General features: G+C 42.5%; 5 protein-coding genes and 1 long non-coding RNA gene across 11 annotated transcripts in view; 3 read left to right on the top strand and 3 right to left on the bottom strand.

Annotated features, from left to right (window-relative positions):
• LOC118391966 (phospholipase A-2-activating protein-like) overlaps positions 1-1,991 on the top strand; it is a 17,560-nt gene extending 15,569 nt beyond the window's left edge. The window contains exon 14 of the mRNA XM_035783496.2: positions 1,271-1,991. Coding sequence (XP_035639389.1) covers positions 1,271-1,845 — 575 coding nt within the window. The 3' untranslated portion in view covers positions 1,846-1,991. The remainder of the gene's footprint in view (positions 1-1,270) is intronic.
• Positions 1,992-13,577: 11,586 nt separating this feature from the next.
• On the bottom strand, positions 13,578-25,849 carry LOC118391967 (cytoplasmic aconitate hydratase). 2 transcript variants are annotated; one of them, XM_035783497.2, is made up of 21 exons: positions 25,688-25,849; positions 23,862-24,002; positions 23,473-23,641; positions 23,118-23,255; positions 22,086-22,155; positions 21,725-21,908; positions 21,309-21,448; positions 20,852-21,023; positions 20,408-20,508; positions 20,015-20,131; positions 19,669-19,828; positions 19,265-19,400; positions 18,798-18,882; positions 18,447-18,603; positions 18,023-18,147; positions 17,675-17,779; positions 17,293-17,435; positions 16,865-17,012; positions 16,467-16,589; positions 15,587-15,772; positions 13,578-15,294 (listed from the first exon to the last, which is right to left on the bottom strand). In XM_035783497.2, exons 2-21 carry the CDS (start codon positions 23,986-23,988, stop codon positions 15,178-15,180), a joined length of 2,703 nt encoding a protein of 900 aa, XP_035639390.1. In that variant the 5' UTR covers positions 23,989-24,002; positions 25,688-25,849; the 3' UTR covers positions 13,578-15,177. The 2 variants fall into 2 exon arrangements, with proteins under 2 accessions (XP_035639390.1, XP_052315438.1); XM_052459478.1 differs by lacking the exon at positions 25,688-25,849 and adding an exon at positions 24,285-24,304.
• Positions 25,850-27,423: 1,574 nt separating this feature from the next.
• LOC118392628 (uncharacterized) lies at positions 27,424-30,975 on the bottom strand. The gene is made up of 5 exons (XM_035784672.2): positions 30,877-30,975; positions 29,329-29,619; positions 28,732-28,911; positions 28,405-28,482; positions 27,424-27,850 (listed from the first exon to the last, which is right to left on the bottom strand). The coding sequence occupies exons 2-5, from the start codon at positions 29,511-29,513 to the stop codon at positions 27,706-27,708; spliced, it is 588 nt and encodes a 195-aa protein (XP_035640565.1). The 5' UTR covers positions 29,514-29,619; positions 30,877-30,975; the 3' UTR covers positions 27,424-27,705.
• A 260-nt stretch (positions 30,976-31,235) lies between these two features.
• LOC118391968 (alkaline ceramidase 2-like) lies at positions 31,236-46,851 on the bottom strand. The gene is made up of 7 exons (XM_035783498.2): positions 46,368-46,851; positions 46,125-46,239; positions 45,207-45,348; positions 33,641-33,778; positions 33,345-33,482; positions 33,015-33,211; positions 31,236-32,184 (listed from the first exon to the last, which is right to left on the bottom strand). The coding sequence occupies exons 1-6, from the start codon at positions 46,464-46,466 to the stop codon at positions 33,025-33,027; spliced, it is 819 nt and encodes a 272-aa protein (XP_035639391.1). The 5' UTR covers positions 46,467-46,851; the 3' UTR covers positions 31,236-32,184; positions 33,015-33,024.
• Positions 46,852-52,373: 5,522 nt separating this feature from the next.
• On the top strand, positions 52,374-55,340 carry LOC118392630 (uncharacterized). 3 transcript variants are annotated; one of them, XR_004827408.2, is made up of 6 exons: positions 52,374-52,682; positions 52,770-53,341; positions 53,430-54,013; positions 54,359-54,436; positions 54,582-54,680; positions 54,775-55,340. It is a non-coding gene; the product is annotated as an uncharacterized LOC118392630 (long non-coding RNA). The 3 variants fall into 3 exon arrangements; XR_004827409.2 differs by having other exon boundaries at positions 52,374-53,341; positions 54,359-54,479; XR_004827407.2 differs by having other exon boundaries at positions 52,374-53,341.
• Positions 55,341-68,876: 13,536 nt separating this feature from the next.
• Positions 68,877-71,384, top strand: part of LOC118391969 (uncharacterized) — a 9,114-nt gene continuing 6,606 nt past the window's right edge. Inside the window, exon 1 of one of the 3 annotated variants that reach the window (XM_035783500.2) lies at positions 68,877-69,045. The gene's annotated coding sequence lies outside the window, so the exon portion shown is untranslated. Of the gene's footprint in view, positions 69,046-69,300; positions 69,486-71,384 lie in introns of those variants that run through there. The other 2 variants (XM_052459479.1, XM_052459480.1) reach the window with 2 other exon arrangements.

Raw genomic sequence — 71,384 nt, forward strand, 5'->3', positions numbered from 1 at the left:
GTTCCATTCATGTTATTAATGTTAGCTCTCCGTGTACAATTAAGGGCCAGGCGTGCTGCCCTGTTCTGAGCCAATTGTAATTTTCAGAGGTGCCTCTTTGTGACACCTGACCACACAACTGAGCAGTAGTCCAGGTCTGACAAACCTATGGCCTGGAGGACCAGCGCTTTATTATAGACAGACTTCTCCCCATCTTAGCTACTGTTGTGTCAACATGTTTTGACCATGACAGTTTACAATCCAGGGTTACTTCAAGCAGTTTAGTCATCTCAACTTGCTCAATTTCCACATAATTTATAATAAGATTTAGTTGAGGTTCAAGGTTTAGTGAATGATTGTGCCCCAAATACAATGCTTTTAGTTGTTGTAATATTTAGGAATAACTTATTCCTTGTCACCCATTCGGAAACTAACTAAGGATCTTTGTTAACTGATGCAGTGACATCACTCTCTGTAGGCGCTGACGTGTATCGTGTTGAGTCATCCGCATACATAGACACTCTGTCTTTAGTCAGCCAGTGGCATGTCATTAGTAAAGATTGAAAAAATTAAGGGGCCTAGACAGCTGCCCTGGGAAATTCCTGATTCTACCTGGGTTGTGTTGTAGAAGCCTCCATTAAAGAACACCCTTTGTGTTCTGTTAGACAGGTAACTCTTTATCCACAATAAAGCAGGGGGTATAAAGCCATAACACATACGTTTTTTTTTCATCAGCAGACTATGATCGATAAGGTCAAAAGCCGCACTGAAGTCACAGATTGCTCCCACAATCTTTTTATCATCAATTTCTCTCAGCCAATCATCAGTCATTTGTGTAAATGCTGTGCTTGTTGAATGTCCTTCCCTATCAGCGTGCTGAAAGTCTGTTGTCAGTTTGTTTATAGTAAAATAGCATTGTATCTGGTCAAACACAATTTCTTTCAAACATTCCAAAGGGTTGATCAGGCTGATCAGCTATTTGAGCCTGTAAAGGGGGCTCTACTATTGTTAGGGTAGCGGAATTACTTCTGCTTCTCCAAGCCTGAGGGCACAAATTGTTTTACTATAGCCTTGGGCAGGACTAAGATTTATCTCACTAGACTGGAGTTCTGATAAGCATTTTATTGTTTGACTTCAGTTTCAGTGTTTTCAAGAATAAAAAGCCCTATCAGCCTTTTCAGGCATGTGAAACTATTGCACATTCCAGTATTTAAACATATGGTGATGTCCCTTGTGAGCCTACTATCACTTCATTGACCTGTAATCATCTCTTCTCTCTCCTGTCCTCCAGACATCGTCTTCCCCGTCCTGGACATCCTGAGGCTGGCGGTGCGCCACCCACAGGTCAACGAGAGCCTGTGCGGCGGCGACGCGGACAATGGCGTTGCGCTCTGCAACCACCTGCTGAGCCTGATGAAGCCGCAGGCCCGGCCAGCCAATCAAATGCTGGCGCTGCGGACGCTCTGCAACTGCTTTAGTGGCTGGCGTGGCCGAGCCCTCCTATTGGCCCAACGGGAGGCTGTCCTGTCGCACGCTGCCGACCTGTGCTCCGTGTGCAACAAAAACATTCACATCGCCCTGGCCACTCTCGTCCTCAACTACGCCGGCTCCCTCCACGGCCAGCCTGACCTGGAAGCCAAGGCCCAGTGTCTGTCAGTGGCCAGTGCGGCGCTGGAGTCAGTGCAGGACAAGGAGGCGGTGTTTAGGCTCCTAGTGGCCCTGGGGACCACAGTGGCCTCCGACCAGACAGCCCAGGATCTGGCCAAGTCCCTGGGGGTCACGTCACAGATCGCCAAGTACACCTCCGTCACCGACCCGGCCAAGGTTGGCGAGTGCTGCCAGCTGGTTTTAAAAGAACTGCAGTGATCTGATCTCATTTTCTGTGTTTTAATCCGCACCAGTATCCCCTTTCCCCTTACATTATTACTAGTCTCTGTTCAAGTGTTTTATTGATTTCTGACTAGTGGACTGTTGGATTGCATGTGCTGCAATAAAAAGATGTACAAATTGAATATTTCATTCAGCCTTTATTAATGATGGAGTTGGTGAGAAAGTAGGATTGAAATAGAAATGGCTGTGTTTACACATGCAGCCCAATCCTGATCTTTTGATCAATCAGATCAGCTGTCAAAAAGATCTAATGTGAAAGATCTGACTTGATTGGTCAATAGACCAATTAGTGGAAAACATCGAATTGGGCTGGGATCAGGCTAGCTTATCACCCATCTGCTACATTACCTGAGTTAGACACAGTTGAATCATTAGATGAATACTAAAAGGTCATTGATCTTAAAGGAATAGTTCACTCAAATTACAAAATGATATTTGGTTTTCTTACCCTGTCTGTAGACTGCTTACGGGGAACGGAAAGCAATATGGAATTTGGGTGAACTATCCCTTTAAGTTTAGAAAGTCATGTAACATCAAGCAAAAGCAAGTTTTCACCTGGCATCGTGATCCGAGACTCAGAAATGCATCAATCGCAGATCAGATCACAGGTGAAAGCATGCAATGAATATCCACTCTGCAAAAATGAAGTAAGTGGCATGTTTTCCCCAGTGCCACCCTCTTGGTGAACTATTTACCTAGCTAAATACTGTAACTGTAAACAGTGGAATCTCAACTATGACGCTGCATGGGATAGCAGCTGTCTTATGGGCTCCTAAACAATTCTATTTTTTTTGTTGAGCTGGTCTTACCTTTTTTTTTGTGCATAATGTTTTCTCCATTTCCTATGACTGGAAACCGCTTCTGGACATCAGAACAGCAATCACTACCCTCTATTTGGACGAAAATGTGTACTAAAATGAGTTGGCAGCTCTGGACGTTCTGCCAACTCTGGACCATGCCCTAATCCCGGGAATCGAAAGAGGAAGTGGCGGAGAAACAGGCAGGTGAGCCGGCCCCATGACGACTTCGTCGGTGAGTAAATAGACTGCCATTGCCGTCTGTCCTACTAGCAAACGTGCAATCACTGGAGAACAAACCATGACTATCCTATCAATGGGACCTAATATCCTATGTTTTTCAGAGTTGTGGCTAAACGAGGACATGGATATAAAGTACCAGTCAAAAGTTTGGACACTTACTCATTAAAGGGTTTTTCTTTATTTTTACTATTTTCTACATTGTAGAATAATAGTGAAGACATCCAGACTATGAAATAACACATATGGAATCATGTACTAACCAGTGTTAAACAAATCAAAATATATTTTATATTTTTCAAAGTAGCCACTCTTTGCCTTTGACAGTTTTGTTGGCTGCTTTTCCTTCACTCTGCGGTCCAACTCATCCCAAACCATCTCAATTGGGTTGAGGTTGGGTGAATTGTGGAGGCAAGGTCATCTGGTGCAGCACTCTCCTTTGTCAAATAGCCCTTACACAGCCTGGAGGTGTGTTGGGTCATCGTCCTGTTGAAAATCAAATGATAGTTCCACTAAGCGCTAACCAGATGGATGGAGTATCGCTGCAGAATGCTGTGGTAGCCATGCTGGTTAAGTGTGACTTGATTTCTAAATAAATCATAGACAGCACCCCCACACCATGCTTCACGGTGGGAACAACACATGCAGAGATCATCCGTTCACCTACACTGCGTCTCACAAAGACACGACGTTGTCCATTGCTCGTTTCTTAGCACAAACAAGTCTCTTCTGGTGTTCTTTAGTAGAAGTTTCTTTGCAGCAATTCCACCATTAAAAGGCCTGATTCACGAAGTCTCCTCTGATCAGTTGATGTTGAGATATGTTTGTTACTTGAACTCTGAAGCATTTATTTGGGCTGCACTTTCTGAGGATGGTAACTAATGAACCGCAGAGGTAACTGGGTCTTCCTTTCCTGTGACGATCCTCATGAGACAGTTTCATCATAGCGTTTGATGGTTTTTGCGCCTGCACTTGAAGAAACCTTAATGTCTTAAAGTAATTATGGACTGTCGTTTCTTTTTTGCTTATTTGAATTGTTCTTGTCATAATATGGACTTGGTCTTTTACCAAATTGGGCTATCTTCTGTATACCACCCCTACCTTATCACTTAACAACTGATTGGCTCAAACGTATTAAGAAGGAAAGTATTCTACAAATGAACTTTTAACAAAGTACACGTGTTAATTGAAATGCATTCCAGGTGACTACCTCATGAAGCTGGTTGAGAGAATGCCAAGAGTGTGTAAAGCTGTCATCGAGGCAAAGGAAGGCCACTTTGAAGAATCTCAAATATATTTTCACTTGTTTAACAATTGTTTGGTTAGTACATGATTCCAAATGTCATTTCATAGTTTTGATGTCTTCACTATTATTCTACCATGTAGAAAATAGTAAAAATAAAGAAAAACCCTTGAATGAGTTGTTGTGTCTAAACATTTGACCGATACTGAACATCTCACTGGTTTTTCTATGCATCGTCAAGACCGGACAGCAGATTTGAACGAGGGGGAGGTGGGGTGTGTCTCTTTGTTAACAATAGCTGTGCACAATCTATAATGTTAAGGACGTCTTGGGTTTTTGCTCGCCTGAGTTACCTTACCTAATGATAAGATGAGCCATCAAACAGGCAAAGCGTCAAAACAGGACTAGGATCTAATCTTTCTATGCCGGCTCTGATGCTCGACGGATGTGGCAGGGCTTGCAAACGATCACGGATTACAAAGGGAAGACCAGCCGCGAGCTGCCCAGCGATACGAGCCTACCAGACGAGCTAAATGCCTTCTATGCTCGATTCGAGGCAAGCAACACTGAACCATGTATTGGACCACCAGCTTTTCCGGGCGACTGTATGATCTCACTCTCCGTAGCCAATGTGAGTAAGAGTTTTAAACAGGTTAACATTTGCAAGAAGGAATACCAGGACGCGTACTTAGAACATGCACAGACCAGCTGGCAAGTGTTTTCACTGACATTTTCAATCTGTCCCTGACCGGGTCTGTAATATCAACTTGTTTTAAGCAGACCACCATAGTCCCCATGCCCTATAACACCAAGGTAACTTGCCAAAATGACTATCACCCCGTAGCACTCACAAATATAGCCATTACCTGCTTTGGAAGGCTGGTCATGGCTCACATAAACACCATCATTCCAGACACCCTGGACCCACTCATTTCGCATTGTGTCCCAACAGATCCACAGATGATGGAATCTCTATTGCACTCTACACTGCCCTCACCCACCTTGACAAAAGGAATACCTATGTAAGAATGTTAATTGACTACAGCTAAACATTCATCACCAAGTTCAAGACCCTGAGACTGAACACCTCCCTCTGCAACTTGATCCTGGACTTCCTGACAGTCCGCCCCCCAGGCGGTGAGGGTAGGCAACAACACATCCACCACGCTGACCATCAACATGGGGGCCCCTCAGGGGTGTGTGCTTTGTCCTCTACTGTAATCCCTATTCATCCACGACAGGAATGATCACCGACAATTATGAGACAGCCTACAGTGCATTCTGAAAGTGTTCAGACCCCTTGACATTTTCCACATTTTGTTGCATTAGAGCCTTATTGTAAAATTGATTAAATAGTTTTGTCCCTCCAATCTACACACAATACCCACAATACATAATGACAAAGCAAAAACAGGTTTTTAGAATTTTTTGCTAAAATACAGAAATATTACATTTACATAATTATTCAGACCCTTTACCCAGTGCTTTGTTGAAGCACCTTTGGCAGTGATTTCAGACTCGGGTCTTCTTGGGTATGACGCTACAAGCTTGGCACACCGGTATTTGGGGAGTTTCTCATGTTCTTCTCTGCAGATTCCCTCAAGCTCTGTCAGGTTGGATGGGAAGCGTCTCTGCATTGCTATTTTCAGGTCTCTCCAGAGATGTTTATTGGGTTATATATAGACAGGCATGTGCCTTTCCAAATCATGTCCAATCAATTACATTTACTACAGGTGGACTCCAATCAAGTTGTCGAAACAGGATGCACTTGAGCTCAATTTCGAGTCTCATAGGAAAGGGTCTGAATATTTATTTAATTAAGTTTTTATTTTTAATAAATTTGCAAAAATGTCTGAACTTTTTTTTGCTTTGTCATTATGGGGTATATTGATGCTTTCCAAATGCACTGTACAGGGAGAAGGTCAGAGACCTGGTAGTGTGGTGCCAGGACAGCAACCTCTCCTTCAACGTCAGCAAGACAAAGGAGCTGATCGTGGACTACATGAAACGGAGGGGGATGTAGTGGAGTGGGTCGAGAGCTTCATGTTCCTCTGTGTCTAATTCACTAAGGAATTAGCATGGTACACCCACACCCACACAGCTGTGAAGAGGGCACGACAACACCTTTTCCCCCTCAGGAGACTGAAAAGATTTGGCATGGGTCCCCAGATCCTTACAAAGTTCTACAGCTGCACCATCGAGAGCACCCTGACCGGTTGCATCACCGCCTGGTATGGTAACTGCTCGGCATCTGACAGTAAGGCACTACAGAGTCTAGTGCATACAGCCCAGTACATCACTTGGGCCAAGCTTCTTGACATCCAGGACCTATATACTAGGCGGTGTCAGAGGAAGGGACAAAAAATTGTCAGACTCCAGTTACCCAAGTTATAGACTCTTCTCTCTGCGACTGCAAGGCAAGCAGTACCGGAGCGCCAAGTCTAGGACCAAAAGGCTCCTTCACAGCTTCTACCCTCAAGCCATAAGACTGCTGAACAATTAATCAAATGGCCACCCCAGACTATTTACATTATTAGCTATGCATAGTCACTTTACAAATTACCTCCACTAACCCTGTACCCCCGCACATTGACTCGGTACAGGTAACCCCTGTATATAGCCTCATTGTTGTCATTTTATTGTTACTTTTTGATTTAGATTTTATTTAACTTTAGTTTTTATTTAGTAAATATTTTGTTAACTCTATTTCTTGCACTGCATTGTTGGTTAAGGGCTTGTAAGTAAGCATTTCACGGTAAGGTCTACCTGATGTATTCAGCGCACGTGCCAAATAACATTTTGATAACATTTTTAGATTTTGATTTGCATCATCATTTGGTACAGCAATTGGAACGCACCCGACCCCCGCAAGGCACTACAGAGTACACAACTGGGGCCGAGCTCCCTGCAATCCCTGCCACACAGGACTTATTTCTGTTCCACCTGCTAGACGGGAATAACCGCTCCCCCTCACAGCAATTCCACATATCCCTCCAGGACATGGATAAATGTTTGTGGACAGACAGACTACCAAATGGCACTTGTTATGACATGAGTTCATTGTCAGTGCTATAGCCACAATTTTTCTGGAATAATTTCCGTCTTCGTGAAGCCAGTGAAAACCAGTCGCGCCGAGCGTGTGGTTCTGACAACAGACGTCCTGCTGGTGACAGATGGTACAGACAAACCCAAGGAGCTGCTGTACATGGTCACGGTCCCACCCTGGCAACAGCCACATGGAGTACATCAAACACCCCGTGGTGGCCATCAGCACCTTCAGCCAGATGGACATCGCTGCCAACTTGGTGGGCTACGTCCACAACAACAGAGCCACTGCATCGCTGGAGACACCACAGTAATGGCAACACCACTTCCAATCTATACAATTACTCTCTTTGGGGTCAATTCTAAGTTGATTTATGCACACATAAATATCCTGTGCAATCACTTTTTGTATTACATTTACAGTGTTCATTCAGTGCCAAAAAATGGATATACCTGCTTTTCAAAATATACAACCAAAAAAATTATCAAATGCATTGAACAATGCAAGCTAGGTGCAATAATACCCTAGGTTCACACCCACAACCTTACCTAATATACAGGTATATATATATGTTTATGAATGATAAGGTCTATTGCCTTACCCAGGTCCTTAACGGGTTTGTAGTCAGCAGTGGCAAGGCCACCCGTAACGGCACCCTGGAGATCTCTGTGGAGACCACCGGCCGCATCCTGCCCTTGCTGGCGTGTAACGGCGGCCTAAGTGTCCCCCAGGATTCCTCCATGGCAGTGACCCCCGACGCCCTCGCCCTGTCTGACTCCGACACCCCACCCAGTGACCTCCTGTTCTTCCTGGCACAGCCTGCTCCGGGACGGCGTCCCGTTCACTGCCGGGAGTAACTTCATCCAGTGGGACCTGCTAGAGCTGGAGGTGACCTACAGGCATGGGGGTGGCCCCTCACAGATGGGCCGCTTTGCATTCACGACCTCAGACACTACCAACAGGGGCATCTTGCTGGAGGGGTGGGTTCAGACGGAGCCTGAGTACTTCACCATTAAGGTAGGACATACTCATCTGCATACACACCTCTGCCCAGATATTTAGCTAGAGGGGTCGATTCATACAGGTATAAATCAGCACAGCAACTTCTTCGTTAGTAATGGAATCTAAATAATAAGTAGGTTTCGATGGTACCTATTGAACATGTTCCAGATGGATCCGTTGGGCAGCTCGGACCCTGAGGTAGTGCAGCCGCTGTCTCTGTGGAAAGCTGAAGTTCTGTCAGACGGTCGCTATGACGGTTGCTATGGGATCGACCTCTCGTCCCGGGAGCTGAGAGCGCAGGACGCCTGCACCGAGGATGAAGGCCTCACCTTCCACATCCACAGACCACCATACTTCGGTTACCTGGACAGCACTATCACAGGTGTGCCCCCATATCCAGGGGCTTGAGGCCCCCTTCACTCAGTTGAATATTTGACTTCACTCATAATTCATCTAAATGCATTGAATTTGGCCATCAGTGCCACTTCAAAGAACGACAGTTACCATAGCCTGTAAACAGGGTAATTGTATTTGCTCTTCAGTAAACTTTGCACTGTGCAGTTGCAGGCAGCTTTGCCCAGCAACAAAGGGAGGGACCAGAGCAAGAGGACTATTGTGTAGTTCAGCAACGGAAGCTCTGTCAGATAGCCTGGAGTTCAGAGTGTCTGATCCTCTAGGGAACACTGGACCCTCCCACATGTAAGATGCTGCTCCGTGCACCACACAAATAGTATTAATATGGTCAGTTAGGGGAGGAAAACCAATGGTCACATACATACCAAATGCCAATTTCTATGACAGTATTTGAAGATTTGGTAAATGGTCCTCGACGATTGTATTAGTCTCTTTATGTGACATATGTACTGTGTTCTTGTAATGAAAGAAGATACCATCACACTGGACCAACTTGGAAAGACAATGCACAATCCTTGGTTGGTGTGTAAAACTATTTTTTTGTCCCTCATGGCTTCCTGCTACAGACTAGAATTGAAGTGGTCTCGCATGGAGCTGGCTGTGTCTGAGAACCAGGGCGCTGACTCACTGGACATCCTACAAAAGGCAACTTGGCAGAGTCCTCATACATCACCCTCAAGGTTTCTGATCTGTCCCTTTTTTAAAACAGTCTATGATTTTTATACCAAGTCCTGTCATCTAGGGAATCGAGTGATAGATGGCACATTAAATTAATTATAGTGAGATGAATGTCACTTTTGGAATCTCTTTTTCTTAATATCTTAGGTGAGAGAAGTCACAGCAATAGCTGGAGAGGATTCCATTCTGAGTCCTTCCAGCCTAATCCAGTTTGATCCTGTTGTGTATGGCTTTGTAGTGGGATGTTGAACTACCATCATAGATTAAATTGGAAACTAAAACCTCTGCTCTTTATGAAGGCGTGTCCAAAAGGAGCTGGCAGATGGAGACTACCCAAGACCAACTGGAGGAGGCGTAGGAGACATTTGAATTGACTGGTGTCCCCTGAGGAGGCCGTGCTGGGCAGCACCTCCAGGGCTCAGGAAAAGGTGAACCTTTTGGGCAGTCATGCTGGCGTAACAATGTGTTTGTCTAAATTTGTCATCACATTTTCTTTTAATACATAATATGTATTTACATCAAGAAACATGATCTACCATGATAGATTCACTCCAACTACTCCCTTGAGCCTGCTTGTTGTGTCCGTATCCTACAGGAGTATTGACATTTATTTTTTAAATTGAACCTTTATTTAACTAGGCAAGTCAGTTAAGAAGAAATTCTTATTTACAATGACGGCCTACCCCGGCCAAACCCTCACCTAACCCGGACAACGCTGGGCCAATTGGGCGCTGCCCTATGGGATTCCCAATCACAGCGGATTGTGATACAGACCGGGATCGAACCAGGGTCTGTAGTGACGCCTCTAGCATGGCGATGCAGTGCCTTAGATCGCTGCACCACTCGGGAGCCCAGAGGTCAGGCCGGCTCCTATGCTGCAACGTGGTCTCCTGGAAGCCTTGGGCTTCCACTAATGAGGTAATCAACCTTAGATGGATAGTGGAGGCTGGTGGGAGGAGCGGGCTCACTGTAATGGCTGGAATGGAATCAATGGAACAATATGAAACATATGGAAACCACGTCTGACTACATTCCATTTACTGTACTCAGTTTCAGCCGTTACAATGAGCCTGTCCTCCTATAGCCACTCCCACCAGCCTCCATTGACCCATATAATTTACCCAATTGTGTTGTGAATATCATACGTAGACTATTTCAGGGTTGAGTATGGGCCAGTTTCCTAGACTAAGCTTGATATGTGTCAGGGAAACCGACCCTGTATGTCAGTTGTTTCATGTTTCAGTAACCTGGCCATTCCTCCTCACCAACACAGATGGTCAGTGCGCAGAGTGTGTTATAAGGGCTGGACTTATCACAACAGTTACTGCCACTTCCATAGTCTGTAGCACCGAGCGCAAGGCGACATGGAGCGCTGTCGTCAGGGAATGCAGGGAGAGGTGAGAACAGGAGGGGAACATGTAACCTATTTTGATAGAATGTGCATTTCTGTTGTAGGAAACTAAAGTTTCTTATTTTTCCTGTGGTTCAGGTCACCAACCCAATCTGGTGGGCATTTTCTCCAAGGCTGATATGGACTGGCTGTTGGACTTAAGTGGATGAAAACCATTCTGGATAGGTCAAATAAGTATCCTGTTCTATCTCCATTGGCTGAAAAGTGACTCAACATGCATGAGTGTGCGTGTGTCTACATTACCTCACTCCCTGTCCTCTCCATATCTTAGGACTGACCAACAGTGAGTGTAGGGGACGCTGAGGGTGGGTGAGTGGAGAGCCCGTCACCCGTTGGATTCATGATATGAAACAGAACTATGATTCTTTCCACTGCCGTTGCAACAGGAATGGAGCTGACCCTCAAGACAAGCTACATTCATACAGCTAATCAAACGATTACCTAAAGGTACCAAAATAAGTTCATATGGTACTACAGCAATAGATTAATGAAGAGGTCAGCTTCAATTAAAGAGTTAAAGTAGTAGTGCGTTGCAAAATCAAGTCAGCAAACATGTCACAGATGCACCGCTGAAGCTCAAAGTCATATACACTCTGTGGCCAGTTTATTAGGTACACCCATCTAGTACCGGGTTCGACCCCCGTAGACATGAAGGGATGCACCTGGTCAGCAACGATGTGCAGATACGCTGTGGTACGCAACAGCCTGTACTGTTGCCACCAGGCAGGATGGGTCCATGGACTCACGCTACTTATGCCAAATCCTGACTCTGCCATCAGCATGATGCAACGGGAACCGGGATTTGTCAGACCAGGCAATGTTTAACCACTCCTCAATAGTCCACTGGACCCGCTTCTTCTTGTTTTTAGCCGACAGGAGTGGAACTCGGTGTCTACGTCTGCTGCAATAGCCCATCCATGACAAGGTCCGACGAGTTGTGTGTTCCAAGATGCCGTTCTGCGCCGTTATTTGTCTGTTTGTGGCCTGCTTTCACGATTCTTGCATTCCTCCTTTAACCTCTCTCATCAACCAGCTGTTTTCGACAACAGAACTATCACTGACTGGATGTTTTTATTTATCCCACCATTCTCGGTAAACCTTGGACCCTGTCGTATGTGAAAAGCCCAGGAAGACGGTCCGTTTCTGAGATATTGGAACTGGCGCATCTAGCACTGACGATCAGACCACGCTCAAAGCTGCTAAGGTCACTGGTTTTTCCCCCATTCTAACTTTCAATAGAACAGTAACTGAATGCCTCGATGCCAGTTTGCCTGCTTCAGGCCTGCCAACCCTGTCCAACTTTTTAGAGTACCAGACACACGTGCCGAATTGGGATTTTCTTCCCCAGCATGATTGTGCGCATGCTGTTTGAGTCTGGTCGCTAATCAACACAAAAAGCATAATAATTTTTAAAACATAGACTCAAAAACAAATGATCGCATCGACACAGGCTGCAAACTGGCTACACAAAGCTTAAGTAGGCTACCGCAAAGGGAATCTTAACTCTGTTCGCTAGAGGAGTCCGGTGTTTCAGCCTATGTAAAGGTGCCTATTGTATTTCTTTGCAGCGCATACATCATTTCAGGCTAATTCCGGACACTAATTTATTCTTCATCGCACGTCTTCTAAACTCCCGACTCCATTTAATGCCAAGATGTTTATTTATTTTTGATTATACTTTTGTAATGCTTTTTGTGACGTGGATCATAGTTACAGTTAGTCTATCAGGTTGCGTGGAAAATACCACTATAATGGGACGCAGAATTAAATGTAGATCAAACTCGCACAAATGCGACCAGTTATTTTTCATATTTGTATTTTATTTATTTCACTAGCAAATGCGAGTGAACTGCTGGCACTTTATAGCCCACTGATTGTCCATCCTATGTTTGTTAACGTTACTTTGAAACAATTAGTGTTTACCTTTCCACAAGACACGGAGTCGAAAAGGGATTTGTCAATGTGTTTACATACAGCTGACAGTCGACAAACTCAGCATCACAACAAACAGGAGGGGTAGATACGTCGAATAATGACGTATTAATCTCTGTGTGTTGCAGCCCGAAAATAGGGTTGTTAGATTCACTCTGTGGATTTTTTTATATATATTAAAAAAATCGGGTTCTATTCATTTCTGCGTACGTGGACAGATAACTGCGTGGTTGGTACACAAAATGCGTGCATGTTGGCAGGTCTGCTGCTTTATTTAGCAAGATAGGTCACGTGACTCACGGTCTGTAGGAGCGAACCTTTTCGTGAACGGGGTGGTGTACCTAATAATATCAACCTGCTCATAAGCACTATTCCAGTGCTTTAAAGGGATAGTACTCTCAAATTACATGAGTTTCTTTACCCTTCAATGTTCAGTAGCTTTAGAGATATATAGTACCGTTCACCTGTGTACCATTATACTAATTATTATTACAGAGAGCTGTAACCGCTGCACTGGTCATCTGTGTATAACTAATAGTATTGTGAGTAATGGATACCTCGTGTACATTCTAAGAGTTATTTGACCTCAGTCTCAGTGGTAGCATGGCTGTATTCAAATGTACGTCCATGATGGTAGCAAGGCATAACTGGGTTTGAGGAATACAGAAGTTCCTATAAAAAGTTATTTTATGAATAACAAAACAATATGATGCTAACTTTAATACAGCTTTGTGTGGGTTAGGGTTACTAAAATTACATTGTGATATTTGCACCATTTTAGACAGTTATTGTACAGATTGTATTTTCAAATTCCAGTTAAATGTAATTGTGTGTGCAATTCTTAATGTTATATTCCAAATCCAGTGGTTTTCTTTAAATACATTTTTCAAGAATAGGCTACAGTATGCTAGTAATGCACAATTATTGACAAGTGCTGCATTTGAGTTATGTAGAAGTTAAAGTTTATTAGAGGCAAAAGAACCGCACACCTGTTTAGGCGAGGTGCTGGCTAGCGGAGAATATACTTTGATGAAGACAGCTTGTCTGTCGAAATGTGGTTATTCAATTCTTGCATCTGAGGTCCTAATGTGCAGCTCTCCTTTTTTTCAAAAACATTCCTGTCTAAAGTCATAAATTAATGTGTATTAAATTTGACAAAATGTAGTCTTACTCTGCCCCTGAGCCATTTCATAACATGATAGGGGACAGCAATATGGTAGATATGTCCAGTTATTTGCGGAAAGGAAAACGACAACCACTAGCCCCGGTGTGGCCTTGTAGCAGACTCCTTCTGCTAACCTTGGGGGGAAAATATACATACCACAAACAAGTACCTTCTGAAAAGAATCTCAAAGTAGGACTTCATTCTTATTGATAAACTATTTGGTCCATTAAACCCCAAGTGCTTAGAGAATATGAATTCTCGCTTCAGCTAAGAAACTTCATGCAGTTTGGAATTCATGATTATATTAATTTGATTTACTAGCCTCCCTGTCACACCGGCAACTGGGAATTAAGTCCAGCCACACTCACCAATAGGGTTGCACAATTCTGGTTGGTGTATTCTAACAGATTTCTAAAATGTTGCAACCCTACTCACCAACAGTAGTCAGTACCCACTGTGACAAAATCATATAAGTCCCATTGCCAACATCAACAGGTTAAGAAAGAAAAGTGGATTTGTGAAACAAACAAGACTGAAATTAGTGATCTAGTAAAAACAGAGGCTGGATTTAAGAGACGAGGCATACGCACAATATACTGTTCCTCTCATAAAAGGCGAGGGTTAATGTCAACTTCACCATTTAAGGCAATTCAACTTAGGTACTCTAATTGCATTCTAATAAACTATGCTGGTCTCTTTTTCATAATACAAAGACAACACCCTCGTTGTCAGGAGTTGAAGCCAACCTATTACAGTGTCTGGGGTTAACACCTTATTCCCTATACAGTGCACACATTTTGGTCACAAGTAGTGAACTATGAAGGGAATAGGGCTCCATTTGAGAAGCAGCCTGTGTCTGCTTCACCACAGCAGCAGTTTATAATAAGACATGAAATCAACAAATACAACCCTGGTCGGAACAGATGACCATGACTGGCAGCTTTGAACCAACGATGGTAACAACTGGACAAGACAGCCGACTAGGTTTGTGTGCATGGCTAGCTAATGTTAGCATGGACGGTGGGAGGGATGAGGGTGGGTGAACCACTGGTTTGGCAACAAAGAGGTAGGGTGGTTACATCATACGAGACCTGGGTTAAAAAAGTATTTGTTTTCTTTGAAACACTTTAGCTGAGCTTGATTAAGAAAGCAAAGACTATTTGAACCCAGGTGTACATCATACCAGTGTTAAATGTGTTGTGGGGTACTTTGACTCATTCCATCATTCCGACCTGCAATGGATCAAGTATGGAACCAATTAATGCACTAAAAACACATAAGATTATGTAAACCAAATGTTAAAATCGAACAGAAACAGAGAGGGAGACTCAGCACGTTCTGTATCGCGTTCAGCGTGACTTGGTCCCAACGGCATGCTCTCTAGTTCTCAGACATCTTGCGGATCATGTAGTTCAGGATGCCTCCGTTGTGGAAGTACGTCAGCTCCACGTCCGTGTCAAACCTCATCCTCACCTGGAATGTTTTGCCCGTGTCGAGCTGTGACGGAAGGGAAAAAGAGCGGTAGGATATTAGGATTAACTGCTGTTGAGGCCGTATGTTCCAGTAGTAAGCTACCCAGCTAAGTATTTATTTAACACTACAAAATAATAGTAAGATATGACCACATTACTATATACAAAGTATTGCCACAGAAACTACTAAGTTCCATTTTTTAGCTGTGTCATGAAAGGATCTAGAAACTCCTGCAAAATTGACCATATGAATGATTGGTAACCTTTCCTCAGTCCAGTATTTCCCATCCCATTTTATCATCAGCAGGCAGACCAACCTTAATGTCAACAATCATCCTGGGTGTGAGTGGCTCAGGGATGACCACGGTGTAGCGCTCGCGTCCTGTCAGCCCCAGGCTGTCTGCCGTGTCCCCAGCCAGGTACTCCAGAGGAATCACCCCCATTCCCACCAGGTTACTGCGGTGGATTCTCTCATAGCTCTCTGCCAGCACCGCCTTGATTCCCTGGGAGAGGGGCACAGAAGAGGGGTATCATGGGGGTATCCCTGCAGCCCACCCTCCGAGAAACTCTTAATTATACATGACTGCCATGGCATCATCCAAGTGGGGGCTTCATTTTGGTAGTAGTGAAGGAGTAGCTAGCTACCTACTTACTACAGAGTCCATGGACTGCAATGGCTTAGCGAAAACTTCATCTGACTAAGTTATACTATGGAGAAGCCAGAAACAGTGAGACACCTTGATGAGACCGCGCTTCCTGCCTGCCTCTGGACTTTCTCTCCCAGCTTGACCACCTCCCTCAGATGACCACTCAAGCCATGAACTTTCTAATGACTGTCCATCTCATGTTTCGCTAAATGACTTGTGCTTTGAAGAGCTTTGAAAAGCGCTATATAAGTTGAATAAATTATTATTCAAGAGTCTTGCATCATCTAATTGTGTCTTTCTCATGGTGCCACCTGGTGTTTATGGCTTCTGTGTACATTGGCCCTACTTTGAATTGTATGTTTGTTCAATAATATGAAATAACAAATCCACACAGCTCACCAGAATCTTATCTTGGCTAATGGAAAGTATCATGCATTCAAATCCATTTTTTCCATACATTCTTCTAATCTACAACATCATACATTATCAAAAGGTAATGTAAAAAAAGATAACATATCAAAACACAGTTATGATAAGAGGAGAGACAGACCAGGAGGAAGGGACCTTTAGCGGCCCAGTCTCTCGAGCTGCCCGATCCGTACTCCTTCCCAGCCAGGATCATAAGGGGGAGGCCAGCCTGCTGGTAGCGCTCAGCAGCATCAAACACATCCAGCTGTAGAGAAACAGACAACCCAAGAATACACTGAATATTGATTCAAGTGGACAACCAGAGTACATATAACAGCCATACAACAAGGAAACTGCAATATGCGGTCAAAATACAAGAACAAACTCTAAACATACATGTATTGTAAGTTATTACATAAGCAACATTTTTTTAAACTCATCTAAAAATGTAATAACTTTATACATAATGTGGTGACTAAAATTATCCGGAGAATTATTCCATTACAGAGATTATTATTGCAAATTATTACAGGGCCTTACCGTTTCATCAGAAGGTAAGTGCAGGGTGCGCGGAGCCTGCTTGTTCAGGAACTTGTTGAAGAGACGGATGTTGGCGAACGTGCCCCGGGCCATCACAGCATCGTTGCCACGCCGAGATCCGTACGAGTTGAAGTCACGTGGGTTTAAACTGCCAGGGCAAAGGATAAGAGAAAGATTAAACCTTTGACCCTTCATATAACTTCACTCTATCATAAACATACTAAAAAACCCAGCGTTAAATTTCACACTATCATGCGGACCAGAAATGTATACTCTGCTGGTTGGGATATTTTCATTCCTCATGATCCTTTCCAGCACGCTTCCAGCCATGGGGGGTGTATTACCAGGCAAGTGCAGTACAGCTCAGCTCAGTAGTATAAAAAAAGACTATTAGTAATGTGAAATAGTGACTGCTTCCCATCTCTCACCCTCTGCTGGTCAGGTACCGTGCTGCAGGACTGGTTCGGGCGATGTTCCCAGCAGGAGAGATGTGGTCTGTGGTCACAGAGTCACCGAAGTTCAGCAGCACGTAGGCGTTAGTTATGGACTTGGGGGTCTGTAGTTCCTTGGTCTGAATGAATCACCGAAAGATTAAGGGGATAGTTCCGCAGAATTGCATGAATGACAATGACTTTATAATATTAGCAGTTGGTAAAAGTGTCTAGTTGTGTATTGCAGTCTCTTGTCCATAGGCTACCTGGAAATAAATATATAAATATGTACTTTCTCTGAAATATCCCTTTAACATAATCTGAAATCCAAGGGGAAAGAACTCTGACATTACGACAGCATTAGGTTAGTGTGTTGTACCAGTCCATCGAAGAAGGGTGGGGACTTGATGTAGGTGGACTTGGGGTCCCAGGTGTACAGCTTGTCTGAGGGGGCGTTGAGGGCGTTCCAGCGTTCATTCACTTTCTGACAGGGCGGAACAAGGTAGAACAGTCCCATATCAAAACTACAAAGACAACTTTTTACACTAATGTACTAACCAAAACCTTGAAAGAGTAACCTATTCACACACATTTTTACACTTTATGGCCTTCTAGAGGCTGAAATGTTGAGGTATTACTTAACCCCCCCCACTAATCAACTTGTCTACACAATGAAACCAGGGGGGGAAAAATCATATAAAATTCATATCCAAAGAGTTGAGTTTACCTCAATCTTCTCATAAACCTCTTTGAACATAGCAGGAATGACAAACTGTCTCTCCACAGCCTGGATCTCCTCCCGTGTGGGCCAGATGTCCCTGAGGAAAACCTCCTTCCCTTTCTTGTTCAGAGCTACACCATGAAACCAGAGGCGGCAAAAGAAAAACAACAGAAACCAGTATCAGCACCGACAGCCCAATCTGTTTAAACGTCTTGAGAGCTCCAGGAACGGTATATGTGTGAACCAGTGAAGGCTGATGTCACCTTAAAATTGGAGGATTTGGCTCATTGTAATGGGTAGAATTGAATGAATGGAACGGTACCACTCAATTAATTTAATTCCACCCATTACAGCCTCCACTGGTGTGAATGCTATATAGAAAAACTACAGAACCATTGACAATTCACACCGTTGGTTTGAGGACACTCACCAATGGGCTCTGTATCAAAGTCAATCCTCACGGTTCCGGCGATAGCGTAGGCAATGACCAGCGGGGGAGAGGCCAGGTAATTGGCTCGTGTGTTGGGGTGGACACGCCCCTCAAAGTTCCTGTTACCTGATAGGATCCCAGCGGCTACTAGATCTCCCTGAAGGTAGAGGAACGTGTGAGGAGCTGTAGCCATTGACCATGCAGGGTTGTGTTCATTAGGCACCCAAAAGAAAACGGACTGAAACGGGGGGATTAAATGGACCACCCCCCCCAAAAAATGGTGTTTTCCATTGTATGCGCTAATGAACACAGCCCAGGTGTGGGTGTAAAATGTTCAAAGTTAGTAGTTACCTGAGTAATGGCCTCCACCACAGGCTCTGGGAGGGGCCCACTGTTACCTATACATGTCATGCAGCCATAACCCACCACTTCAAACCTGACGGGGGGAAAATAACATATACCGACAAAAAGGATATTATAAACTGGGTGGTTCGAGCCCTGAATGCTGATTGGCTGAAAGCCATGGTATATCATGGATATGATATTAGAAAAAAAAGTATCATGTTGGTAAGCAGTTTATAATAGCAATAAGGCACCTCAGCAGTTTGTGGTATATGGCCAATATACCACAGAGTTGCACATAAGAACAGCCCTTACCCGTGGTCTACTGGCCATATACCACACCTCCTCGGGCCTTATTGCTTAAATACGTCACACACTGTCATCCTGAAATGAAGGAGGATAAAGAAGCTTGGAAAGACGTTTGAGCTGAACCCCTCATTCTCCAGACAATTAGTCTTCAGGAAGGAGTGCCTTACCCGAGCTGGAAGAGGTAGTCCATGACGCCACTCTCCTTTAGGTAGTAGGTGACCACTCCGCTGCCGGGCGACAGGCTGGTCTTGATGTAGGGCTTCATGCTCAGACCAGCCTCGATGGCCTTCTTCGCCAGGAGACCTGAAAAGCAACGCAGAGCCAATTCAACCTTATTGACTAAGCAACTTCCCAGATATGAATCCAATTACAGCTGCTGATAGCTGGGGTGTGTTCATTGGGGCAAGTAACGGAAAACGTTGGAAACGTTTTTGCAGCAGAAAACAAAAGGATAACATTTATTTTTGGAGTCCAGGTAGTCCCTCTGTTTCCGTCGATTTCGACTGCTTGGTGTCTAATGAACACAACACAGACAGCGCAGGTTATGAGGTATGGAGCGAGGGATACGTACCAGCCCCCAGCATAACAGAAGGGTTGCTGGTGTTGGTACAGCTGGTGATGGCAGCAATGACCACTGAGCCGTGGGAGAGACTGTACTCCTTGTCATTGTATTGGAATGGAACCTTCACGTGGTGAAGCTCCGGAGTCACCTGGAAACCCTTGAAGCCTTGCTGCAATGGCACAAGTCCACAGAGTTAGAAAAGCTAGTGGGCTCACCTTTAGAACCTATAGGTTTTCTAACTCTGTGCACACCTCATACACACATGCAAATATAAAAAGGGAAGGACTTGAGATAACAGGATGCTATTCGCATGTAGATACCAAAAAAGTCAGTGTTAAGCAGGTGTCGTCATTACCTTAGCTGCCAGGCATGCCTCAAAGTCAGTCTTCATGTCCGACACAGCCACCCTGTCCTGAGGCCTCTTGGGACCACTGCAGCACGGAACCACGGTGCTCAGGTCCAGCTCATGCACCTGCATAGGATGGAGAGCGGAGGGGGCACAGAGGGAAAATCACAATGAGACCGAAAGCAAAAGGAGGAGATTAAAAGGGAGACTTGCCAATCATTTCACAGATACATTCCAGTCATACACTTGTCAAATCATTTTCAAAACAGAATGACTTCCAAAAGTCCCCATAGCTAGTCTAGCATGCCTGACAATCTTTAATCAAATACATCCAGAAACTACAAGTCCTAATTTCTAAATGACTAAAGGTGTTTGAAAAGGATCCACTGTGGAACAGAGTACCTGGGTAAAGTCAGGGTCCTGGGAGGAGTTGCTGTAGTCTCTGAACATGGCTACTGCTTTCAGATACCTGGTGATGTAATCCAGCTTCTCAGCATCTCTCCCTGGGCAGAGTGAGCAGGGGAAAGAGGAATGAGGAAAGAAAATGAAGAATCCAGACATGAAGTAAATTAGACTTTGCCAGTTACATCTACAGTTCCCTCAGGTTTTTAATACTACTATTATCAGCCCCGTTTTACATTTAAAATGTATTCAGAAAAGGTTTTTGCCATTACAAAAGGAAAAAAAATACTCCGCTAAGTAGGTGGTGTAACATTCAAAGGCTGTTTGAAAGTTTGCAATTTAAAAAAAGAGGCCAATGTAATATCTGTATTGCTTTCTATCGGAATCAGAAACATTGTAAATATAAACAAGTGCTGCTCATGTGTATTGGTGTGGATATCTCACCTGTCTGCTCCAGGTACTGAAGACTGATGTGGTCTACAGGGAAAAAAGCTGCAGTCGCGCCGTACTCTGGGCACATGTTGGCGATGGTGGCTCGATCGGCTATGGATAGCTGTGCCACACCTGGCCCGAAGAACTCCACAAACTTTCCCACGACGCCGACCTGGCGCAGGTGCTGTGGGTACAGAGGGGGAGAATGGGACACTCAGACAAACAGTGTTTCTATGTGACATACACTGGTGAAATGAAATTGCTGCCACTGTTTATCTACAACTAATCTATTCAATACAACTTTATTTCTCCCCTTATCAAATCAACACAATTCTCCAAACCTATAGCATTGATAGGGCTACTTTGCCAAATCATTTCATACCTTGAGCTACATTGATTAGACAGATTTGTCCAAAAGAGATGTCCATTGATAAAACAGTGGCAGTCGTGGAACCGCGTAACCAGTTACCTTAGTGACGGTGAGGACGATGTCGGTTGAGGTGATGAACTTGTTGGGGGTGCCCTGTAGCCTGTAGCCAATGACTTCGGGGAGCACCATGCTGATTGGCTGGCCCAGCATGACGGCCTCCGCCTCGATCCCGCCCACACCTACAACAAACATGTACGACAGGATTTATTCCAGCTCTGTGCACATTCCAGTAGCATGGCTAGATAGCTCATATTTTCTCAACTACATTTTGGGGTTTGGTTTATTGGTAGCTAAGTACTGCCCACTTGGAACAACAACAAAAAAAAACTCCAGTAATTTGTAAATGCAGTAATTTTGTAATTTGGGTGAACTATCCCTTTTAACACCATTAGTAAAGATTTGAGTCAATCCCATTTATCTTTTTAACAGTGTACATAATACAATCTAGTAATTACCCCAGCCCAGCACGCCCAGGCCGTCAATCATGGTGGTGTGGGAGTCGGTGCCCACCAGACTGTCAGGGTAGTAGTAGCCGTCCTGGTCAAACACCACCCTGGCCAGGTACTCCAGGTTGACCTGGTGCACTATCCCCGAACCGGGGGGAATGATACGCATGTTCTGGAATGCTTTGGAGCCCCACTGTGGAACAGGAGCGGGGATCAAGATCAATAGTTTAGGGAGGCTTGTGGGTTTTATACATGATATTGTTATTGCTATGATTGAAAGAGGGCCATGTGTGTTGTAAATTGTGTGGCCTTTATGAAAGGCTTATGAGTTAAACTACAGGTTTGAATGGTGGACAAAGGGTTTGGATACCTTTAAGAACTCAAATCGCTCTCTGTTTCTGTCAAACTCCAAGTCCTGGTTTTTCTGGAGGCTGTCAGACCTGGAAAAAGAAAAATATCAATTGACTCGATCTGAATTTCTTAAAAACACATAATCAGTAATCAGTTCTCATAAAAGTAAAACATCTAGGAAAGGAGTTGAGGAGTATTTCAGCAATCAAGATATGCAACTTTCAGAATACAGAAATCTGGCCTGCTGGATGAGTTTTGAATCATGATGCAAAATGCATCATTGGGGCCTGATTTCTGTATTTTGAAAGTTACAGTACATATCTTGAAAACTTGATTGCTGACATGCTAAACATTTTGGAACCATATCAACAATTGACTACTGAAACAAATACCAAAATAAAACTCTAGCCAAAAGCTTTCTTTTAAGTTCCAGGTGAAAATTACACAAATGTCATAATGTACATCTCCTAATATGTTTACTTGTAAGTAGAATAAGCACAAAATTACAAATCTGTAAGAAACAGTGTATCAGCGTTGGGAATTGGGAATATTTTGCTTTATAGGTTTACACCTCTCGGGACAAAATAGCAGTTAATATTTGCAACAATGTCAGCTTGGAGACTCACCTACATTGTGACCATGCTGTCATTATTTCAGCGTTATGCAACATTATGATGACTGGTGGTCAACAGAAGTGTCGAAATCTACAGGCTCCACTAAGTCTCTTAAGAGCAAAGTCTAACAAACAAGCTCACCCTACAGAACATTCCACTCTGTGCTTACACATCAGCCTGTGTTTGCTTCATAAATATGTAGTTGGTATAAAGGGTAGTGGGTGTAATAAAATGTATGCCTGACTGTAAGTCAGCGTCAGCTAAATTATATTATGCCTCCAGTTAGCCTGTGTAGCAGTATTTCACTGAAATGACCAGTATTCATAAACTTCTAATTCACAACAATTCCTCCTGAATGGAAATTCACTTAATGTTCAGCCCTACTTTAATTGACCCCCCCTCCCCACACACACACAAATCTGACCCCCCACACTTACTTCCTGTTGAAGTCCACCTGGATGGAATGATCAATGACAAGGTCCGCTGGACATACTGGGTTGATCTTCTCTGGATCTCCACCCAGCTTCTTCACAGCGTCGCGCATCGCAGCAAAGTCCACTACTGCAGGCACTCCACTGCAAGGGGAAAGAGACAGGCCACAAGTTATAATATAAATCCATTCACTATTCAAAACAACCCCTTCAAAAAGGGAAAGAAAAGCCACCTCAATTTGGATACCTGCCCATCAGCTTTTCCCAGTTTACAATACAGATAGTACAATGGCATATTTTACCATTAAAGATTTCTCATGAGCACACCTGCAGAATTGATACACCATGTGGTCTAACTCACGTGAAATCCTGCAGGATGACCCTGGCAGGTCTGAATGGCACCTCTACGCTTTGAGTCTGGGTCTGCTTCCAGTTCAGGATGCTCTCCACGTCTGACCGCTTCACCAGGAACCCATCACAGTTCCTCACAGCCGACTCAAGCAGCACACGGATGGAGAATGGCAGGCGGTCTTGTAGGAGGTGGGAAGCATTTCATATTAACCATCAGGTTTGAAGTTCAAAAATAGTGACAGTGCAATTAACTGGAATGTAATTCATGAATCAGAATAAATCTAGTTTGAGCATTTACTCAAATTAACTAAATGTCAGTACATTTCCAGAATTTAGCCTAGTACACCAACCATGCTCACCACCAATTGCCAAAGGGGTTATGGTACTTTGAGATCCTACCATATCTAGGGTCTCCAAGCTTTGAGAGGTTGTAGAACTTGTGGTCGGGGATGTTTGGGTCCAGAGCCTCAACTATGTGTGCAAAAGGATTACTCATGGCTGTAGACTTTCTCCCTCTCTCACACATACACCTGGGGTTACCTGGAGGAAACAATTCAAGGTTCAGTGTCAAAAACTAAAACAGTGGCAACTTCTTATGGATTGACATTAAGGGTTGCCCTATTGCCCAGGGCAAGTGACCTGAGCAGTCACAAAAGTTGAGCCTGCTCCCGTGGTTGCCCCATTGCTCAGGTACTTTGTAATTAAAAAAAACATTTTCTCTTTAAAAAAACAACAACTTTATAACAACCAAATGCAAAGAATTCCAGTATTCTGGAATTTTCTGGTTCCTCCCCTGTGTGTAGGTGAAAAATCGCTACTTACTGCTTTTTATCTTTTTACAGGAGAACCTGTTAGGTCAAGGAAGTTTCAGCACGGACAGACAGGAAAGTACGATTACAGCTAAATGCTGGGTATAACAGACCTGTGAATTAGCCTAGTACGGTGTTCCAAAACACAATATTTCTGGAATACTCTATCCTCTGCTGCGTATTAAATTAGGCTAATCACTCAACAAGTGGAAAAAACTTGAGCATCGTTCAAACTGTGGTTAGAACTAATTCACTACCAATCCTTATCTAACATCCTTTTTATACTCAGGAAAATGCAACCAAATAGCCTACAAATCATGCTTGATAGGAATAGGCTAGAATTATTAGCATAAGCCTATTGCCTAAAAATGAAGATTCTCTGCCAAGGTTGAACAGACAGTGAAACCCGCAAACAACATCAGCCTCTATGAATGTGTAATCAGAAGTCAAACAGAGTATTTGTGATGTAAGGGGGTACCCAAGGTTAATACGTGTCCCCATATTTATCTGTGTCAAAGGGGATACCTCTGATAAGAAAGTGCATCTTTGTAGCACCCTTGTGACTTTGAGGACAAATGGAATTTAAGGGAAACGTAAAAAAAATAACAGTCAACTCATGATGACCTAAGATTGCCTTGTGCCGCAATGTACTCTCGCAACTTTCCAAGTACTGCCCTGTTACAGTATCCAATAGCAAATAACCAGATTTTGAAATATAACTCTACATTCTCCAGAACTCCCGGGGCATACATTTTCTCAAGTAAGCGTATGTTAAAATGTTCGTGTGAATGTTAAAGTTGTTAACTAAATGGTTAGCCCAAGATATATCCTAGTAGTGTCTGGAGCGGGTCATTTTTATTTTATTAGAATGGGAAATAGAATGAGATTCTATTATGGGTTGGATTTTACAGGGGGGTGTTAGGCCTGTTATTCGTTACACGATATCTATGACAGTCATACTAGCCTGAGAAGTTGATAAAGCTAGCGTTGAGGCAATCAGGAAATAGTATCCGACTAAACTCAACTTCAAGATAGTAGCCAACCCATTGGGACCAAGATTGGGTCCTGAACTGACAGTCTCCCACACCAGACACTGCTAACAACAACAGGCTTTGTGCGGTTCTAGTGTTAAACATGATAATAGAGAGAGCGAGATGAGACATTTAGGGATTTCTAACAGCGGCTAACTAGAACTATACCTACGCCTGGCTAAATTAGTTAGTTACTGTAGCTAGCTAGTTGACTTAGCTAGCTGGCTAGCGTATCTTGCTAGCTTTGAATAGCCATCAACGTCACCGGTTACTAACCAGTTATGCTGAGTCACAGCACTTGCCCTTAATAACATTAAATACAGTAAATTTACTTTGAAAGCATGGTGAAGATTACAAATAATTGCAAAAAAACAGTCACACATACCACTTCTTCTCTTTACAGTTGAAGCGAAGCTAATGTTTATTTTTTATTTTTTTGTTCTGGTCGCTAGCTTGTCGGACGCGATGACGTATATAAGCCTTGAATTGCTAACGCTATGTATTGGCCATTGAGAGGCTTTGAAGGCACGGGTCGGTCATATGACACTCCCTAGTAGGAGCAGTCCGCCATAGGAACTAATGAATGGAATTCTACAGTATTTCAATTAAATGTTTCAAGGACAAAATTACATGTATTTAAGTATTTTTGTTGTTGTTGTAGTGGGGACAGAAACATTAGTACTCTCTAAAAAATACTTTAAGGGAAATTATTTATATATTTGTATTATTTGTATGTTTAGCTTGCATAATATCATTTAAAATTATGCATTAAAGTGTCTGTAATAGAATAAACGTGTCAAAAGCTAATGTAGACATTAATATGTGCATTTCTATATTTTCCTAGATATTTTTTACAACAGTGGGGGAGTTGGCTTCAACACAGCTCCCCCCAACAGTCATCTCGTGTATATATATGAATCATTGGTCCAAAGCTCCAAGACCTAAGTTCACTGATAAGTCCTAGCAGTGAGGGAGTGAGTGACTGACATTTTTTCTTCTTCTTCTGAATGGTTAATAATATGGTTGATAACATCTTCTTCAAATAATGTTGATAGGCAGGTGTTTTTTCTGACCGATCACTGCTTAGAATCCAATACATGTGAATGTGTCAACAAGCCTGAACCCTACTGATTCTTCATTAATGTGTGTAAAAAAAAGAAGCTGTCTTGCTCCCCTCCTCTCTACCTACATTTCCCTCACAGTCCCGTCAGTTTCCCTTGAGTGCTGTTAGTTTGGCTGTTTATGCTACCTTAGTTATCCACCACCCATCATAGCCCTGCCATTCCCAACCAATCAGAGCACATGGAAAGGCGCATCTGGACACTGCACCCACCCACTCAGGTCAGTGTTATCGTTGTCCGAAGAAAGAAGACACACCTTTCTGAGGACTATTTGTATTGTGGACAGTAACAAGAATACCTGAAAGTGGTGGGTGCATCTAATCCATTTGGAGTAACACAAGTCCTCTTCCACCAAGGTTCACTCCCAGTCAAGATTCATGTTATATGACGAAAAGTGTGTGTGTGTGTTGATGAAGAGGAAAAGGAAATAAATCCCTAAAAAGAGAAGCATCGGCATTGTTCTGACTGGACATCCTGTGAAGGGTCAGAACCCAAATCACAGTAAGCATAATTGTATTAGTGGGTGAGGGCATTCACAGCCAACCACTCAGACGGGTGAGGGCACACCAGCCAACCATTTTTATAATGTGCATTAAAAGATTATAGGTCACCTTTATATCTTGATAGCTATTGTCTGACAGAATTTGTTACCTACACAATACACAATAGATTGTATCATATCACATGGTAGGTCTAACAACCATTTAAAAACACAACAGAACAGTGCTGTGTATCACTTCATCTTGAATGACACAAGATAAAGATTTAAACTAACTTTTTCAAATAGATAGTTGGACACTGTATGAGGAAACAATCCACTTCTCAACCATGCTTGTCATGTTAATTCCATGTTGTCACTCTCACTCTCTGAGTTAGGACTTTTCAATGGTAATTTTGAAAGATCAGTCAGTACACTGGTAATTTGATATATCATAGGCCTAAATAAGCTATTTTCTTGCCAAAGGGACATATGTAACAGACAAGTAATGACAAAATGACGTTTGAGTGTGACATGGAATGATTTACTTTTGCAAAACATCTTCATTCACCATTTAAATGGAATATCTTCCCTTCATTTCTTTCATGATAATGGAAATTCCCCATGTCCATAGAAAATCATAACAAAAAGTATCCCATTTTCATTTGAACAAATAACATGCTGACAATATATTTACAACTGGTGCTAGCTTGCTTGAACTAATCATCTAGCGCGAGAATGAATGATTTGCTCATCTTGATACGTCTTCAGATCAGTTATATAGGTAGCAGTATTAAGGAGGGTTCAACGATGGAGCTCCTTCCTCCTTTTGCTGCCTTCCCTGGTCCTCTGCATCCTATAGGTCTTCTTAGCCTGCGCTCTCTCTTTCCCCAGAACCTCAGTGTCATCCAGGATTGTCAGGCTTGGGATCTGACTGATCACATACTGCCTGTGTGGGAAGACAAATATGGTATATAGGCTAATATTTGACAGCACTGAAAATTATTTGACAGTGTGTCACGCTGTACATTAGCTTACGACTGATTCAGGTTCTTTGGGGCCTCCCGAGTGGCGCAGCGGTCTAAGGCACTGCATCTCAGTACTAGAGGCGTCACTACAGACCCTGGTTTGATCCCGGGCGGTATCGCAACCGGCCGTGATCGGGCTCTGCACAATTGGCCCAGTGTTTTCTGGGTTAGGGAGGGTTTGGCTGGGGTAGGCCGTCATTCTAAATAAGAATTTGTTCTTAACTTACTTGCCTAGTTAAATAAAGGTAAAAAAATGTTTAAATGAAGCTGTCATGGATCGGGGACAAAATATATCACAGCCAGATGTCTATCATACAACATCTGATTCCTTCAGGCACCGACTCTGTAACTTATTTAGAGTTATAGAATCATATCCTGCTCCTATTACCGTGTCACAATACATCATTGTCATCTCATTTGTTTTTAAATACACAGGTGCAGCTTTAGTGTATCAGCTGTGTTCACTCAAGCTCACCTGTAGTCTATGTACTGGGGCAGACTCCCTCCATTGAAGTAGCTGGGTGCTGCCTCGTTGTTCATCATGCTGAGGATCCTAAATGAAGTAGAAATATCCAGAGATCAGACAACGACACTTAAAATGGTCTTTGTGGTATGGTGTCATGTTTTTTGTACATTGTATTACCATACCATTACCATGCTCCACAATGTTGCACCATACAGAAACAAAATGACACCCAAGCAAAAACACACACACACACACACACACACACACACACACACACACACACACACACGCACACACGCACACACACACACTGCCCTCAGTAAAAGCCATTCTTACTTGATGTTGGGAAACTTGCGGCGGATCTCCTCCACGAAGATGGGCAGATTGCTGATCTTGTTCTTGTTGATCCACACGGTGGTGACGCTTGGCATGTAGGGGAACTTGACGTGGGACGAATAGATGTTGCAGTCCAGGATCAGAGTGCTGAGCTGCTCCAGTTCACCCAGGAGAGCTGGGCTCCGTTGGCAGCGGAGTGAAGGAGAGATTGCTTGTGTGAATGTGCAGCGTGTACATATCATGTCAGGATTGGGTTCAATTCCATTTAATTCCAGTCAATTCAGAAAATTAAACAAATTAAAATTCTCCTTATTGAAAAGCATTTGACGAGAACTGGAATTGGAATTTCAGTATACTTCCTAAATTGACTGGAATTTACATGGAACTGACCCCAACCCTGTTGCATGTCTCGTATTTCTTTGTGTCAGAGAGAGATGTGTTTGTGTTGCTTGTATGTATGTCTTCAACAGTGTGGTTTTGCATCTCTGGTGAGTGTATGTACATAACTACAAAAGTGTGTGTGTGTGTCGACTGCGTGTAATATGTGTGTATGTGTGCATATACTGTCTGCGTACAGGGCCCATAACAGAAGGATACTCCTCCAGCAGGTTGTAGCTGAGGTCCAACACTTCCAGGGTGTGTTTCTGGGCTAGTATGACTTCGTAGGGGATCTCTAGCAAGCCCTGGTAGGCAAAGGAGAGACTCCGAAGCCCCAGCACTGGGCCTGGCTGACCGGGCTGGCTATACTGGCCTGGTGCAGCAGGCAGCCCCTCTGTCTCCATGGCTAAGAAGCCGAGCTACAGCCTCCGAACACCTCACTCCTCGGTGCCAACTAGCCAGATTACCAGGGTATTCAGATACATGACGCCGTAATCCCTCAAATCCACCCTCAAATCAAAACAAGGGTATAATGGTTTAGTTATTGAGAGTACTTACTACCAAAAACATTTTTCTAGGAGTTAAACATAAGCAAGAAGCCAAAATGCTCATTCCGGACCCAAATGTTTTCTGAATAGTACAGGTCATATAACTGACTGACAAAAGAGTTATTACTCAGGCAAACCGGGGTTAATATATTATTTGAAATCTTTCAAATACTTTTAGCTTTGCTTCAGCCTGCCAGGAGTGCCATCTGGTTGGGGTTTGCACTTTTGGGAGATTTCTATTGGTTCCATTGCAACAGGCAAGCTCAATCAAGTACAGCTAAAGTATTTGAAATGATTTAAATTAGTATTTAGTCCCTGATCAGCAGGATTGAATGTAAAGCAGCAGCTGCAGTAGTCCTTCAGGACCATCATTGAATACCTCAACAACTTCCCCTAATTTGTCACCTTTGAGACGTGTTGGTACATCTTGAACTTTGGAATGTTGACATGAGTGAAGAACACCATCGGTCAAAAAAACTACACTAACAGAATCCAAACATGTTCTGGCTAGAGGAATAAAATACAGTACTTCACCATCACCGAGGTGATTCAGTTTTCATTCAGTTCACCTAATGACCTTTATTTGTAGCATGCAGTAGGTCAACAGCAGTGCCTGTTCTCATGTGTTATTATAGTCATTTCATCCTTAGATCCAGGCTGGACACTATGAATGATCCACTGTGTTAGTTAGAAAACCAGACCAAATGCCTGTGCATGTAATTTACTCAGTGGCAGGTAGCCTAGTGATTAAGAGCCTTGTGCCAGTAACCAACAAGTTGCTGGTTTGAATACACAAGCCAACTAGGTGAAAAAAAAAATCTGTCAATGTGCCCTTGAGCAAGGCACTTAACCCTAATTTCTCCTGTAAATCGCTCTGGATAAGAGTGTCTGGTAATTTTTTGTGCATTTAATGTCAACTGAAGGTAATCAAGGCAGATCCGCCTGGTTCTACAAACATCTATAAATCTTGCCATCGAAAACATCATATAAAAAAACTATGCTTGTATGTCAGCAACTCTTAAAAAAAACTATCTACATTGCTCAAGGATAATACGAAGACAGCAGAGCAGTCTCTTAAACTTGTCAGATACCTAGGACCATTAATATTAAACAGATCAACTTAAACAGACAAACAACTTAAACAGCATTTAAAAACAAAACATACAGCACATTATAAACATATCTATATACAAATAATCATGAATTTGACCCAACTCACCAATATGTGTAGTGAGGTGGTTCAGGCAGGTCTACCAGCTCAGATGCAGTCTGCTCACTGCACATAAAAGGCACTCATTCATGGGACAGCTCTGGATCACAAGATCGAGATAATCACATTGGCCATTAACCCCCTCCTCTCCACAGGTTCTCCCAAAGGCTAAGACCCAGGCCACGTTACTGATAGAAATAGTAATGAATAGAGCTGACATGATTCCTTGTTCCACCTGTCAGAGGCATTTTCATTCTACATAATTTATTTCTATCTGATATTTCCACAATGTACAGTTATTCACAAACAAAGTAAAAATCCTTCATATAGCTATTCCTCAAGGGACAAAGCACTCCATTGACAAAGGGTTTAGTAAATGTTGAACAGTTTTATTACACAAAATAAAATGTAAAAAGTCATGAGAAATTCTTCCATCTTTGTTTCCAAACACACATTATATTAACCTATTAACCTATCTGTTATAATAGGAAAATAAAAGGCACTTTCTGAAAAGTAACATATTTTCACCACCTTGGCACTGGCATGTGTTTGGCCACTGCCATAACACCTATGATGGCTGTTGTCAGGGAGAGTACTTCATATCCCATACTAAACATGATAATACTGCTTTTAGTCTCTTTTCTGAATGGCCTACCTTGCAAAATACTTTTGCAGCACAAATTCTTGCATATGCTCTTCTGCAATTTATCACAATAACCAGACAACACTGAGATTAAATACTTTAGAACACTATAGATACTGCACACTTCCCTTGAAATAAGAAATGTAACATTTAACAGTAATAATTATGGCTAAAATAACACTGAAAATGTAATGATTATGTTACCTATATATGCACGCGCACACACACACGTTAATAAGATAGGCCAGAGTCTCCCAAACTTGATGCTGGGGCCCACACTGGGTGCAAGTTTTGGTTTTTGCTTTAGTTCTACACAGCTGATTCAAATACTCAGAGCTTGATGATGAGTTGGTTTATTTGAATCAGAGGGCAAAAAAACTAAACATGCAACAAGGGTGGGGGTGGGGGCAGGACCGAGTTTGGGAAACCCTGATATTGGCTATACGTTTACTATACACTGACTATACAAACATTAGGAACACCTTTCTAATATTGAGTTGCACCCTCCCTTTCGTCCTGAGAACAGCCTCAATTCGCCGGGACATGGACTCTACATGGTGTTGAAAGCGTTCCACAGGGATGCTGGTCCATGTTGACTCCAATGATTCCCACAGTTGTGTCAAGTTGACTGGATGTCCTTTGGGCGGTGGACCATTGTTGATACACATGGAAAACTGTTGAGGGTGAAAAACACAGCATCGTTGCAGTTCTTGAAACAAACAAGTGCACCTGGCACCTACTACCATACCCAGTTCAAAGGCACTTAAATCTTTTGACTTGCCAATCCACCCTCTGAATTGCACACATATACAATCCATGCCTCAATTGTCTCAAGGCTTAAAAATCCTTCTTTAACCTCTCTCCACCCCTTCATCTACACTGATTGAAGTAGATTTAAGAAGTGACATAATGGATCAATAAGGGATCATAGCTTTCATCTGGTCAGTCTGTCATGGAAAGAGCAGGTGTTCTTAATGTTCTGTACACTCAGCGTATAAGTCAAATGAGTAAGTATAACAATGCCATGGATACAACTATAAAATCACTGACTCCAGAGACATTGAACAATTCAGTCAATAGGGATCAATTCAATCCTGTCTTCATTTTTTGACAAACTGTGGTATGCATGAAAATGGATTATCTGGAGCTAGAGCACTGATACTAATGGTAGCTGACTTATGTGACAAAACTGGATACGGAGGGAGAGAGAGACTGCAACTATTAGGGTAAGGTTACCATTATCTATGGAGTTCTTCCCTCTAGATTATCATTGAGTTTTATATAGCTAGGAAATTATCAGGACACTTGATCCCAATATATTCCTATCATTGAACACTTAAAAAATAAAAAAATAGCGAGAATCTCTAAAGATCCATTATCAGAATTATTAGAAAGCTTATTTTAAAGAAATGTGGCAGTGAAAGCTTTCCACAACACGGAGTTTTGCAGATCTTGTTTAAAAAATGAATTATTCTAAGTATGCTAGTTCATTGGTAAGACTTACAGTACACTGGTTATGTCACTTTGACAGAGTGCTTCTTCTGGACACACAGAAGAGTGACGTAGGGCACCCCAATGAAGGCCCACTTTTCACTGGGCCAGAACTTGACCACGGGGCCCTGCTCTGGGGCCTCAGAGGCTGCGTCGAAGTAGGCAAAGCACACGCACCCAAGGTAGGAAGCCAGGCAGATGAGTATGTGCCTACAGAAACAGAGAGGGGTTCATCAGGGGTCAATCACACAAGTGGGGGCAGATTAAATCAAGTGGCAGGCAGAAAATGTTTAAGACCCCTGGCATGACACTTTCCATGTCATAGTACTAAAATTGGACATACCATGCACAGTGCAAATAGGGGAAGTTGACAGAGGACCACATATCACAGAAGATCCTGTCACTGATCCAGCAGAGCAATGCCAGTGTCCACCACATCCCAGTGAGCAGACCCAGCTTAAACACACGCAGGTTCTCACACCTACAGACAACAGACACACATTTACAGAGCGTTTCAGAATTGAAATGTTGATTGCAGGCTTGTCCAAACTATGGCCAGATATTTGTTTTTTTAACTGACCCACTGCACAATTTATGACATAAAATTGAATGAAGTGACAATGCTGAATTTGCCCTGACCTCTTGATCTCGGTTATGAGCAAGGCGGTGCAGGGGATGCCCAGGCTCATTAGAGAGATGGCGTTGATGGCAGGTTTGACGAACGCCAGTCCTGTGGTTATTCCTGAGAGGATCCCAATGACCACTTTGAACCTTATCCTGGGGGAGAGAAGAAGTTGAGCTGTCACTCAATATACATAAATAGATCAGAATGGGAATAATCAAACACCCTTTATTTGTTAACGCACTTCACTTGAATGTATGCCGTTTTTCAAGCATAACTGTGTGTATCGGTGGCGGTCTGTACCGTTTAAAGATTACCTTAACTGAAGTTAAGGTGATTTTGATAACCAAATGTGATAAAGAAGCATGTTCCTACCGTTAAAACTGCTGAAAAGTCATTTATGTAAAAAAATACAAATTGCCTCATCTGACTACTGTGTGCCGCCATCTTGATAACGTGTCATCAATGACATCACTTGAATGGTTCGTCTGACAGGCAGCCCAGATTACAATGCATGTTAGTAGCCTCATTGAGATTGTTTTCATTTTAACAATTATAAAAAAATATATGAAAAGATGTGCCTTTTTAGAAGGCTATCCTGTTCGAGACTAGCCAGGTAACTGACGGACGGACACACACACACACACAACTATCCCAGCTCTGCAGATTTTGCTGCAAAGAGACTGAATCATTAGATCACTTGTTTTTGTACGGCCCATTTTGGTCACAGGTTCAGGAATAGCTGACAAAAATTCAACATTTACTTGGAGATAACTCTGCAAATAGTTATAGTCTATAGATCAATAATATAATAATACTCTCAGCAACGGTGTTTATCTTTCATTTACAATCTGTAGAAACTATGAGAATAGGTTGAGAACTTTTCTCAAACATTCCAATAGAAAACTATATGGCAGCTAGAAATCAAAACTGGATTGTCTTCAGAGATCAATGAGAGGGGTTGAGGGTAGCTGAAGGCTGGGCCTAAAAAAAAAAAAAAGATAACTAATGTAAAATCTACTGTCCGTAAAATATATGCAGTAGGTATAAACTGGAAGGAGAAGCCTAAGTATTGTTGTCCATTAGTTTACTCCAATTAGGTGAGGGGTGGTAGGGTTGGGGGGAAATTATAAAGAAGGAAAATACAGTGCATTTGGAAAGTATTCAGACCCCTTGACTTTTTCAACATTTTGTTTTGTTAAGCCTTATTCTAAATTGGATTAAATTGTTTTTCTCCATCATAAATCTACAAACAATACCCCATAATGACCAAGCAAAAACTGTTTTCTATACATTTTGGAAAATGTATGAACATTTAAACTGGAAATATCTCATTTACATAAGTATTCAGACACTTTACTCAGTACTTTGTTGAAGCACCTTTGGCAGCGATTACAGCTTTGAGTCTTCTTGGGTATGACTCTACAAGCTTGGCATTATTTGGAGAGTTTCTCCCATTCTTCTCTACAGATCCTCTCAAGCTCTGTCAGGTTGGATGGGGAGCGTCGCTGTACAGCTACAGTGCCTTGCGAAAGTATTCGGCCCCCTTGAACTTTGCGACCTTTTGCCACATTTTAGGCTTCAAACAAAGATATAAAACTATTTTTTTTGTGAAGAATCAACAACAAGTGGGACACAATCATGAAGTGGAACGACATTTATTGGATATTTCAAACTTTTTTAACAAATCAAAAAATGAAAAATTGGGCGTGCAAAATTATTCAGCCCCCTTAAGTTAATACTTTGTAGCGCCACCTTTTGCTGCGATTACAGCTGTAAGTTGCTTGGGGTATGTCTATCAGTTTTGCACATCGAGAGACTGAAATTTTTTCCCATTCCTCCTTGCAAAACAGCTCGAGCTCAGTGAGGTTGGATGGAGAGCATTTGTGAACAGCAGTTTTCAGTTCTTTCCACAGATTCTCGATTGGATTCAGGTCTGGACTTTGACTTGGCCATTCTAACACCTGGATATGTTTATTTTTGAAGATTTTGCTTTATGTTTTGGATCATTGTCTTGTTGGAAGACAAATCTCCGTCCCAGTCTCAGGTCTTTTGCAGACTCCATCAGGTTCTTCCAGAATGGTCCTGTATTTGGCTCCATCCATCTTCCCATCAATTTTAACCATCTTCCCTGTCCCTGCTGAAGAAAAGCAGGCCCAAACCATGATGCTGCCACCACCATGTTTGACAGTGGGGATAGTGTGCTCAGGGTGATGAGCTGTGTTGCTTTTACGCCAAACATAACATTTTCCATTGTTGCCAAAAATTTCAATTTTGGTTTCATCTGACCAGAGCACCTTCTTCCACATGTTTGGTGTGTCTCCCAGGTGGCTTGTGGCAAACTTTAAACGACACTTTTTATGGATATCTTTAAGAAATGGCTTTCTTGCCACTCTTCCATAAAGGCCAGATTTGTGCAATATACGACTGATTGTTGTCCTATGGACAGAGTCTCCCAACTCAGCTGTAGATCTCTGCAGATCATCCAGAGTGATCATGGGCCTCTTGGCTGCATCTCTGATCAGTCTTCTCCTTGTATGAGCTGAAAGTTTAGAGAGACGGCCAGGTCTTGGTAGATTTGCAGTGGACTGATACTCCTTCCATTTCAATATTAACGCTTGCACAGTGCTCCTTGGGATGTTTAAAGCTTGGGAAATCTTTTTGTACCCAAATCCGGCTTTAAACTTCTTCACAACAGTATCTCGGACCTGCCTGGTGTGTTCCTTGTTCTTCATGATGCTCTCTGCGCTTTTAACGGACCTCTGAGACTATCACAGTGCAGGTGCATTTATACGGAGACTTGATTACACACAGGTGGATTGTATTTATCATCATTAGTCATTTAGGTCAACATTGGATCATTCAGAGATCCTCACTGAACTTCTGGAGAGAGTTTGCTGCACTGAAAGTAACATTTTTCAGTTTTTTATTTGTTAAAAAAGTTTGAAATATCCAATAAATGTCGTTCCACTTCATGATTGTGTCCCACTTGTTGTTGATTCTTCACAAAAAATACAGTTTTATATCTTTATGTTTGAAGCCTGAAATGTGGCAAAAGGTCGCAAAGTTCAAGGGGGCCGAATACCTTCGCAAGGCACTGTATGTTCATTTCTCCAGAGATGTTCGATCAGGTTTGCACAGCTATTTTTATGCTTCTCCAGAGATGTTCGATCGGGTTCAAGCCCGGGTCACTCAATGACATTCAGAGACTTGTCCCGAAGTCACTCCTGAGTTGTCTTGGCTGTGTGCTTAAGGTAGTTGTCCAGTTGGAAGGTGAACCTTTGCCCCAGGCTGAGATCCTGAGCGCTCTCAATCAGGTTTTCTTCAAGGATCTCGCTGTACTTTGCTCCGTTCATCTTTCCCCCGATCCGGACTAGTCTCCCAGTCCCTGCCACTAAAAACCATGCTTCACATTAGGGATGGTGCCAGGTTTCCTCCAGATGTGATGCTTGGCATTCAGGCCAAAGAGTTCAATCTTAGTTTCAGCAGACCAGAGAATCTTGTTTTTCATGGTCTGAGAGTCCTTTAGGTGCATTTTGGCAAAATCCAAGCAGGCTGTCATGTGCCTTTTACTGAAGTGAGCCTGATTGGTGGAGTGCTACAGAGATGGGCTCCCGAGTGGCGCAGCAGTCTAAGGCACTGCATCTCAGTGCAAGAGGTGTCACTCCAGACACCCTGGTTCGTATCCAGGTTGTATCACAACCGGCCGTGATTCGGAGTCCCATAGGGCAGTGCACAATTGGCCCAGCGTCGTCCGGGTTTGGCCAGTGTAGGCCGTCATAAGTTAAATAAAGATTAAATAAACTAAAAACAAAGATGCTTGTCCTTCTGGATCAATCCTACACAATCCTGTCTCGGAGCTCTACAGACAATTCCTTCGAACCACATGGCTTGGTTTTTGCTCTGACATGCACTGTTAACTGTGGGACCTTATATAGACAGGAGTGTGCCTTTCCAAATCATGTCCAGCGTATGTCTGACTACGTACATCTCCGACTTAGACACACATGATTGTTGTGTCGTCATTTCCGGTCACAACTTGTAGACTTGTTTACATGCTGCTGTGCAGTTTGTTGCTAACGTTTCTTTGCTACCTGCCAACTTTACGTTTTTTCCATTTTAATTACTGTTTTATATTTTCTATTTTTTCCATTGCTCTACTTTTTTCATTCAACTTTTTCACCCTGGACGCTTTATCTGGACATGGTTCTACACGACCTCCACGAGCCAAAGCTAAGTAGTAACATTAACATTATGCCTTCTAATTGCAGTCGCTGTACTCATAATATACAGGAGAACGATCGCCTTATGGCAAGGATAGCCGTGCTGGAAGCCCAGCTTCAGACGCAATCGTTAGGCAAGGGTCATTTAAGTGTAGGAAAGGATGAAACAGCGTCTGTGCCACTGTCATGACGTTGGCCGTTGGTGAGGTTTATGACCCCCATAAATACCTTTCCCCCTTTTCTCTCTCTCTACTCTACAGAGTGGCTCTTGGAAAGCCCTTTGTTAACATACAGAGAGTCTGGTGACATCAAAAGGTGGGGAACGGAATCATATTTCGGTAATTCAACCACTTGAAAATATGCGTTGGTACTTAATGAATATGATGTTAGATCAGTTGGCGTCTGAGACATTATTACTGATGATAGGATGACAAACTGTATCTTGGAAAGTCTACACATTCTAGTTATCAGATGCACATGGAATTGTTGTGCAATTTAAATGTTTAAATATGAAACTATTTGTGAAAAGATTACATTTAATTTTAGCTTCTAATTGAGAGAATTGGTTTTCATAAGTGAACTAGGCTCAACTCAGTGGCCCGCCCATGTGATCAGACATTGGTTGTAAACTATGAAACATGCCCCTCTCTCCTACCACTATATAAGCCCCTGTACAAAAATGTAACTGTGTTCCGAGGACAGGAGGACGACGGTCCTTACGTTGAATGGGCTAAGACAATAATGAAATTAGCATCGTGTTCAACATGAAGGTGACGATCGACATGCCAAAAAGATGAATTTCGACTATACCAGCCAGAATATAGCATGAGCTTAAGTATGGCAACTTGGTATGAACTTTGAACTCTTATTCACTCCAGAAGTGATACCTCCTCGCCGTTGAGTTAGCAGCAGCCGCTGTAAACGTGGACTAGGAAAGGACGGACGACATATCCAGTCTAACACACAACGACAATACTACAATGTTTCCAGTTTACCACCAGAGACATTCTTCAGAGGACAAGAGATCCCTGCTGGGCAACCCGGTCTTCCATCTACAACCAAACAATTAAAGCGCAGCTCAGAGTAAATATTCCTTGCATTTTCCTTTTCCAAATGGGCGGTTATTTAGAATGCATAAGATTCTGTATTTACGATAGCATAGCTTCTCCCTTTGTTACTCAGTCTTCCCGCGCTTTCATTCAAGCGCAACCCTCTCTCTTTGTGTAACCAGCCACCATAACAGTTCTGTCCAGCAGGGACGTTTTCTTGTGTGACAATTAGTATTCAATGTATGATACATTCTGTATGATTATTTAGGTATTTAGTAAATAAATAATGAAACCAAATTTTATATTGCTGATTCAACTTCTTAGCCAGGGTTCGTGAAGATAACCAAGAATTGACAACTTTCAGATGAGACTGAATAAGGTGAGGATTAAATATTGACTGCTATTGATATAAAAGATTACCGGGTCTTTAAGAGTTTATTCGGAACAGCTCTATAAACATTCTTTCGTGGTGCCCCGACTTTCTAGTTAATTACATTTACATGATTAGTTTAATCAGGTAATATTAATTACAGTAGAAATTATTTTATAGAATAGCATATTACTTCATCTGGCATAGCAAAGACACGACACCACCAATAAGTACAGATAGTAGTAAAAATCCCCTCGGAACATAGCTTCAGCGTGTAAATCAGCTAGAAAGATGTGTCTCATCGAGTAATTGTCTCTGGCCCCCTCCCAGTTAGGGGGAGTGATGAGCTCTACGGCAGAGTCTCACAACTCAATCGCTGGTTGAAAACTGTTTCCGGGCCCCTCCCAAAAGATAGAATATGTAGATAATTGGCCCTCTTTCTGGGAATCACCCACAAACAGGACCAAGCCTGGCCTGCTGAGGAGTGACGGACTCCATCCTAGCTGGAGGGGTGCTCTCATCTTATCTATGAACATAGACGACTCTAACTTCTCTATCTCCAAAATGAGAAGGGTGCAGGCCAGGCAGCAGGCTGTTAGCCAGCCTGCCAGCTTAGTGGAGTCTGCCACTAGCATAGTCAGTGTAGTCAGCTCAGCTATCCCCATTGAGACCGTGTCTGTGCTTCAATCTAGGTTGGGCAAAACTAAACATGGCGGTGTTCGCCTTAGCAATCTCAGTGGAATAAAGACCTCCACCATTCCTGTCATTATTGAAAGAGATTGTGATCTCTCACATCTCAAAATAGGGCTACTTAATGTTAGATCCCTCACTTCCAAGGCAGTTATAGTCAATGAACTAATCACTGATCATAATCTTGATGTGATTGGCCTGACTGAAACATGGTTTAAGCCTGATGAGTTTACTGTGTTAAATGAGGCCTCTCCTCCTGGTTACACTAGTGACCATGGCCCAGATTCACAAAACCTTCAAAATAAATTTCTTCACTGCAATTTTTTCCTTAACTATAGATTTATGAAGAAAGTTAATCTTGGAAATGTTGTTAAGCTATTTAGTTTGTTTCTCCTTTAGCAAAAGTTAAGAAATTAGATTCTTGTAATTGTTTTTTTAGATTTGTTCTTAATTCCAATGCAATTGAACATGTTTAATTCACTCACAAAGTTCATCTGAAAGTTTCAGTATTGATTATTTTAAGCCTAAGAACATGTTTTAGAATCGTAATCTCAGTAGGAAATAGCCAACATGATTGTCGGTTGCCTAGCAACAAACATTTTAAGAAGATTCTGACTAGATATTTGACAAGTTTGTAGGACAATCATGAAATATTGAGATACTGTGGAGGAATTGCACTTACAAACCATCTTATCAACTTCTTTTCTTTGTTCTTAAGACTCTTAAGTTTTTGGGTAAGAAGTGTTTTGTGAATCTGGGTCCATAACCCCCACGCATCCCGCAGAGGCGGAAGTATTGCTAACATTTACGATAACAAATTTCGATTTACACTTTTTTTTAAAAACTGTGTCTTCGTCTTTTGAGCTTCTAGTCATGAAATCTATGCAGCCTACTCACTTTTTATAGCTACTGTTTATAGGTCTCCTGGGCTGTATACAACGTTCCTCACGGAGTTCCCTGAATTCCTATCTGACCTTGTAGTCATGGCAGATAATATTCACATTTTCAGTGATTTTAATATTCACATGGAAAAGTCCACAGACCCACTCCAAAAGGCTTTTAGAGCCATCATCGACTTTTGTCCAACATGTCTCCGGACCTACTCACTGCCACAGTCCCATGGAATAAATATTGTGGATCTTAATGTTTTTCCTCATAATCCTGAACTATCGGACCACCATTTTATTACGTTTGCAATCGCAACAAATAATCTGCTCAGACCCCAACCTAGGATCATCAAAAACCGTGCTATAAATTCTCGAACAACCCAAAGATTCCGAGATACCCTTCCAGACTCCCTCCATCCACCCAAGGACGTCGGAGTACAAAAATCGGTTAACCACCTAACTGAGGAACTAAATTTAACCTTGCGTAATACCCGAGATGCAGTCGCAACCCTAAAAACAAAAATAATGTCATAAGAAACTAGCTCCCTGGTATACAGAAAATACCCGAGCCCTGAAGCAAGCTTCCAGAAAATTGGAACGGAAATGGCGCTCCACCAAACTGGAAGTCATCCAACTAGCTTGGAAAGACAGTACCGTGCAGTATTGAAGAGCCCTCACTGCTGCTCGATCATCCTGTTTTTCCAACTTAATTGAGGAGAATAAGAACAATCCCAAATGTATTTTTGATACTGTCGCAAAGCTAACTCAAAAGCAGCACTCCCAAGAGAGGATGGCTTTCACTTCAGCAGTGATCAATTCATGAACTTTTCACGAAAAGATCATGATCATTAGAAAGCAAATTACGGACTCCTCTTTAAATCTGTGTATTTCTCCAAAGCTCAGTTGTCCTGAGTCTGCACAACACAGGGCCTATTATCAAGGGAAACACTCAAGTTGCTTAATCCTATATCTCTTGACACATTGATGAAAATACTCTTAGCCTCTAAACCTTCAAGCTGCATACTGGACCCTATTCCAACTAAAGAGCTGCTTCTTGTGCTTGGCCTTCCTATGTTGAATATAATAAACGGCTCCCTATCCACCGGATGTGTACCAAACTCACTGAAAGTGGCAGTAATAAAGCCAAACCTTGACCCAGAAAATATAAAAAACTATCGGCCTATATCGAATCTCCCATTCCTCTCAAAAAAAATGTAAAAGCTGTTGCGCAGTAACTCACTGCCTTACTGAAGACAAACAATGTATACGAAATGCTTCAGTCTGGTTTTAGACTCCACTGAGACTGCACTCGTGAAGGTGGTAAATGGTGTCAGACCAAGGCTCTGCATCTGTCCTTGTGCTCCTAGACCGTAAGTGCATCATCGATTACCACATTCTTTTGGAGATTGGAAAACCAAATTGGTCTATATGGACAAGTTATGGCGTTTTAGATCTTATCTGTCAGAAAGATATCAGTTTGTCTCTGTGGATGGTTTGTCTTCTGACAAATCAACTGTAAATGTCGGTGTTCCTCAAGGTTCCATTTTAGTTCCTCTACGGTTTTCACTATATATTTTACCTACTGGTGATGTCACTCGGAAACATAATGTTAACTTTCACTGCTATGTGGACGATACACAGCTGTACATTTAGATGAAAATGGTGAAGCCGCAAAATTGCCCTCCCTGGAAGCCTGTGTTTCAGACATAAGGCAGTGGATGGCGGCAAATGTCTTACTTTTAACCTCAGACAAAGGACAGCTTTTTTCCATCTTTGTAACATTGCAAAAATCAGAAACTTTCTGTCCAAAAATTATGCAGAAAAATTCATCCATGCTTTTGTCACTTCTAGATAAGACTACTGTAATACTCTAGTTTCCGGCTACCCGGAAAAAAGCACTAAATAAACTTCAGTTTATTTACGGCTGCTAGAATCTTGACTAGAACCAAAAGATTTGATCATATTACTCCAGTGCTAGCCTCTTTACACTGGCTTCCTGTTAAGGCTAGGGCTGATTTCAAGGTTTTACTGCTAACCTACAAAGCATTAAAAGGGGCTTGTTCATACCCATCATTCCGATTTGGTCCTGCCGTACATACCTAAACATACGCTACGGTCACAAGACGCAGGCCTCCTTACTGTCACTAGAATTTCTAAGCAAACAGATGGAGGCAGGGCTTTCTCCTATAGAGCTCAATTTTTATGGAATGGTCTGCCTATCCATGTGAGAGACGCAGACTCAGTCTCGACCTTTAAGTCTTTACTTAAGGCTCATCTCTTCAGTAGTTGGGATTGGCGCCCCCCCTCGGGTTTGTGCCGTGGGGGAGATCTTCACGGGCTATACTCGGCCTTGTCTCAGGGTAGTAGGTTGGTGGTTGAAGATATCCCTCTAGTGGTGTGGGGGCTGTGCTTTGGCAAAGTGGGTGGGGTTATATCCTGCCTGTTTGGCCCTGTCTAGGGGTATCATCGAACAGGGCCACAGTGTCTCCCGACCGCTCGTCTCAGCCACCAGTATTTATGCTGCAATAGTTTGTCGGGGGGCTATATCTGTTATATCTGGAGTATTTCTCCTGTCTAATCTGGTATCCTGTGTGAATTTAAGTATGCTCCCTCTAATTCGCTCTCTCTCTTCCTCGCTCTCTCTCTTCCTCTCGGAGGACCTGAGCCCTACGACCATGCCTCAGGACTACCTGGCCTGATGACTCCTTGCTGTCCCCAGTCCATCTGGTCATGCTGCTGCTCCAGTTTCAACCGTTCTGCCTGTGGCTATGGAACCCTGACTGGTTCACTGGACGTGCTGTCCTGTTGCACCCTCTACAATCACTGTGATTATTATTATCTGAACCTGCTGGTCATCTATGAACGTTTGAACATCTTGGCCATGTTCTGTTATAATCTCCACCCGACACAGCCAGAAGAGGACTGGCCACCCCTCAGAGCCTGGGTCCTCTCTAGGTTTCTTCCTAGCTTCTGCCCTTTCTAGAGAGTTTTTCCTAGCCCCCGTGCTTCTACATCTGCATTGCTTGCTGTTTGAGGCTGGGTTTCTGTACAGCACTTTGTTACATTGGCTGATGCAAAACGGGCTTTATAAATACATTTTATTGATTGATCAATTGAATTTACCAGAGGTGGACTCAAAACAATTTGTAGAAATATCTCAAGGATGATCAATGGAAACAGGATGCACCTGAGCTCAATTTCGAGTCTCATAGCGAAGGGTCTGAATACTTATGTAAATAAGGTACTTCCTCCTCTTTTTTCTTCGTTTGTGAACTTTAGTGCACAACACAACAGCTGTCTGTTGTGAAGAAAAAAACAACAACTCTCCAAGCCAAACCTTCCTACCATGACCGCTAACCGCTACACGTCATAGTCAACATAGCTACTAGAACTAACACGTTTGTAAACCCACAATCCAATGTGTAAAAACACACAGTACAGTGTACAGCAAGCATTTTAGAAGTTACACTTGCGGGCCCCATTGGCAATAAATGAATAAAACCGAAAGCTTACCTTTTTTTTGCAATGTTACAAAGACTTGGAAGAGTTGCAGTGTTGGATAGCCTTAGCCAGCTAGCTAACATAAATAGTATTCCTCTCTTTTTGAGTAGGCTAAATTAGCTGCATTAGCTAGCTTAATAAGTGAAAGGTAAATTAAAAATAATTTTAAAAATAATCAAAATATAGATAGCTCTCTCTTTCTCTCTCCTGCTTCTCCTTATTTTTTTAATAGAAATTAAATGTTCAAAACTGTTCCACTACTGTGTTTCGCTTTAAGTCCACTACTCACCACACGTTATTCACTGCAGTGCTAGCTGTAGCTTATGCTTTCAGTACTAGATTCCTTCTCTGATACCTTGATTGGATGGCTAACATGTCAGTTACTGGGCCGGTAGCAAGTTCAAACCCCCGAGCTGACAAGGTACAAATCTGCCCCTGAACAGGCAGTTAACCCACTGTTCCTAGGCCATCATTGAAAATAAGAATTTGTTCTTAACTGACTTGCCTAGTTAAATAAAGGTACAATTTAAAAAATTAAATAATGTTGGAGGACATCCCCCGGAAGTTATCATAATTACTGTGGTAGTCTATGGAAGGGGACCTTCTAGGTTTTGTATTGAAGTCAATGCACCCAGAGGAGGACAGAAAATAGCTGTCCTGTGCTACCATAGAAGGCTTCTACCTTCATCGCTAACCCCCAGTTATTTAGTGACATTTACTATTAGCAACTATTTACTATAGTTTTATCTAAAAAGGATCACTTTTTTAATGTTTCACTGTTTATATTTTTATTAAATTCACTGAGTAAGATGGTCCTCCCCTTCCTCCTCTGAGGAGCCTCCACCGGTGTGTATGTCACTTGCCTGTTTCTGCGGAAGCTCTTGGGCAGGTATCTCTTTGGGAACCACATGCCGATGGCACACATGAGCACCCACAGGATGGCTAGCTCGTCCAGCATCTGGCCCAGGAAGCTAAGGGTGGCATGGAAGTAAGTGGATCCAATGCCTGGGAGAAGAGACAATGTTTACAGAGTACGATGTGAGTAGAATACACAATCTGCCATCCATAGGCTTAGGCTAGATGCTGAGGAGATAGTTGCCTCCCACAATGTTCCAGCTTAGGGTTGGGTTTTTCGAGACTACTGAGGAGAGGCAACTCATGTGTAGGATTTGGGAGTGACACCAAAAGATGCATATCTGCTGAACCAGAATCTGGCTTTACAGGAGCCGTTGATATGGCAATACTCCTTTAAGCCCAGGAAGCAGCCATTCAACTTGCCATTCAACTTGCCGAAACATTGGTGAGTAACACAGGTATTTTAACAATATAATGATAAAAAAAATGGTGAATGGCTTGACGATTAAACAACTCCACAATTTACAATGGAGTTGAGCGGCGACTAGTGTGGCCAGACTGGAGATCCGACATCAAATAGCATTTTGTTTTTATAAAAACTACTGATTTCAGCACCCAAGGAAAAAACAGCAATTACACACATTACATTGTTATGTGTAATTGCGGGCTATTCTTCAGGCGCTGAAATCAGTAGGTTTTTAAAGAAAAACATAATTTTATGTGACATCGGGCCTCCAGTCCGCCCACACTAGTTGCCACTCAACTCCATCATAAATCGTAGAGTTGAGTCAGCTAGTGAATGGCATGTTGAATGGCTGCTTCCTGTGCTTAAAAGGAGATTCAACATCTCCTGTAAAGCCAAATTCTGGTTCACATCCCTGCTAAGTTCTGGCAGTGTCATTTAAAAGTTAGAGCAGTAGACTTACCAACCACAACCAGCAAAGCCCAGATCAGATATATCCCACTGTTGAAATGTGTAGCATATTGTCGAAACAGACACATCAAAATAGGTGGCAAAATAAAAAACAGTATGTTGCTGATCTGCAATGAAGAACAAAATATAGGGGAGGAAATGGATTGAGCAGATTGAACAGATCTAATGTCACACATGACATTAGGCCTGAAGCCCCCAAAAAAGTTCAAATGTTTTCAACCAGGAACATCTTTACCGTATTGTAGAACTCTGCAATTCCAGGGTAAATAAGATAATTTCCTTCACACCAATCCACTTCGGAGCTACCTTGACTCCAGAATACAAGATTGCTCATGTTTATAGATAATGTTAGCCAAAACTGCAAAATGACCGCGCTAACTAGCCAGCTGTCATTTGAGTAGGATAATAAGTTGGATACAAATTTGTAGCTGATAAAAAAAGAATTACTTTGACCGAATTGTCATGTTCGTACCTGATAATGTACGAGGTTGACTTACAAATAACTATTTTAAAGTAGTTAAACTAACTACCTGTAATGTTTTGAAAGTACACAATTTGGACTATTAGAGCTAACGGAGATATAATCGTATATGTCAACAACAGTGTGTACAGCTGTACGTGTACGTCACACAAATTGAACTTCCGGTTTTTCACCTTCAAAATAAAAGCCCTCTCGATACACTGGGAAAGTAGATCGGTACCACTTTTGGTGTTTTGAGTGAAAGTCTGCTGTGTTTGAGTCTCTGGCAGAACCCTCTTATTTATTGTCTTCCGCGGCTGTGACCTCCTGACCCAGACAAAAAAAAAATTGAACTAAATTTTTTAAAATTAAAAAACTTGCACTTGTATTTCCTACTAGCACTGGAAAAATGTACTTACTACGTTTGTGATTCAGTGTGGTTGTCTAAAATATAGGCTACATGGGCCAGAGCTGTCCAGAATGCCGTAGCGGCACGTCTAATTTTGGGGGAATTGTGTATCGGCTTGTGACATGTAAAAATGCTTAATTTGGGCACTTTAGCAAGTCTACTGAAATTAAACATCTGATTGATTGAATTCTCCATGTTGTCTACAGTAAAAGGCACATCATTTAATATAACAGGCTTTTCAAATTCAATATTGGTGCACTATTTCTACTGAAAACACCAAAGGGACGCAAAAGGCACTAATTTCCTGGAACGACCAGAGGTGTTGGCTAGAGCGATCAAGTTACCTGCCATACCAAGAGTTGGGTATCAGGAAGAAGTGATAGTTGATGTCTGTTCCTCATCAGTAGAGTGGATACTATAGTGGAGCTATAGCTTGAAAGAGGAGTTGTTTTTTTAACCACAAAGTACTTTTAGAGGTGCTTTAAGAGAAATGTAAGTTTGTATGGTAGATTTTTGGGGTAAATTGCAGTGAATGTTGCTCTTTCCAAGTCATAGATTATAGCAGTAATAGTGAGAGAGCGAGGTAAGTGACTAGAATAGCCTTATTAATGCAATTGTATGTCTTTATTGGAAAGAAGACTGACATGCAATACTTACATTAACACGTGTTTATATTTCAGGAGATGACATTGTTGTGACTGTAACTTGTTTTCCAACTTCTTGATTATCAGGCGAGTTATTAAGTGAATAAATACAAATCCTACATTTTACACAATCACGTCATAATCTTTACTAAAAACATTGTATTTTTTTGTGTATCAGAAAAGTACATGTTATGATGTTCTGGTGTCAACTGTAATGCCACAAACGGCAGTAAAAGCCGGTTTAATTATTAAACCATGCCACCCTTGGAAGAGAATAAAGTTATTTGGTATGCACCTGACCTAAGCTGTCAAACTGTGATGGCAGTAATAGCTAGCATAAGGTAAAATAATCAGCATTTGTCTGATAAACTCTGCCTTGGATTTACATTTTATTATTCACATACGTATTATGTTCTAACAATGTATCCAGAAATATCATTGTTTCCCTGTAAGCTTTACAGTTCAGATTTTCTTCCCACAGATATCTCTACATTGAAATAATTCATGGCCAATGAGTAGTTATGGCACACACATTTGATTTAAAAGACTTCCTGCAGGCAACACTGCTGAACCCAGCTCCACTCCCACTACCACCACAGCCGACAAATCCCTTAATACAGTACATGCAGCTGTTGCGTCTGCAAATGAAGAAATATGTACGTACCTTCAACAAGAGGGTGTTAACCCCAACCAACCATCATCCAATCTTTGGACTCCTCTGCATTATGCCTTAATGTCCAAAGCACCTGTCAATACAGTGAGGAGACTGATCGTAGCAAAAGCTGAACTAAATGCCATAGGCCCACTTGGGCTTACACCACTTGACATTGCAGTGGAGGATGATAGAGAGGATATTCTGAGGATACTTATTTTTGCTGGTGCTCTTGCGCAAATAAGACCTGTTATACAGCCTAATGATTAGCATATTAAAACAAATCTAATCAAAATAATTCATCATGTGGCACCAAAAGATACGTTGTTTTCCATAATTCTACCTTTCGTAGATTTTCAACTCAGTATAGTACAGCAGAAATCCCCAACTGAGATGTTTGACTGCTTTGACAAACACCTACTAGAGGAGAACCCTCAAAAAGCATTTACTATGATTGATTTGTGTTTTGACAATGAGGAATAACGACAGAGAAGCATTAAATGGCTGAGGGACTCTATAATATAATAAATATATGCCATTTAGCTGACGCTTTTATCCAAAGCGACTTACAGTCATGTGTGCATACATTCTACGTATGGGTGGTCCCGGGGATCGAACCCACTACCCTGGCGTTACAAGCGCCATGCTCTACCAACTGAGCTACAGAAGGACCACTCTAATAAACTAGATATCTGTCTTGAAGATTGTTTTGAATTTTATGAATAATGACTAAATTATGTATACATTTAATGTAGAACTATAACTAACAGAATACTACCCTGTCACTGTATGATTGTATGAAACGTATTAGAATCATAAAACTAAATCTGGTGTGTGTAGTTTTAGTCAAGAATTAGAACAAGGACTTTCTGTTTCCTTTTAGTGTGTAAGCAGGGTGTAAGTGAGAAACAAATGGAGCTATCGTCAGACAAGCTGGAATACTGTGTTCCTTACAGGACATTCTGTCCCCACCCAGGGAGGGGAGAGACCTTGGGCTTGTAGTAGATTGTTTAACAGGTGGCAGACAATATATGAGTAGGAGAAGACTTGTTAACTATGTTGAGATTGTATCTGAAAGGAGGAGGGACATTTATGACGAAATGTGAGGTATATAAACCAATGTACCGAAAATGATAGGGAGAGCTCTCTAAATAAACATTCCTGACCATTGTAGCTGGGCCTCCGTCTGATTCATTCCAACCAGTTTCCTACGAATTCTGGGTATCAGGCTGAGTAATCAATTCAATTGGGTTTATGAACACTGAGAACATAATTCTCTTGACAAAGATGCAAGCACACGTCTGTCAAGAAACTTGCATTCAGTAGTGTGCACAATGACAGAAATACCCAACAAGGTATCACTTACCATAATTCCTAAACTAGTGGAGCTGCTTTCTAGTGAGAAACTAAATGCTGATGTACAACAGTTGCTGTTAATTGTTACAACACTGTATGTAATCATACAGAAGACAAAAGACAAAGATGGCTGGAGCAAGTCCTTCCTTACAACATTATGCAAAGGTATTGTCCCTTTTTTGTAGAAAGAGCACACCTTGAACATCAAGGTCTACACCTATGGGCTGCTTGCAGATCTGCTTTCATTTCATTGGGTCCCTAATATCATTACATCACTGGGAGTCTGAGGAATTGCTTAATTCAGTAAGAATGGGGATGGACAAAAACCTGAAACAAAAACTGAGTAATCTAAACATGTCTTTAAAGAGACAATTTATTGTTTCCAACTCAGCAAGTGAAGATTACAAAGATGGCATTTTCTCAGAAGTCAAGAAGAAGAAGCAGAAGAAAGAGAAGCAAGACATGTCAAAAGACAAAGAAAGTACTGGAACCTGTAATACTTAATCTACTGCTGTTGAGGAATCTGGCCTTGATTAGTGTTCTAGTGTCAAGCCGTTCCACCCCACCACTGACACGTCACCATCACAGCGCAAATGGCACAAAGTCAGCAAGCGGTGGGGGACACAGTTAGAGAAGCTTGCCAACATGGATGAACGTAAAGTTTATAAAGTAGGAAACCTCACTCTAATACATTATGATAATTACTTTCGCATAGCAAAGGGAAGTGATGGATCTGAGGTCTTCTTGGGCCTGAGGGATGATGGCACTGAAGTAGCCATAAAGAGAATGATCTGGTCAAACTATCAGTTTCTCAAGAATGAGGAAGGATTTTTTCGTCTTCCAGAGCTTGACAGTAGCTGTATTGTGAGATACATAGACTTTGCAGAAGACAGTTTTTTTAGTTATCTTGCTCTTCAGCTCTGTGAATACACTCTGGATGAGTACATTAATACAGACCTGTCCAAGGACGACACTCATGCCCTGATTAAAATCACTCAAGAGGTGCTCCGCAGTTTAAGTGTCCTTCATTGTTCAACTACCAAGTCCTTCATCGGGATATCAAACCTCTGGTTTGATAGGTGAGAGATACTATAGCATTGCACAGTTAAGCCTTTCACTCTAAATCTAATACATGTTTTTCACCATTATGTGTTAAAAAATTGCATATGCAGTATTTTAAACTCATTTTCTAGTACATATAATTATGAAAAGCATGATATTGTGATATTATTTATCCTTAACAGATATCAATGGAAATGCAAAATTGGCAGATTTTGGCATAAGTCGCAGACTGACAGTGGAACAAACAACTCTACACACAGTCCCTGCAGGAACAAATTGCTGGATGGCCAAGGAGACGTTAGACAAACAAGGCTCTGGATATAAGAGGAGCTCTGACATACAGGTTGAGCAACGTGAAGATAGAATAAAGATTATTTCCTGTTTGTAGAGTGATGGACTGACTGATTGTTGAAATTTCAGGTGGCTGGGATGTTGGTATACTACGTTCTTTCTGGTGGACACCACCCCTTTGAAGGTCCACTTGGTGAGGAACTTGAACAGAATCAAAACATAATCAAGGGGACTTACACACTAGAACATGTGGCAGACGAGGTGACAAAAGACCTCATTGAGTGGATGATCAATGAAGACACTGATGAGAGACAAATGCATAAGAAGTCTGTGCCAAGACTGGAAGGCAGTTGTATTCATGATCCAGCTCGGCCTTTATTATGACGTAAAAAATGTATATTTGAACTCACATGCTCCGGTATTTGTGAAATATGATTGACCAAATATTTCCATGACATACATTTGAAAAGTGCTGAACAAATAGTTATACTGGCAATGCCCATCTTAGCTCGCTCATTGATGTCTTAATTGAAATCACAGATTGCCTCATCTGCTTGTTGTCCCCTTATGCCATAGTTTGTACATCTCAATTGTCAGTAGAAACCACATTTGTTTAAACGAGTCAGCCATATCAACTATATTTGTTTTTTAAATAAGTAAATGAGGCTGAATGAACTGTTTCACTGCCAGACAAGGCTCCACTGATACCCTGGTGTATCAGTGGTAAAGTGTTGGGACTGCTGTTGGGACTCTGTTGTTGGGACAGCTTTATGTACCGTTTCTGGGCACAGTTTGTCACTGTTATAGTGCAATTCATGTTTTGTTTACTGTTGTGCTCTGTACTGGCGTTGCTGGCAAGCATCCCACGTTTTTTGGGGTTTTGTTTGCCCCACCAAGATTTACATGCTAAAATCGACACTGGTTGCAATATGTAATGTTTTGGGCAACCTCACCAATGTCACATACAACTGTGAGTTATAGATCTGTCATTCTTGTTGAAAGCCAGTCTAAAAGCAGTAGATTTGTTCTATGTGTACTTTTATATGCTTCCCGTTCTTAAGGTTTGTTTTTGCGTCTTTTACTTAGAACTTATATCCACTTTGGCTTCATAAACCACTGCTACTGTTTACCACAAAGAGCATTTGATTCTGTCTCATCTCCTCTACCTTTCTCACGTCTACTCCTGCTCCTCCCCTCCAGTGTTCGACGTGGCTGGTTTACAAACCACAGGTCCTGGGATCCATCATTACGCGCACCTGGCATTCATCACTACGCTCACCTGTGCTTCATTGAGCACACCTGTACTCCATTACCTCACGTATTACCTCCCCTTTATCTGGCACTCCCTTAGGTTCTTTCCCTGGGCAGTATTGTATTATTTTGTTCATGTCTAGACTCTATGCCGTATTGGTCTATGGTACTTGCGCTATTCAACTTACCCCCTGCGTCTTGACTCCCAGCATCTAGGTTACAGAATACTGCTTCACAAAATGGAAGCAGCAGATGGTCGACAAGCAGGGATACCTACTTTGTAATCACCATGACCAGCGGGCACAACTGGGGACGGCTATGGAAGAGGCTCTTCGCAGTGTTCAACGTCTTGAACGTACCAGAGAGGAGTTGCCTTCAACTAGTGGAGGATACTCTACCACCAGCCCATTCAGCTAACTGCGCAGGTCAGCGATGTCCCTCCTGGATAAATATGACAGCACCCCATGTAAATGCTGTGGCTTCTGACTACTGTATTCTACTTTTCGCACCAGATGGGAACTCCTACTGCCGAGAGGTCCAAGGTTGCCACGGTTATTTCTCTGCTGACTGGGTGGGCATTGGAATGGGCCACAGATAACTGGGAGAGGAGCTGGATTCGTATGCAGGGTTCATGGCTCGGTTCAGAGGTATCTTCGATCATCCACTGGAGGGCAGAGAGGGGTGAGTGCCTACTCCAACTACGGAGGACCAGATGGCTGGTGAGTGGGCACTCATCATCTGGACAGTAGCAACATCCAGTGGCCTGACTGTGCGAAGAGGTTCAGACGGGACTGGCCTATCGAGGACAACCTCTGCTTGATATCACTCATTGTGATAGCCATCCAGTTGGATAATCTTTTTTTGGGAGCATCGGCACTCATCACTTCTCTCCCTTCCTCAGTTAACACTTTGGATCAGAGCCTGAACCCATGGGGGTAGGGGTCACTTGCCTCCCCGCAGGTGGCGATAGTTGGGGCTCTGTCTCTATTGTGGGCACCTGCTCCAGCAGTGTCCGATACGGCCCAACTCGGGATCCACAAGTGTAGAGGGATGGTCACTTGATCTTTTACTTCCTGGGGCAGATGTGAGTATCCCCTCTTCATCCCTTTCTGCAAAATGCTTTTTGGTGGTGATTGTACTATTTGACTGTCCCTCATGCACTGTTTCTACAGCAATAGTGGATTCCTGTGCTGCGGGGAACTTTATTGACCAGACCCTTGCCTCAACTTCAACTAATACCCGCTCTCCTCGCCTTTCCTGGTTCAAGGCCTCGATAATCAGTATTTAGGTTCCGGGACCATCAGACACATCAAACTACTCACTGCGCCCCCATGCAGATGCATCTACCCTCTGTCGGGGGCTGAAACCCAGGCCATCGAAGAGTACATTCATGAGGCGCTCCAACAAGGTTTCATCCGCACGTCCACTTCTCCCGTGTCCGCAGGTTAATTCTTCGTGGCCAAGGATGGAGGTTTACGCCTATGTATATATTAGAGGACTCGATGACATCACCAAGTACCGTTACCCTCTCCCATTGTTGCCGGCAGCCATTAAAGAGCTCTGCGGGGCTCAGTTTAACTTTTTTATTTGAATCAAATTGGACCTGCGGAGTGCATACAATCTCATCTGCATCAGGGAGGATGACTGGAAGACAGCTTTTAGCACAATATCTGGTCACTGGAGGATCACTTTGCGTGGATGAAAAATTAAGACTACAGTGGAGACCCTGAATCATTCCTCCTTCTGGAAACCACAGGTAAATCCTTGTCAATTGAAAAGTTTTATTAGTATGGCACTGTGTAATGAAAATGACAATTAACCACATTGCATACCTTGCATTCAACACACAAACTAAAGCTAAACATAAGGAGATAAGGACAAAACATTTATGGATCAGGATTCCAGTAAGAGTGACACAATGATTGACAGTGACACAATTATAAAACAATGATAATACTGTAATGTGCATAATGAAAATAATTCGTTTATAATATTCAGATGCATAGGATGCTTGGGCAAAATGAGAGAATGCTGAAGTATATGCATTAAACTGAGTACATGAATGTATGACTAGACACTTCTACTGTACATTGTCTTCCAGGAGAGTTGGGAATGAGAGGATGGGAAGTGTCGTAATGCTGCCCAAGAGCTTCTAGAAGTGCTATGGAGACAACCGTCTGTCAGTGGAGATCCAAGATGAACCAGTTGTCATTTTATTAAATGTGTTTACCTGTACATGTATATTAAAAGCATGAATACCCTCTCCCCTGGCAGAGTGTAGAAAGCTCAGAGGCTACACAATTTAGATTGTTTTGTGTTCACAGCTGCTGTCTGAATTGATGATGATGAAGCTGGATGGCACAAAGCCCTACCCTGAACATGTTGGGGTTACTGCGCTTCATACACAACCTCCATGAGCACTAGTACGCAAGACTGTTTTTTTATTCTTCCCCGTACTAAAACATTTAACTGTCTTACCATTGCAGGTGGCTAAGTGTTTTGTTTCTCCTTCTGCAGTGCTGAGGATTTAGAATTGGTTGACCTAATGAAGATGCTCCCTGATTTCTTTGGATGTGTCTACATGTTGGCCAAGAAAAAGGGCTGGAATTCAAGGCCTGGTCTGAAAAACGTATTTCAGAAAGATATAAGCTCATGGTTCTGAAATGTAAATTGTCATGTGACGTGATGAAATTTGACCTATTGTAGTACTTTTGACTTGTAGGTAGAGCCACTGATCTTAACTGTTTTAAGAACATTTTATATTCTATAGCTTCACAGATCTAAACCATATGATTTTTACGAATCTTACATGGTTATAGCATACATATTATGGGAGTTCATATGAAAATGCAGTACACACAAAGCTTTGATAAAATTAGTGCTTACTTTTTTACTTCAGTTAAGGTATGCAGGATTTGTATTAATATTAATTATCTGTATGAGATTTCAGGGATGTCTGGATTAAAGTATTGACATCCTATTTTTAAAAAATCTGTTTTCCTTTATATGAAGTCTGCCCAAGAGTGCATTGAAACATGATTGTATTTCTTAAATCCGTGATCTATCAATGGAGGAGCTGTGATGCTCGTGGATAGAACTGTGACGGTTACAAATGTAGTGTTGATCAGCAACAGTTTTCTATTAACCACCCTAAAATATTAATGCACCTCTCAACATAATAAATGGTATCAAAGAGCAATGTATTTTTTTTTGACATACCCAGACATTCCCGCCCACCTGCAACAGCTGGTGTAGAGTAAACAAACTAGTATGCAGTAGGAACAAAACATTTTCCTCTTTCTGGTATAAAGCCACACATCCAGCACCAGATCAACCACAATGAAAAGCCGACCTGAGTCACCAGGAATTCTGACCGAGGGTAGTAGAACTACTGTCACCTGTGACGCCAGGTGGTCGCTTAGCCCACCCGGTTAGATGGAAATCATACCAATCACACCATTCAGGTGACTGGTTGACATGCTGTTGTAAACGTAACTGCATGTTTTATTGTTATCTTTGGGTTAAAGGAAGCACTCTGTACATTCCTGTTGAATTGTTAGATGTAATATATAGGCCATTCTTGCATGTCATTTACCATTTGTGACGGTGAGGAGAACCTGAAGTGAGCCTGGTATATCCCAACCTGAGTAATGGAATCGACAGGTTTGCTTCCTCAAGTATTGTATTATCATTGACCTGTTAGGGTGTTTGTAAATATAAATTTAGATTATTTTGTAAATATTGTCATTTGAACATCTAAATCGCCATTGTCATTTTAAAAATAAATAACTTCTGCACGTGATCCTGCCTGCCTCCTGCAACATTTAACTGTCCAAAAATAGATTTAGCAAAGGATTTAGGGCCTACATTCAACATGCAAGAAGCGATAAGTTAGGCTTACATCTTAGATGAAAGGGAATAGTACAAAATGAATGGCATGCATTTCCATCTACAGTTTGGTTTAAAAAGCTGTGGCTAAAAATAATTGTATCCATTAGTGTACATCGTCTAAAACAAACCAAAGAAGGAGTTTGTAATGCTCCGGGTGTCGTGGGTGTGGAGTCAAAATGCAGGAGACAGAGTTCAATGCTGTGCATCTTTTACTAGCACCAACGCACCACAGGGTGCTCACAAAAGTAACGTTCCCAAACACAGGGGAAAAAATACAATGGAAAAAATCACGACTAGGCACTAAACACGTACCTCTACAACAGAGCCGAAGGTTACAAATGAAATAATCCCGCACAACAACCAGGCGGGCCGGCTGTCTAATAAAGACAAACTAATTAAACATGAACAGGTGCTACCACTAAACATACAAGGAGGGAGAGGAAAAACAATCAGTGGCAGCTAATAGGCCGGTGATGACGACCGCCGAGCGCCACCCGCCCGGGAAGGGGAAACACCCTCGGTCGGACTCGTGACAGTACCCCCCCCCCTGACGCGCGGCTCCCGCAGCGCGCCGACACTGGCCTCGAGGTCGCCCCGGAGGACGAGGTGCAGGGCGATCCGGATGGAGGCGATGGAAATCCCTCAACATGGATGGATCCAAGATGTCCCCCAGCACCTCTCCTCCGGACCGTACCCCTCCCAGTCCACGAGGTACTGCAGGCCCCTCACCCGGCGTCTTGAGTCCAGAATGGCCCGGATCGTGTACGCCGGGGTCCCCTCGATGTCCAGAGGGGGAGAGGGACCTCCGGTACCTCACTGTCCTGCAGGGGACCAGCTACCACCGGCCTGAGGAGAGACACATGAAACGAGGGGTTAATACGATAATAGGAAGGGAGTTGTAATCGATAACACACCTCGTTTATTCTCCTCAGGACTTTAAAGGGCCCTACACACTGCGGACCCAGCTTCCGGCAGGGCAAGCGGAGAGGTAGGTTTCGGGTCGAGAGCCAGACCCTGTCCCCCGGTACAAACACGGGGGCCTCACTGCGGTGGCGGTCAGCACTCCTCTTCTGCCGTCCACTCGCTTGTCGTAGAGATTCCTGGACGGCCCTCCAGGTCTCCTTGGAGCGCTGTACCCATTCCTCCACCGCAGGAGCCTCGGTCTGGCTCGGATGCCATGGTGCCAGGACCAGCTGGTATCCCAACACACACTGAAAAGGGGACACGTTAGTAGAGGAGTGGCGTAGTGAGTTCTGAGCCATTTCAGCCCAGGGAATGTATCGTGCCCACTCCCCTGGCCGATCCTGGCAATACGACCGCAGAAACCTACCCACCTCCTGGTTCATTCTCTCCACCTGCCCATTACTCTCGGGGTGATAACCGGAGGTCAGGCTGACAGAGACCCCCAAGCGTTCCATGAACGCTCTCCATACCCGAGACGTGAATTGGGGGCCCCGATCAGAAATGATGTCCTCCGGCACCCCGTAGTGCCGAAAGACATGGGTAAATAATGCCTCCGCAGTCTGCAGGGCTGTAGGGATACCGGGCAACGGGAGGAGACGGCAGGACTTAGAAAACCGATCCACAATCACTAGAACCGCGGTGTTCCCCTGAGACGGCGGAAGATCGGTCAGGAAATCTATGGACAGATGTGACCATGGCCGCTGTGGAACGGGGAGGGGTTGTAGCTTCCCTCTAGGAAGGTGCCTAGGAGCCTTACTCTGAGCGCACACTGAGCAAGAGGAGACATAACCCTTAACGTCCTTAACCAACGTAGGCCACCAATACCTCCCCTGAAGGCTCCCCACTGTCCTCGTCACCCCAGGGTGACCCGAGGAGGGTAGGACGTGAGCCCACCGAATCAGTTTGTCCCGAACATCAAGCGGCACGTACCTTCGCCCCGCTGGACACTGAGGAGGCGCGGGTTCAGCCCGTAACGCCCGCTCGATGTCCGAGTCCACCTCCCATGCCACTGGGGCTACCAGCTTTGAGGCGGGAAGGATGGGAGTAGGTTCGGTGGACCCATCCTCGGTGTCGTAAAGGCGGGACAGTGCGTCAGCCTTCACGTTCTGGGAGCCCAGTCTATAAGACAAAGTAAACCGGAACCGGGTGAAGAATATGGCCCACCTTGCCTGACGTGGGTTAAGTCTCCTAGCTGCCCGAATATACTCCAGATTCTGGTGGTCGGTCCAGATGAGAAAAGGGTGCTTAGCCCCCTCAAGCCAGTGTCTCCACACCTTCAGAGCTCTAACCACCGCTAGCAACTCCCGGTCCCCACATCATAGTTACGCTCCGCTGGGCTGAGCTTCCTTGAGAAGAAAGCGCAGGGGCGGAGTTTTGGTGGCGTACCCGAGCGCTGTGATAGCACGGCACCCACCCCAGCCTCGGACGCGTCCACCTCCACTATGAATGCTAGAGAGGGGTCCGGATGCGCCAACACGGGCGCATCAGTGAACAGCGCCTTCAACTTGTTGAATGCTCTGTCCGCCTGTGCTGACCACTGCAATCGCACCGGGCCCCCCTTCAGCAGTGAGGTAATGGGAGCCGCTATCTGGCCAAAACCCCGGATAAACCTCCGGTAGTAGTTGGCAAAACCCAAAAACCGCTGCACCTCCTTTACCGTGGTTGGAGTCGGCCAATTACGCACGGCCCTAATGCGGTCACCCTCCATCACCAGCCCCGAGGAGGAAATGCGATATCCCAGAAAAGAGACAGCTCGTTTAGAGAACACGCATTTCTCAGCCTTGACGTATAGGTCATGCTCCAGCAGTCTACCAAGCACTTTGCGCACCAGAGACACATGCGCGGTGTGAGTGGCCGAGTAGATCAGAATGTCATCGATATAAACAACCACTCCCTGCCCGCACAGGTCCCTGAGAATCTCGTCTACAAAGGATTGGAAAACGGCTGGAGCATTCTTTAACCCATACGGCATGACGAGGTACTCATAGTGGCCGGATGTAGTACTAAATGCGGTTTTCCACTCGTCTCCCTTCCGAATACGCACCAGACTATACGCGCTTCTGAGATCCAGTTTTGTTAAGAACTGCGCTCCGTGGAACGATTCCACCGCCGTAGCGATGAGAGGTAGAGGGTAACTATACCCCACTGTGATGGCGTTTAGACCTCTATAATCGATACACGGACGCAAACCTCCCTCCTTTTTCCTCACAAAAAAGAAACTCGAGGAGACGGGTGAAATGGAGGGCTGAATGTACCCCTGTCCCAGCGACTCCATGACATATGTCTCCATTGCCAACATCTCCTCCTGGGACAGTGGGTACACGTGACTCTTGGGAAGCGCAGCGTCTACCTGGAGATCTATCGTACAATCCCTTCCCGGTCGATAAGGTGGTAATGTAGTCGCTTTCACTTTACTGAAAGCGATTGCCAAATCGGCATACTCGGGGGGAATGCACACCGTGGAACCCTGGTCTGGACTCTCCACCGACGTGGCACCGATGGAAACTCCCAAACACCTTCCAGAACACTCCTCTGACCACCCCTGGAGAACCCCCCTGTCTCCACGAAATTTTAGGATTGTGCCGGGCCAGCCAGGGAGTCCCCAGCACCACTGGAAACGCAGGCGAATCAATAATAAAAAAACTGATACGCTCCCTATGATTCCCCTGCGTCACCATGTCCAGTGGGACCGTGGTCTCCCTGACCATCCCTGACCCTAATGGCCGGCTATCTAGGGAGTGCACGGGGAAAGGAGAATCTATCGGCACCAGCGGAACCCCTAACTTAAGGGCGAGTCCGCGATCCATAAAGTTCCCAGCTGCGCCTGAATCGACTAGCGCCCTATGCTGGGAAGAGGGAAAAAAGTGAAGGAAAGAGATTAAGACAAAACATATGGCCAACAAGGGGTTCTGGGTGAGTTTGATGCTGACTCACCTGGGGTGACCGAGAAGTGTTCCGCCTGCCATCTCTACTCCCAGACGGACCCCCCCAGCACCGATCAGACGTGTGCCCTCTCCGACCACAGTTGGTGCAGGGAAGGCAACCTCCTCCGGTACCCCTCGGCGTAGCCCCTCCCAACTCCATGGGAATGGAAGCGGAGGGGCTGGGTGGTGGAATGCACAGAACCCTCTCTGAACGCCCGCGGGCAGCCAGCAGATTATCCAGTCGAATGGACATGTCGATCAGCTGATCCAGTGACAGAGTGGTGTCCCGACACGCTAACTCCCGGCGGACGTCCTCTCGGAGACTACACCTGTAGTGGTCCATAAGGGCCCTGTCGTTCCACCCAGATCCGGCTGCCAAGGTCCGGAACTCCAGCGCGTAATCCTGGGCGCTCCTCTTCTCCTGCCTGTGATGAAATAGTCGTTCTCCCACCGCTCGGCCGTCTAGAGGGTGATCAAACACGGCACGGAAACGGCAGGAAAACTCTGTGTAGTGCTCCCGCGCTGAGTCTGGGCCATTCCAGACTGCGTTCGCCCACTCCAGAGCACGACCCGTGAGGCAGGAGATGAGGACACTCACCCTCTCTGCTCCTGAGGGAGTGGGTCTGATGGTGGCCAGGTATAGCTCCAGCTGAAGCAGAAACCCCTGGCAACCCGCCGCTCCATCATAAGCCCTCGGTAGCGTCAGACGGAGGGTGCTGGAGTCGGGAGATGGGGAGTCCGGAACCGTGGGTGCCGAAGGTGGAGAGAGGAGACCACTCCTCTCCCATCTTTCCATTCTCTCCATCACTTGATCCATCGCGGATCCGATCCGATGGAGGACGGTGGTGTGGTGGAGAACCCGTTCCTCCATCGATGGGAGAGGGTTGGCTGCTGCTCCTGCTGACTCCATCAATCTGATGGGTGCGGGATTCTGTAATGCTCCGGGTGTCGTGGGTGTGGAGTCAAAATGCAGGAGACAGAGTTCAATGCTGTGCGTCTTTTACTAGCACCAACGCACCACAGGGTGCTCACAAAAGTAACGTTCCCAAACACAGGGGAAAAAATACAATAGAAAAAATCACGACTAGGCACTAAACACGTACCTCTACAACAGAGCCGAAGGTTACAAATGAAATAATCCCGCACAACAACCAGGCGGGCCGGCTGTCTAATAAAGACAAACTAATTAAACATGAACAGGTGCTACCACTAAACATACAAGGAGGGAGAGGAAAAACAATCAGTGGCAGCTAATAGGCCGGTGATGACGACCACCGAGCGCCACCCGCCCGGGAAGGGGAAACACCCTCGGTCGGACTCGTGACAGAGTTACAATTTCCGAGTCATTTCCGTTCACTGCCGCTGGACACGATGCAATGTGAAACAGGGAGTTGTAGTTCTTCACAGAAAGCGTAGGTGTATTTGAACCATTGTAGTTCCTAAGCACTGACATTTAAATGTTTTTGTTTTGGAATCACAATCATGAAGCACCCCTTAAATGTATTGTCTCTACCTTCTTGCCCTTTGTGCTGTTGTCTGTGCCCAATGTTTGTACCATGTTTTGCAACCATGTTATGTTCTGCTACCATGCTGTGTTATGTCTTGCTGCCTTGCTATGTGGTCTTACGTCTCTCACAACAACAAGTGTTGTGTGTCTCGTTGTGATGTGTTTTGTCCTATATTTATGTTATTTATTTAAAATGTTTAATCCTAGCCCCCGTCCCCGCAGGACGTATTTTGCCTTTTGGTAGGCCATCATTGTAAATAAAAACTGTAAAACTGACTTGCCTAGTAAATAAAGGTTAAATAAATAAAAATTCAACATATGACAATGTTCTCACTACAATTTTGGACTTAAAGTGGTGAACTTTTTAATAAATAGGCCTATAGGCTTTTAGCTAGGGTTGAATATACTCAACAGTAAACTTTGGAAACAGATTGATTGTACTACTAGACACTTTATTTATACCGTTTACCCCTTTTTCTCCGCACTTGGTAGTTACAGTCTTGTCCCATCACTGCAACTCCCGTACGGACTCGGGAGAGGTGAAGGTCGAGAGCCATGCGTCTTCCGAAACATGACCCGAGCCGCACTGCACTACACTAGAAGCCAGCCACACCTTACACCTTGGTGACCGTGCATGCTTCCGACTCGCCATGGGAGTCACTAGAGCCCGGTGTGACAAGGACATCCCGGCCGGCTAAAGGAAGGAGGCCAATGTGGCGGCTTGAACAGACACTTTTTTACAGAGCTCCGCACCAACCTTCAGAAAGATTGTGAAAAAAACAAGTTTACAGTCATTACTATTACTGTTTTTATTTGTTCGAGATATAAGAACCTTCCTGTGCCTGGAATAAGAATTGGATCATTTATTGTCCATGCAAAGTCGTGACAAAAAAAGAAAAGAAGAAGCTACCAGTTCTATTGCTAATCAACAAGAGAGAAACATGCTTATAGACAACTGCCATAACTACGCTTGCCCTATGGATAATATCATGCTTTCGAATGCTGTTGAAGAGGACAAATTCCCCTCTTTACCGGTTACTCCATGCAAACCTCTACCCTCCAAAAAACCCAACATGAACTCTGACATCGAGGCTACCCTCTCCTTACTCATCAACTCCAGGTCTGACGCCACTGAGAAAATGGTAGGCAGAAACACCATGGTTATCAAAGGCTTGATAAAGACTGGAGTTTGCATGTGGTGAAATCAAGGATGTGAAAATGAGAGTGGCAAAAGTTGAAAAAAGTGTGGAAAAGAATAACAATGTCTACCATAGACCATCTAACTGATCTGGAGCAATACACAAGAAGATGGAACCTGAGACTACGGTGTGCCAGAGGTGGAGAATGAGGATGTGCGAGGAGATGCTATTCACATCTGCCAAGAAGTTATGCCTGCAGAGTAGAACAAAGTTGGTGATACCATCGACGTTGTGCATCGCCTCGGCAAGAAGCAACAGCAAAACGATTCAAGACCTAGCGGTATCATCATCCTCTTCACTGCCAGATTCTACAGGGATGCTGTCTGGAAAGCTGCTAGGAAGAACGCCTTCCTTCAGAGCCATGGTATGCGTTTCGCTGAGCATCTCAGCCCAGAGGACATAGAAAGAAGGAACAAGTTGTGGCCAACGATCAAGATAGCACGGAATGAGGGAAAGGCTGCTTACTTCGTCGGAGGACGAGGCTTCATCAATGGTTCAGAAATCCATATTCCTCCCCAAAATCTCACCAGAAGGAACAGATTTATGGTTTCGGCCATTTTATTCTCATTTTCCTTGTATTGATTAACATTACCTAACAAGCATCAGGTGACTATTTTTTGGAATACTCAGGTACCTCAATTCATTAGTTTGTTCTTGTATGACCAGAAGGCCTATTTTCTTTACAAACTTACGAAGAAGACTGAACGTTGTATTTATTTTTTATGTATACAGTAACCAAGATACTGTTTTTACTGTTTTTCACTATTTCACTTTTGGATAAATAGCGTGCCCAATTTCAACTTCCTGCTACTCATGCCAGGAATATAAGATATGCATATTATTAGTATATTTGGATAGAAAACACTGAAGTTTCTAAAACTGTTTGAATCATGTATGTGAGTATAACAGAACTTATGTAGCAGGCAAAACCCAGAGGACTAACCGTTCAGAATGTATTTATTTTTTGGTCTCGGTCTGTTCACTGCGTTCTCATTGGCAAATTATATTTCTTAGGAACCTGTTTTCAGTTCCTACCGCTTCCACTGGATGTCACCAGTCTTTGGAATTTGGTTGAGGTTATTAATTTGTGCAATGAATGTTGAGAGTGAGCAAGACGTGAAAAATAGCGTTGGTTTGTTGTCTTCCTGTATTGAACACAGATAGACCCGTCTACAATTTTATTGATTATTAACGTTTAAAAATACCTAAAGTTGTATTACAAAAGTAGTTTGAAATATTTTGGCAAAGTTTATAGGCAACTTTTGAAATATTTTGTAGTGACATTGCGTTTTTTGGAAGCTGTTTTTTTCTGGATCAAACGCGCTTTATACATTGACATTTGGATATATATGGTCAGAATTAATCGAACAAAAGGACCAATTGTGATGTTTATGGGACATATTGGAGTGCCAACAAAAGAAGCTTGTCAAAGGTAATGCATGTTTTATATTTTATTTCTGCGTTTTGTGTAGCGCCTGCAGGGTTGAAATATGCTAACCTCTTTGCTTACTATTGTGCTATAGATAATAGCTTCTTATGCTTTCGCCGAAAAGCCTTTTTAAAATCTGACATGTTGGCTGGGTTCACAACGAGTGTAGCTTTAATTGAGTATCTTACATGTGTGATTTAATGAAAGTTTGATTTTTATATCATTTTTAAAAATTTGCCGCACTGCATTTTCCCTGTTTTTTTGCCCAAGTGGGACGCAACCGTCCCCTATACCATAAGAAGTTAAAGGGCATACAGGTCTGCTCTGACTTTACACGGTTATTGTTCTATTTAGTTATTAATACTTATTTCCAAGTGAAAAAGGTCTTAGGAACATGTGTATGTAAAATATTTTTTATTCCATTTTTTTATGATCAGTTTTCATATGCACTTAAAATAGTAGGTACCCTTTAATTTAAATTATTATTTTGTATTGTATTTCTCAGAATAGTTCCTGATTACACTAAAGAGGGTTTTTAGTCTCTCTTACTACAAAGAACCCTTGGTTTGGTCTTGAACATAATTTTCTGTTGAGTAGAATTTCAAAAGCCGGATAACATCTAGCTCAGAGTTTATGGAATAAGCTATTTTCACTTTAAGTTGACTTAACTGGTGCAGATCTCGGTTCCTTATGGCTTACGTTTACTGTTCCTACGCTTTTGACTCATCCTACTACAGTTTATACTTTTATATCATCTTTGTTGTTTTGTCTTTGTCTATAGTTTCTCTTAATGCTAGGGGGTTGCGAAAAACATTGTGAAGTGCAAGGCCTTATTTTTATTTGCTTATCAATTTCTAACAGATTTTTGGCTTATATCCAAATGTATTGACAGTGAGTGTGCTACTACAAATATTTGTACTCCTCCACTCACAGACCATAGGGCCAATTACATTGATATCAAAATACTTACCCCTGATACTAAACTTGGTAGAGCATCCTACTGGAAGCTAAATAGCTTGTTATTAAATAATGATATAGTTAAGTTTGAGGTTAAAGATCTGCTTTCACACTTTTGGGAAAGGGCTTGTGAAGAAAAATCTTATTGCAAGAACTGGGAGCTCTTTAAATTTGAGGTGTCCAAATACCTTAGAAAATATGGTAGTAATCTTGCTAAGACCAGAAGAGCTGAGGAGGAAAAGGTGATCGTTAAGATAACTTCCCTTTCTCAGAGGTCCCCGGCCAGCCTCTCGGCGGAGGAGAAGATGGAACTGATTGAGTTACAAAATAATAAACTGGATAATATATATAGATTAAAAGCAGATTAGCCTTTATTAGATCTAGGAAAAAATGAATCAAGGAGGGAGAACAGAATTCATCTGTCACGCCCTGGTCGAAGTATTTTGTGTTTATCTTCATTTATTGGGTCAGGCCAGGGTGTGGCATGGGGTTTTTGTATTGTGGCGTGTTTTGTCTTGGGGTTTTGGTGTGTATGTATTGGGATTGTAGCTAGTGGGGTGATCTAGCAAAGTCTATGCCTGTCTGGAGTGGTTCTCAATCAGAGGCAGGTGTTTATCGTTGTCTCTGATTGGGAACCATATTTAGGCAGCCATATTCTTTGAGTTTGTCGTGGGTGATTGTCCTTAGTGTCCTTGTTCCTGTCTGTGTTAGTTTTCACTAGTATAGGCTGTTTCGGTTTTCGTTACGTTCTTTGTTTTGTAGTGTTTGTATTTTCGATTCGTGTTATGTTTTTTGTTCATTAAACATGGATCGCAATCTACACGCTGCGTTTTGGTCCGACTCTCCTTCACCACACCTAGAAAACCGTTACATCATCCTATTTCTTTAGACTTGAGAAATTTCACTCTACAAATAACACTATCCATAAGTTAAACATCGATGGTGTTATTACAGATGACCAAAAATGAATCGCTAAATACTCTAGCAATTTTTACAGTCATGAATCCATAGATATGTTTTTTGACTCACTGAATAATGTTCACTCTATCAGTGATACAGAATCTAAACAGTGTGACGAACCCATCAAGTTGAAGAGATTATAGAGTATCAAACATCTAAAGAACAATAAATCACCAGGTGTTGATGGAATTACATCAGAATTTTGCTAATTATTTTCTGAACAAGTAGCTCCCTCCCTATTTAAATACAATGTTCTCCAACCTACAATGAGTCAGGGATTAATAACACTGATACCTAAGTCTAAAAAAGTGCTGCTCATCGATAACTGGTGTCCAATTTGTCTTCTTAATAATGACTATAAGATATTAGCCTTACTACTTGCAAAAAGAATGAAAGAAGTCCTGGATGCAATCATTGATGAAACACAGTCTGGCTTTATGAGGAACAGACATATTTCTAACAATGTCAGACTAGTATTAGACATACTTCACTACTCAGACCTAATAACCGAGGATAGCTTCATATTATTTTTAGATTTTTATAAAGCATTTGACACAGAGACTTGGCTTTGGGGATTTTTTTCTGTTAGGCTATTAAGACTCTCTATACACATGGTAACAGCTCTTTCAAATTGGAATATGGAGCCTCACCTCAATTTCAGTTAAAGCGAGGAATTAGGCAAGGTTGTCCTATCTCTCCATACATGTTTTTATTAACCAGCTAACTTCTTACAATTTTTTAAAATAATAGTTTTACAAGGTATTTCCATAGCTGGTAAAGAAATTATTATAAGCCAGCTGGTTGACGATACAACACTTTTTCTGAAAGACGCTAACCAAATTCCCATATCGATTAATGTGATACAATCCTTTTCCAAAGCGTCTGGTCTATATCTTAACATTAATAAATGTGAACTCATGGCTGTCAAAGATTGTGTGACACCTTCATATTATGGTATTCCAGTAAAAGAAGAACTTCCATATTTAGGCATAACCATTTCAAAGGATCAGAAGTCAAGAGGCTTACTAACTTTTAACCCTCTTGTTAAAAAAATGATGAAGAAGCTAAATCAATAGCTACAGAGGGACTTGTCTTTAAAAGGAAGAGTCCTAATAACCAAGGCTGAAGATATCTCTAGACTAACATAAGGCACTCTATCTTTATATCTTGACAGTAAAATAAGCATGGAGATAAACCAGATGCTTTTCAACATTCTGTGGAAAAACCATACCAATTACATTAGGAAAACTGAACACTTATGAGAATGGTGGGCTGACTTTTCTGGACTTTACTACCTTAAATAATACTTTTAAGATTAATTGGATAAAACAATTCCAAAGAAAACCCACTTCTATGTGATCATTTTATTCCTCATAATTCCTCATTTTATAATTGTATTCCTTATCATGTCTTCTCTACTTTTGGTGGCCTTAACTTCATGTTGGTTTGCAATTGTAATATTGGCAAAGTTCCAGTGAAGCTTTCTGCTTTTCATCGGCAGGTTTTCTTGTCATGATCCTTAATTTATAAGCATAATTTCCCTCCACACAGGTATTATATATGGAATAATCGGGATATATTGTATAAAAATACTTCTTTGTTTTTAGAATATTGGTTCCCAAAATAATATCCTATTGGAGAGCCAACTGGTAAATACAGAGGGTCCTTTACTTAGTTATAAGGAATTCTTATCACTTTACAAGGTAACATCTAAAGATTTTGCAATTGTTTTAGATGCCATTCCCTCGTGTGTTGCTTTATTATTCAGGAACGTGTCAAGACCTGACCCTCAGAGCCTACCTTCTATTGACCCTGTTGACTCATTTCTTTTGGTCCATTCAACAACAGAGCAATACGAACCTTGTTTCAGCAGGATGTTGTATCTATACCTTATGTCATGCCTTATTGGAATGGATTTATTGATAATGTCTGTTGGAAAAAAGTTTGGATGTTGCCACACACATACCTACTTGTTAACAAAATTAAGGAAGTTTCCTTTAAAATTATTCATAAATATTATCCTGCCAACCACTATATGAAGAGGTTTAAGGAAAACATCAATTTAAATTGTTCCTTTTGTAATGACCACCCAGAAACAGTGTTGCATATTTTTTGGCATTGTATTCATGTAAGAAAACTGTGGAAAGACATCAGTAGATTTATAATTGAACATATTTATGAAGATTTTACACTATTGTGGAGAGATGTAGTGCTTGGATTCTTTACCTACGATAGAAATAAGCTGAAACATTTATGTAATTAATGTCATTATTCTTTTGACAAAATGTCATATTCACAAATGTAAATTTACAAACAAAACACCACATTTTCTTACCTTACAAAAAGAAATAGAACTGTATTTTAAGACAATTAAATACTCTACTAACAAAAAAGCTCTTAGAATAATAAGTGTATGTATGTCCCTTAAGGTCCTTGTGTAATGTGATATTGTACCCCCTAGCCCAATTGTCCTTTGTATATTATTTATATGTACTTTTGTTCCCACAGGTACTTCCTGTATTGATTTGTTGTTAATAAAACATAAAAAAATATAAATAAAAAAAATGTCCTTTGTATATTATTTATATATACTTGTGTTCCCACATGTACTTCCTGTATTGATTTGTTGTTAATAAAAACATATATATAACATTTAAATAATTAAAAGTACATTAAGTCCGGCTAAACTCCCCTAACCCGGACGACGCTGGGCCGATTGTGCGTCGCAGGGGTTCCCGAAAGTCTCGCGATGTTGCGCAACAGGTGTTACAAACGCTGCTTTTGGGCTACGCCTCTTCCGCTCTGATTTAAGGAAGCACAGTTAATGTCCGTGTTTGGGTGATTTGTCGATCAGTCAGTCAACAGTCGCTTTGGTGCTCTCGAACGCGGCCGATGTTATTTCCGCATCAGCAGTGCGGGCACTGTAACTTCAGCTTTTCTCATCTAAAGAACTAAGGGGTATGTACTTTTACTTTAATAGATTTTTGAAGCTATTGGCACAGTCCAGTGAATGTTGCTCTTTCCAAGTTTATGTTAGTGGAAACAACACCTCCGTATTTGAAACTATTAAAATGTTTGTTTTTTCCAAAAGTCTGTCAACCGTACTTTAGTCAGGTAAACCACCACACATTTAGTTGGTATGCACCAGAGCTGTCAAACTGCATGTTTGATTAGTGCCACAGTATGAATCATAAAACCCGGAAATCGTTCCAGTTGTTATTTCGCCATTTATTTTTCCATCTGGGTAAGATATGTGTTTCGTGTAAGCGTACCCTGGGGTGGCACATTGATAACCGCGCAAATCTCTCTCGGACGTGTTAACTTTTATAAATATTTAGCTTAGCATTTTTTTTTGTAAATTGAAGGGAATACACGGCTTATCAGAACGTCACGCCAAGGTAAGCCTACAACAAACACACAATTAATTAGATTTTTTAAATCCAATTCAAATGGTTGTGTTTCAAACTCAAAGTAGACAGCCCTAAACCTTCAGTCCTTGGAGGGGAGGAGAAAGTCCCTCGGCCATATTTGTCGTCAGTTCAATTGATTAGCCAAAGCAAGGACGTTTGCAACGTATGCCCTATTTTTTTATGGAGTTTGCGAGTGTCCAATTATGTTCATATCGGGGCTTGAAACGCCCCGTAATTCAATTCGCGATGATTGTATATCCGCGAAGAAAAGTATCGCCAAAACTTAAAACTCTACGTCGATATGAAGTCAACATACAAGTGTAAGTAAAAACGAATGTAAATAAGTTAGAAATTGTGCTACTAATGCACAAACACGTCTCATAAAAGTAATGCTTTGATTTGGTATCTTTTGGAAATCGTAGAAATAAACATTTCCTCCTTCAGAAGTAAACGGGCAGTGTTTTAAGTCATGTAATTGATTTTGTTGGAAAGGGGAGAAATTGTGCTTTACAATGGTATTGACATTACAGTTGATCTGGAAGTATTATGTTTTTGGGGAGTTAAAATAAGGGCAATTGTACGGACCAAGGCGATGTACAAGTTTACGTTATATAGTTAATATAAGTAGATATATATATATATATCCACCTAAAAGGAAGCGATTCACAAACCTTTCATAACAAAGCCATCACCTACAGAGAGATGAACCTGGAGAAGAGTCCCCTAAGCAAGCTGGTCCTGGGGCTCTGTTCACAAACACAAACACACCCTACAGAGCCCCAGGACAACAGCACAATTAGACTCAACCAAATCATGAGAAAACAAAAAGATAATTACTTAACACATTGGAAAGAATTAACAAAAAAACAGAGCAAACTAGAATGCTATTTGGCCCTACACAGAGAGTACACAGCGGCAGAATACCTGACCACTGTGACTGACCCAAAATTAAGGAAAGCTTTGACTATGTACAGACTCAGTGAGCATAGCCTTGCTATTGAAAGGCCGCCGTAGGCAGACATGGCTCTCAAGAGAAGACAGGCTATGTGCTCACTGCCCACAAAATGAGGTGGAAACTGAGCTGCACTTCCTAACCTCCTGCCCAATGTATGACTATATTAGAGACATATTTCCCCCAGATTACACAGATCCACAAAGAATTTGAAAACAAATCCAATTTTGAAAAACTCTCATATCTTTTGGGTGAAATTCCAGTGTGCCATCACAGCAGCAAGATTTGTGACCTGTTGCCATGAGAAAAGGGCAACCAGTGAAGAACAAACACCATTTTAAATACAACCCATATTTATGCTTATTCATTTTATCTTGTGTCCTTTAACTATTTGTACATTGTGTATATATATATGACATTTGTAATGTCTTTACTGTTTTTAAACTTCTGTATGTGTAATGTTAATTTGTTGTTTTTCACTTTATATATTCACTTTGTTGTCCACCTCACTTGCTTTGGCAATGTTAACACGTGTTTCCCATGCCAATAAAGCCCTTGAATTGAATTGAAATTGAATTGACATACAATCATTACTGACTGTAGCGCATATGAAGCACCCACAAGCTACCTGTGGCTGAAAACAATCATTGCGGGATGACCAAGTGATGAATTTCTGGGCAAGGGCAGTCCAAAATGATTCCATCTTTAAAAAATGTTTCTATTAACAAATCAATAGACAGTAAATGTGGGAACACAAGTGTGTGTGTATATAAATAATATACAAAGGACAATTGGGCTAGGGGGTAGAATTTCACATTACACAAGGACCTTAAGGGACATGCATACACTTACTATTCTTACAGCTTTTTTGTTAGTAGAGCATTTAATTGTCTTAAAATACAGGTCAATTTATTTTTGTACTGTTAGAAAATGTG

Source organism: Oncorhynchus keta, chromosome 13, assembly GCF_023373465.1.
Source record: "Oncorhynchus keta strain PuntledgeMale-10-30-2019 chromosome 13, Oket_V2, whole genome shotgun sequence".
Taxonomy (NCBI): domain Eukaryota; kingdom Metazoa; phylum Chordata; class Actinopteri; order Salmoniformes; family Salmonidae; genus Oncorhynchus; species Oncorhynchus keta.

Coding starts and splice junctions, on each gene's coding strand:
- LOC118392628 (XM_035784672.2), bottom strand. CDS start 29,513: ATGGAGACAGAGGGGCTGCCTGCTGCACCAGGCCAGTATAGCCAGCCC. Junction 28,912..29,328: donor AGCTACAACCTGCTGGAGGA/GTATCCTTCTGT, acceptor CTGCCAACGGAG/CCCAGCTCTCCTGGGTGAAC. Junction 27,851..28,404: donor CCCCAGTACATAGACTACAG/GTGAGCTTGAGT, acceptor CTTCCCACACAG/GCAGTATGTGATCAGTCAGA.
- LOC118391968 (XM_035783498.2), bottom strand. CDS start 46,466: ATGAGCAATCTTGTATTCTGGAGTCAAGGTAGCTCCGAAGTGGATTGG. Junction 45,349..46,124: donor GGCTTTGCTGGTTGTGGTTG/GTAAGTCTACTG, acceptor CTCTTCTCCCAG/GCATTGGATCCACTTACTTC. Junction 33,779..45,206: donor AAGAGCTTCCGCAGAAACAG/GCAAGTGACATA, acceptor TCTCTCCCCCAG/GATAAGGTTCAAAGTGGTCA.
- LOC118391967 (XM_035783497.2), bottom strand. CDS start 23,988: ATGTGTGAGAGAGGGAGAAAGTCTACAGCCATGAGTAATCCTTTTGCA. Junction 21,024..21,308: donor TCGTCCTCACCGTCACTAAG/GTAACTGGTTAC, acceptor CTGTACCCACAG/CACCTGCGCCAGGTCGGCGT. Junction 19,829..20,014: donor AGGCATGCCTGGCAGCTAAG/GTAATGACGACA, acceptor GTGCCATTGCAG/CAAGGCTTCAAGGGTTTCCA.